General features: G+C 42.3%; 1 protein-coding gene and 2 pseudogenes across 1 annotated transcript; 2 read left to right on the top strand and 1 right to left on the bottom strand.

Moving 5' to 3' along the window:
• Window positions 1-28,238: 28,238 nt before the first annotated feature.
• On the bottom strand, window positions 28,239-32,140 carry LOC141515936 (ras-like protein 1). The gene is made up of 3 exons (XM_074227345.1): window positions 31,908-32,140; window positions 30,428-30,957; window positions 28,239-28,706 (listed from the first exon to the last, which is right to left on the bottom strand). Exons 2-3 carry the CDS (start codon window positions 30,940-30,942, stop codon window positions 28,580-28,582), a joined length of 642 nt encoding a protein of 213 aa, XP_074083446.1. The 5' UTR covers window positions 30,943-30,957; window positions 31,908-32,140; the 3' UTR covers window positions 28,239-28,579.
• A 16,898-nt stretch (window positions 32,141-49,038) lies between these two features.
• Window positions 49,039-50,392, top strand: LOC141515935 (GTPase NRas pseudogene; annotated as a pseudogene).
• A 3,277-nt stretch (window positions 50,393-53,669) lies between these two features.
• LOC141517202 (pyruvate dehydrogenase (acetyl-transferring) kinase isozyme 1, mitochondrial pseudogene) lies at window positions 53,670-54,403 on the top strand (annotated as a pseudogene).
• Window positions 54,404-72,089: the final 17,686 nt, after the last annotated feature.

Here is a 72,089-nt window from a genome sequence, read left to right as displayed (position 1 = left end):
AAATCAACTATATTTTACTTTCTACTTACAGGCAAAGATAGTTTTCAACATTCATCCTTTTATAAGCTTTTGAATTCCATATCTTTCTAACCACCTTCCTTTCCTTCATCCCTTCCCATGGTAGTGACCCATATGATATAGGCTGGACATGTACAATCTTGTTTAACATTTTAAAAAGACATTTTAAAAAGTAGACATGGCATGCTTCGTTCTGCATTCAGACTTCATTTTTTTTCTCTGCATTTAGAGGGCATTTTCCATAAAATGTCTCTCAGGATCACAAAAAAGGGTAAACAATCCACATGTACAAAAATATTCATAGCAGCTCTTTTTGTGGTGGCAAAGAATTGGAAATTGAGGGCATGGCTATCAAGTAGGGAATGACTAAACAAACAGTGATCTTTGAATGTGATTGAACTGTATAATTCTATAGGAAATCATGTGAGGAACAGCCCCAGGGTGCCTGAGAGTGGCAGCTCCCGGCAGCAGAAGCAGTTTCGTGACCTGCACTCCAGGGAGCATCAAACACAACTTGGAAGATCAGGACGGACACCTCTGCCAGAATGAGCCCGAAGCCCAGGTCCTCAGCCTGGTCACAGGACTCAGGTCCTTATGGGAGTTTCCCAATAATTCTCAAAAGCTCAGGAATCACCACAAAGCAGGCACAGACTGGGGAAATGAGTAAACAGAAAAAAGGAACCTTACCATGGACAATTATTTTGGTCCCATGAAGGACCAAAATATTCAATCTGAAAATGGTCCAAATATTCAATCTGAAAAAAGTCCAAGCTTCTGTATATAAAGACTCCAAGAAATATAGAAGTTGGGCTCAGGGTATGACAGAGCTCAAAAAATATTTTGAAAATCAAGTAAGGGGGAATAGAAGAAAAATTGGGAAAAGAATTGAGATAGATGTAGAAAATCATGAAAAGGAAGTCAGCAGCTTAGTCAAGGAGATCCAAAAAATGCTCAAGAAAATAACATGTTAAAAACCAGCAAAGGTCAAATGGATAAAACAGTTCAAAAAGTTCCTGAGGAGAAGAATGCTTTAAAAAGCAGAATTGACCAGATGGAAAAGGAGATAAGAAAGCTCTCTGAGGAAAACAAATGCTTTGGAAGTAGAATGGAGCTAAAGGAAGCTGATGACTGTGAAAAATCAAGACACAATAGTTCAACACCAAAAGAATGAAAAATTAGAAGACAATGTGAAATATCTCATTGAAAAACAACTGATCTGGAAAACAGATTCAGAAAAGATAATTTTAAAATTATTGGGATACCTGAAAGTCATGATCAGGAAAAGAGCCTTGACCTCATTTTTTTTTACGTTTTTTGCAAGGCAAATGGGGTTAAGTGTCTTACCCAAGGCCACACAGCTAGGTAATTATTAAGTGTCTGAGACTGGATTTGAACCCAGGTACTCCTGACTCCAGGGCTGGTGCTTTATCCACTGTGCCACCTAACCACCCCTTGACCTTATTTTTAAATAATTCCTAGGGGCGGCTGGGTGGATAGAGCAATGGCCCTGGAGTTAGGAGTACCTGAGTTCAAATATGACAGCAGACACTTAATAATTACCTAGCTACATGGTCTTGGACAAATCACTTAACCCCATTTGCCTTGCCAACAACCTAAAAAAAAAAGAATTACTACAGGAAAATTGCCCTGATATCCTAGAAGCAGAGGGTAAAATAGAATTTGAGAGAATCCGCCGATCTCCCCTGGAATGAGACCCCCCCAAAAAAAACAAACCCCCAGGAATATCATAGCCAAGTTCCAGACGTCCCAAGTCAAAGAGAAAAAATTACAAGCAGCAAGAAGGACACAATTCAGATATCGTGGAGCTGCAATCAGGATCACACAGAAGTTAGCAGCATCCACATTAAGAGCTCATAGGGCTTGGAATATAATATTCTGGAAAGCAAAAGAGCTTGGAATGGAATCAAGAATGAACTACTCAGCAAAAATGAATGTCCTCTTCCAGGGGAAAAGATGGACTTTCAATGAAACAGGGGAATTTCAGATGTTCCTGTTGAAATGACCAGAGCTGAACAGAAAATTTGTCCTTCAAGTACAGAACTCAGGAGAAGGGTAATTTATGAGGGACTTAATGATGATGAACTATGTGTATTCCTGCATGGAAAGATGATACTGATAATACTCATATGAACCTTCTCATTTAATAGAGTAGGTAGAAGTAGCTTTTATAGATGGAGCACAGGAAAGAGCTGAATTTGAAGATATAATATATTGTAAAAATGGAATCGATGGAAAATGTACTGGAAGTAAGAGAAAGGAGAGGTATAAAATAGGCTAAGATATTTCATATAAAAGATATTTCATGTAGCTTTTGCAATGGTATGGAAATGGAGAAGGCAAAGGGGAATGATGGAGCCTTCATTCTCATTGGAAATGGCTGAGAGAGGAACCAGCATACACACTCAATAGGATATAGACATCTAGAAGAAAAAAGGAGAGACAGGGGATGGGGGAAGGGGGGATGTGGGTGATGGAGGAGAGGGTAGATCACAGGAGAGGATAGTCAAATATAACAATTTTCTTTTTTACTTTTTGCAAGGTGGTGAGATTGTGTGACCTGTCTGGGCCACAGGGCTGGGTGGTTCCTGGGTCTTTGTGGTGGGATGTGGGCTTGGGGCCTCTTGGCCTCAGGGCCGGTGCTCTATCCACTATGCCACTTGGTTGCCCCACAGCATATTTTTGGTGAGTGACAGAGTGAAATAAGAGAGAAAATATAATATATGATAGTGAGGAGGAATGGATGGAGGGAATTACAATCAGCAATAGCAACTGTGGAAGAACATGGAAGTAACTTCTATGATGGACTTATGATAAAGAATGTGATCCACCCGAGACAGAGCAGATGTTATCAGAACACAGAATGAAAGACATTTTTTCTCTTACTTTTACTTTATTTCTCATGAGTTTTTTTTTTATTTTTGTGGGGGAGGGGGTATTATGTTTACTCTCTTAAACAAGAATATTTTAGTAATGTGTAAATAAAAAATAAATAAAATCTAAAAAAAAATCTTGAAGGATGGAATTTTAGAAAAGTCTATAAAGACTCCTATGAACTGATGTTGAGTGAGATGAACAGAACCAGAAGAATATTAGTTGGTTGGTTGTTTGTGTTTGTTTGGTTCTTGTCCTTCATTACTGAAGAAGACTAAAATGACATTACTATGTCTGAGACAGTTTACAGTGTGTCTGACTGACTAATCAGACCAACATAAGCTTGGAATGCTCTACCACAGTTTGGGCCAAAAAGTCCATGAGAACAACTGTGGTGCCCACTCCAACTTATGTATGTCCCGTTTCCTTTGAGTAACTTCAATTCTGCCTTCCTCATAGACAGTAGCACCCTCACTGATGAGGACATGCCATGTTGGGTGGTCCTGTGCCAGTGCCTCCCATGCTAGACAATCAATTCTAAAATTTTTAAGACAGGTGTCTTGCTATTGCTTCTTCTGACCTCCTGCTTGCCCTTTTTGGCAAGTGTACACCTGGCATTTAAACAACATGCCCAGTCCATCATGGTTGTGCTCACTACTGTAATGTTGGAAATCTAGGCAGTTTAGCTCGAAAAAGGACCTCAGAATCTAGTATCTTCCACTGCCAGGTGATCTTCAGAATCTTCCTAGGACAATTTAAATGAAAGTGATTCAGTTTCCTGGCATGGCACCTGTAGACTGTTCAGGTTTCAAAGACATACAACAATGAAATCAGCAGAACTATTCTGCTTCAATTTGATAGCTAGTCTAATCCCTTTTCTCTTCCACACTTTCTTTTCGAATCTCCCAAATACTGAGCTAGCTCTGACAATGTGTGTGTTAACCCCATTGTCAATGCGTGAATCCTTGGAAAGGACACTGCTAAGGTGAATGAAGTTGTCCAAAGCGCTCAAAGCTTCTCCATTTGCTGTCATCGATGGTTCCACATATGGAAGGTGTGGTGCTGGCTGATGGAGCATTTGTGTTTTTTGGGGGTTCATTGTTAAATCAAAATGAGCACAAGCAGCAGAGAATCGATCCAGTTCTTTGATTCATCTTAACTTCAGAGACTGCACTGAGTGTACAATCATCTGCAAAAGGAAGATCATGCACCAACACTCCCTTCACTTTTGTCTTGGCTTCTATTTGCTTGAATTTACCATCAGTGTGGAACCTGACCTTGAGGCCATATTCATCGTTAGTGTGGGCATTTGATAATATAGCTGAAAACATCATGCTAAAAAGTCTGGGAGCAAGGGCAAAGTCTTATTTCTCTCGATTGGTGACGGAAATCTCAAGAGCATCATCCACTCTCCAGAACCAGGGAATTCATGCCATCAATGAACTGAAGTATAATACTGATAAACCTCTCCAGGCATCCAACTTTTGACACAATTTTCCATAAACCCTCATGACTGATAGTATCAAAGGCTTCTGTCAGATCTACAAATGCTGTATTCAAAGATCTGTTCTGTTCCTGGCATTTGTCCAGAAGTTATCAAGCAGCAAACACCATATCTATTATTGCAACCTTTCTGAAGTCACAGTGGTTCTCAGGGAAGTGACCATCTTTGAGGTGAAGGATCAGTCTATTGAGAAGGATTCTGGCAAGAATCTGTCCAATAACAAGTAAAAGAGGAAACACTCCTGTGTTTATCACAGGACAATGTATTCTCTTTGCCTTTACAGAGACGGATGATGGGGGCATACTTGAATCTTGGGGGATAATTTCATGCCTGGAAAATTTCTGTCAGCTTTTGGATGAGCCATGGACACCCCACCTAGTATATCTCACCTGGAATAGAATCACTACCAGGTGCTTTGCTAGTTGAAAGGAGCCTAATGGCACTCAAAATCTCTTCTTCAGTGGGAAACTTCAGCCGGGGCAGATTGAGTTCAACTTGAGCTAAACAGGGCTTCTGCATTGCTTGATGATGTTCTGTGAAACCCACTATGGAAGTGTTCCATCCATCTCTCTAGCATCATGTCCCTACCATTGATCAATGTGGATCCATCAGCACTGAGCAGCTGAGATGCACCATGGGTTTTAGGCCATAAATAGCCTTCAGGGCATCATAAAATCACTTTGGTTTGTTACTGCTTGCATAAAACTGAATTTCGTCTGTCTGCTTACTGAACCAAGAGTCCTGCAGCTCTCTAAGCTTTGCTTGTACTTTACGTTTGATAGAATTAAATGCTATCCTGCTGATGAGCTATCCTGATGGAAAAACCGTGGAGTCCTTGTTTTTCATTTAAGAGCTTCCATATTTCCCTATCATTTTCTATTTTTATTTTTAATTTTTTGAAAAATTTTGTATATTTTGAGTTTTACAATTTTTCTTCCATTCTTACTTCCCTCTCCCCACCCCATGGAAGGCATTCTGTTAGTCTTCACGTTGTTTCCACAGTATACATTGATCTCAGTTGAATGTGATGAGAGAGAAATCATATTCCTTGTCCTGTCCTCCTGGCAGAGCCTCTGCTCTCTGCTCCTGGCTCACCCATGATCCCAGAAGACAAACCTTCAGGTAGATGTTCTTCTCCTAGCTTCTCTTTCTGGGATTTGTCAATCAGATTTCTGTTAAGAGGTTTGTTTCATGTTATATATGAGGGAAGATCAGGAATCCTTAGCACAGTGCGATTCTTCTCTCTGCCTTCTTGGCCAGTAGTAGTAAGATGTATTTTTAAACTGAAATGGGAAGCCCCATCATTTTCATCAAAGCAGTCTTGATGACTGAGTGTTCTGACCCAGATGAGCCAGGGCTCCACTCTTCCTAACTATGTGTTGACTCAGTTTCCCTCCAAATTAGCAACAAACTGCACCCTCTCAGAGAGACACTTTAATCTTCTCACATTAATTCTTCTAGTAATCATTGTGCCTCAGGGTTGCTGCTTTGGTTGAATGTGACTATTTTGCTTAGAGAGGATGAATCTGCAATCAGTCCAGCACTCAGTACTGTACTTTGTCACTCTCACATACTGTCTGTCTCTTCTCCTTACAGTCACATAGTCTATTAGATACCAATGTTTGTGAGGAGGGTGCATCCAGGAAGTTTTATTGCATTTAGGTAAATGGAAGATAATGTATGTGATAAGAAGGTCATGAGATGTGCAACTCTTCAGTAGCAGGTGATCATTGCTCTTGATGTTTCCAGCTCCATTTCTCCTAAGGACTCCCTGCCATGGCTGGAAATCTGAGCCTACTCTAACATGAAAGTCACCTAGAATTATAAGCTTAAACTCTATTTGTACATTGATGATAAAGAGTCTCTAGGTTTTAAAAAGTTTTTCTTTGACTTCATCAGAGTTCATCATGGTGGGAGCATAGGCACAGATGATGGTGGCCTGGCATTTTCCTGGAAGTGGCAACCTCATTGTCATGAGCCTGTCATTCACTCATTTTGATAGGCATTCAAGTATATTGACTCCATCAGTTTGTGTTGCAAAACTTATCCTAGCTTTGCTGCAGCCAATCTAGAAAAAATGTGTATCCAGATGTGATTTCAGTAGGTTGACTTTCATTTTCCAGCCTTGTTTCACTCAGGGCAACAATTGGGATGTGATACCTGCTGAGTTCTCTGGCAACAAGAGAGCTGTTCATTTTTCAGGTCTATTGGATCTGATGTGGATGAGTGTGTGCACATTTCATGCCCTGGTGGTAAATGAAATCTTTGTTGAAGTCTATGTAGTTTTTTGTGTATTGCCTGAACTATGAGATTCCCTCCTGACATGGTAATCCGTTCAGGGTTAGGGAAGCAGACAATTATTAGGGCACCTTTTCTTTCTTTTATTAAAATTAAGTAATTCACTTATTTTGAATTTACAATTTTTCCCCTAACCTCCATTCCCTACCCCCACTCACCCCGCCCCTCACAGAAGGCAGTCTGTTAGTCTTTAAACTCTTTCCATGGTATGCATTCATTTAAGTTGAATGTGATGAGAGAGAAATTATATCCTTAAGGAAGAAAAATAAATTATAAGAGATAGCAAAATTATATAATAAGATAAGGGGAATTTTTAAAAATTAAATGTAATTGTCTTTGGTCTTTGTTCAAACTCCATAATGCTTTCTATGGATACAGGTGGCATTCTCTAACACAGGTACCATAAAATTGTGTAGGGCACCTTTTCTAACCCCTTCCTCATATCATGAGGTGAATAGTGTGATCCTTTAAAGGGCTGCTCATTCATCCAGGGGGCTCCAGAATACCTACTAGGAAATGACCTTCTGGTCTAGACCAGCTATGTAACAGCTCTCACCATATCCACACTTGCTGTTTCATCACTTGCTTGTCCCTGCAGGTGTTGTGTCTTGCTTCACCTTGGGGCCCTTTCAGCAACAACCTCTAGCCCAGAGAGGAGCTGAGAATAAGGACTCAAGCCACACTGCCTTATGCCGCAAACTCAAATTTATTACTGCTTAGCTTCTAACATATATACTGTTAGGTCTTCTGGGGTAGAACAAAGAAAAATGAGGAAATGGGGGGATTTCCAAGCAGTCTATGAGCAGCACTTGTGTTACAGGATAAGGGGGGTATGTTGGGGGGAGGTGGTAAAACACAGCTGTCTCCTCTGCCCTTGGGATGTGGGGCAGAGAGAGCAGCTCCCAAGAACTCTGGCGTACCTTGACTCACAAGGTAGCATGCCAGCTCCTGAGATTGTGTCCAGATAGCGGTGCCATTAGAAAACCCTGTGTTCCCACACACAGTACTCTGAGGAAGGTAAAGTATAGGTGATGTCTTTTGATGTCTGGGTAAATTGAATTTAAATGAGGCAGAGTAAGATGAAGTAATTGGCCTCACTCTCTCTTCCAAAGTCATCATGATCCAGTGGCAAGACAGACAAGACAATTGGTGATGGCTCTAGATACAGCAGATGACACTGGCATCTTCCATGTCTCAACCAAGGTCTAAACGCTTCTCATCACGTGCTTCAGTTTCCTTCATGGGCATTGGAAAGAAGTGTTCTCATCTGCCCATTCCACCTTCACAAGCTTGGGGGAGACAACCCCATAACTCACCGATGAGTTTTGAGATACCTTTAACCTGCCAAAACATTGTCGTGGTGTGTGGCCACTGTACATGTTAGAGCTTCTTGGAGCCACAGGTGAGAGTTAGGTGGTTCAGGTGGATAATCAAAGGTGGAAAGCAGGAGCAGTTAGGTGGTACAGTGGATAGAGCACTTGTCTCAGAGTCAGGAGGACCTGTGTTCAAAACTGGCCTCAGAAACTTGTGCAGGTCACTTAACCCCATTGCCTTCGATGAATAAAACTGAAAAAAGAAGGTGGAAAGCAGCCATGAAATGGACTCAGCAGTCATCACGCTAAAGGTTACTTAGTCTTTCTTGAACACACTCAATACCCCAAGAAGAACATTATACACACGATCAACAACATGGGAGATGAACAACTCTGATATCCTTCTTCATTTCAGCAACACAATAATCGAAGACAATTCTAAAAGACATGATGGAAAATGTCATCTATATCCTTAGAGGGAATTGTAGAGTTTGAATGCAGGCCAAAGCTTAATATATTCAATTTTTAATAGTCATCTCATGTACAGCATTAATTGCTCTCTAAATGTTTTTTCTTCCTTATGGATTTGATGCTTCTTTCACAACTTGATTAATATGGATCTAGATTGAGCATAATTGCACATGTAGAACCTATATTTGATTGCTTTCTGCCTGGGGAGGGCAGAAGAAAGGGAGGGAGGGAAAAAATGTAGAACTCAAAACCTGTTTAAAAACAATTGTTGATAACTGCCATTGCATATGTTCAGAAAGACAAATGTAAAAAAAAATCTCTCAGAATTGTCCTTGATCAGTGTACTGAGAGGAGCTGAGTCCATCATAGTTGATCACCAATGTTGTTCTTAATATGTACAATGTTCTCCTGGTTCTGCTCACTTTACTCAGCATCAGTTCATGAAAGTCTTGCCAGACTTTTTAGAAATCCACCTGCTCATGATTTCTGACAGAACAATAGTCCTCCATCATATTCGTATCCCATAACTCCTTCATCCATTCCCCCAATTGATAGGCATCCCATGAATTTCCAATTCTTTGTCACCACAAAAAGAACTGCTATAAGTATTTTTGCTTTAAATAGTGGTATTGCTGGATCAGAGTATGCACAATTTTATTGCTTTTCAATTGCTCTTTGTTGACAACTCTACCAACAGTACATTATTGTGCCATTTGTACCCCATCCTCTCCATCACTGGTCATTTTCCTTATGAGTCATTTTAGCCAATCTGATAGATATGATGTGGTATCTCACATTTATTTTAATTTGCATTTCTCTAATCAATAGTGATTTGGAGCATTGTTTCATATAACTTTAGCTACATTGATTTCATCAGAAAATTGCCAGGTCATATCATTTGGCCATTTATCAATTAGATAATAACTGAAGTTGTTATAAATTTGACTCAGTTACCAGCCTTCATCTTGGTTACAGTGGTTTTATTTGTGAAATTTCTTTTTTTAATTTAATGTAACCAAAATTAGTCATTTTGCATTTAAAATGTTCTCCATCTCTTGCTTGATCCTAAACTCCTTGTTCCAGAGATTTGACAGATGGACTATTCCTTGTTCTCCTAACTCCTTGGTTTATGGCACAACCCTTCATGATCTAAATCCTATACCCATTTTGACCTTCTTTTGATATAGGGTGTGAGATGCTATCTATGCTTTGTTTCTGTGGAACTATTTTGCAGTTGTCCTGCATTTGTCATCAAATAGTGAGTTCTTATCCCAGAAATCTGAGTCTATGGGTTTTTTGTACCATTGATTACCACAGCCATTTACCACTGTTTCTTTCGCACCTAATCTCTCCCATTGATCTGCTTCTCTGTTTCTTAGCCAGTTCCAGACAGTTGTGGTGACTGATGTGTTATAATATCATTTTAGTTCTGGTGTAGCTAGGCTACCTTCCTTTGCATTTTTTCCCATTACTTCCCTGGACATTCTAGACCATTTTCTAATCCCAATCCTAACCATCGCAATTCTTGTCTCCTGACTCTAACCGTATATATTTGTCAACCCTATTCCTAATCTTAAATTCATTTCATTGGCCACCCTACCCCCAAATTCAGTTCTAGCTAGACCCCGGGTTTTAGTGTGGTTTATTTTCTTTTAAGGCTCTGATGATCTGAACAGTCTTACTGGTGATTGGAAAGACAAAGCTTCCAACACATCAGTCAAGAATTTATTTCTGCATTCACACTAAATTTGGTTCTAACTCTATTCCTAACCCAAACTCCAGTTTACCAGTGGGTAAATTTGGGCAGTTGATTCAGGATGCTGAAAATCCCCACTATGCTTTCATTGCAAAAGCGTGTTAGCCCCATGATCTTTAATAGACCTATAGACATTTGGTTTGAGTGTGTCTTTATTCTTGCAACATGCTTTGTAGTATATGCACAACAGTCTTCTCTCTGGACATTTAAATTACTTTCTTGGCTTGATACCCAGTTACGTTCTTGAATTCTTGAACCAGTTTACAGCTCCACCCATAATGTACTAGGGTGCCCATCCTCACTCAACTCTTCCAACTTTGACAATTGCACATTTTGTCATCTTTGCCAATTTGCTCATCATGAAGTAAAGCAACATGATTGCCTTTGTTTCCAGTTCTTACATATGAGCTACTTTTGGTTGTGGGAAATTTTATGAAATCAGCATTTTCTCCTCTATGTCTTATTAATAACTCTCACCTTTCTTTCTTTGCTTGTTCAGAATTTACCTCCTGTCCATTTCTATCATGTCTATCGTGGATCCATTTTGAGTTGGTTGTTGAAAAGGGTTTATGATGTTGGTCTAAAGCCTAGTTTCTATCTGACTACTTTCCAGTTTTCCCCCGATTTCTTCTCAAATAGGGAATTTTTTCCTAGAAAAAATGATGCTTAGTGTTTTCCTGAATTCTCAGTCAATAAATTAAAAACTGATCCTTTTAATCCAACATTCTGTGTTCTTCCCTAATAGTATGGCAGTTCAAGAGGTTTTTCTTTTTGTATTTTATTATTCCTAAGCTTACTCTATGGGATGGGCGAGGTGATATGCTGCCTCCCCAGAGCTCACAAATGGGAGCAGGAGGTGAGGACTCAGTGGGTCTCTGGGGACACTGGGAGGGGGCCCAGAACCCACTGCTCTGCTGAATGGCCAGAGGGTTACATTATCCTCTCTTCAGGGTATTGGTAAAGGGGCAGTCAATTATCAGTCCATGAAAGTGTCAGGGAAAATGTATCGCAAGAATTGGGGGGACATGGGATATGCGAGAAATTCTGAGATTACACCATCCAGAACAAGCTAAAAACATTCCTCATTCCCAGATTTCAGGGTCCACCTACCTGAAACAAATATCCTTCTGTTTCATCTTCTCCAGCCTCATTACATGCAAATGTATGACTACCCCTTGGGACCTGGTCAGACTCAGCATCTTTGCTTATAGTTCAGTTTTTTTCAGTCACATCTGAGACATAAATATATGTGTGTGTGTGTATGTGTGTGTGTGTGTGTGTGTGTGTGTGTGTGTACTACACATATAATCTGATTTATATGTACAAAATACAATACCTCTCCACACATGTGCCTTGACCATCCAGAGAACACCAAGTGTGGAGCCACATGATGGTGCTCCTGGAAGTAACAGGGAAGTTGGGAAAGCGGGCAGAGTTTTTGTAAGAAAGACCAAGTTTAGCTTTGGACTTGTTCCATTGAAGATATCTCCAGTGCATTCCCTTCCAAATGTGTAATAGACAATTGGAAATTAGAGCCATGACATCATCCAAAAGACTAGGACTAGAGAAGTTGATTTCAGACCTTTTAGCTTTAAACTCATTTGAGGTTTGTGATTTCACAAAGTGAAATGGGAGAATAGCTGTTGTGCCTTGATCTGCAGGCAGACTCTGTCTCTCTTTGAATGTGGATGGCATTTTTTAGGTTTTTGCAAAGCAAATGGGGTTAAGTGGCTTGCCTAAGGCCACATGGCTAGGTAATTATTAAGTGTCTGAGACTGGATTTGAACCCAAGGTACTCCTGACTCCAGGGCCGGTGCTTTATCCACTGCACCACCTAGCCGCCCCTGGATGGCATTTTCAATCACAAGTCTTTTCTTTTTTTTTTTTTTTCCTTGACTCATTTTTAAAATTTTCATCCATTTGTACACACATATTTCCAAGTTACAAAATTTCCCTCCACACTTCCTTCCCACCTCCACCATCCCCCTCACTAGGAAACAATCAGGTTAGCATTTTTACATACATAGTTAAATATATTTATGAATTAGTCATTTTGGGCATGCGAAATTAGGATTAAGGGAAAGAGATACAGAAGAGATCCTTTTTATAAAATGTTCATCAGATTCGGTGGGGGTGGCTTTTTTCCCTGTGTTTTGTTTTGTTTTGTTTTGTTTTGTTTTTCTTCCTCTGGTTAGGGATAATATAGACCATTACCAGTCTAATACAGTTGTCCTAGCTCTCTGGACTCTGGAGAGGAGTTGCTTCCATCTTTACTCAGCATCAGGTCCCCTAAGTCATTGCATGCTTCTCTAGAGTCTAACCATTTATTGTTGCTTATAGAACAATAATATGCCATTGTATTCATGTACCAAAACTTGTTTAGCCATTCCACAATCAATAGGAATCTCCTCAATTTCCAATTCTTTGCCACTACAAAAAGAGCTGCTATGGATGTTTTGGAACAGGTAGGACTTTTCCCATTTCTTACTATTCCTTCTGGATATAGTCCTAGAATTGGAATTGCTGGGTTAAAGGGTATGAACAGCTTTATTGCTCTTTGGGCATAGTTCCATATTGCTCTCCAGAAACATTGGATCCATTCACAAGACGCCCAGCAAGGTGTCAACATCCCAATCCTCCCACAAGGTGTGAGATGGTACCTAATTGCTGTCTTAATTTGCATTTCTATAATCAGTAGTGATTTGGAGCAGTATATATATATATATATATATATATATATATATATATAAGTATATATATATATATATATATATATACCTTTCACTTGAAAACTGTTCATATTGGGGATTGACTTGTAACCTTATAAATTTGATGCAGTTCTCTATATATATTTTAGAAATGAGACCTTTATCAGAACTCCTGGTTGTGAAGATTGTTTCCCAAATTTCTGCTTGTCTTCTAATTTTGGCAGCGTTAATTTTATTAATGTAAATAATTTTTAATTTAACAGTCAAAATCATTCATTTTGTAGTTTATAATGTGGTCTAATTCTTGTCTGGTCATAATTGATCATAGATCAGAAAGAGTATTTTTTGGCTATTAATTTATCTCTCAGATCTCTCTCTATATGTCCAAATCCTGTACCCATTTTGACACTATTTTGGTATAGATTGTGAGAATTGGATCTAAGGATAATTTTTGCCATACTATTTTCCAGTTTTCCCAATGATTTTTGTCCAATTGTGAATTCTTATCCCAGAGGCTGATGTCTTCAGGTTTGTCAAATAGTACATTACTGGAGTCATTTACTGCAGTTTCTTTTGAACCTATTCTAATCCACGGATCCATCCCTCTATTTCTTAACTAGTACCAGGTAGTTTTGATGCCTGCTGCTTTATAGTATAGTTTGAGATCTGGGAGAGCTAGACCACCTTCCTTTACATTTTTTTAATCAGTCCCCTTGCTATTCTTGTTCTTTTGGTGCGCCAGATGAATTTTGTGACTATTTTTTTAGCTCAGTAAAGTAGTTATTTGGAAGTGTGATTGGTATGACACTGAATAAGTAATTTAATTTGGGTAGAATTGTCATTTTTTTATGTTAACTCCACTGAACCATGAGCATTTGACATTAATCCAATTATTTAGATCTGACTTTATTTGGGTGAGGAGACCTTTATAATTGTATTCATATAGTTTCTGGGTTGGTCTTTATTTAATGTTGGAATTTAATTTAATTTAAAAGGAATGTCTCGTTGTATCTCTTGCTCTTGGGCTTTGTTGCTCATATATATATATACATATATATACATACATATATATATACATATATATATATTCATATGCTGATGATTTAAGTGGGTTTATTTTCTCTCCTTGCTACTTTACTGTATTTGTTCCTTGTGTCAAGGAATTTTTGAGATGATTTTCATCTTATCATCTGCAAAGAATGAGAGTTTTGCTTCTTCACTGTCAATTCTGATTCCTTCAATTTCGTTTTCTTCTCTTATTGCTACTGCTAGCCTTTCTAATACTAGGTTGAATAGTCACAGTGATCATGGGCATCCTTGTTTCACCCTTAATGTACTGGAAATGCTCTGAAGTTTATTCCTGTTAAATATAATATTTGTTGACTGTTTAAGATAGATACTATTTATTATTTTAAGAAAAATTCCATTCATCCCTAAACTTTCTAGTGCTTTAAATAGGAATGGATGTTGTATTTTATCAAAGGCTTTTCCAGCCTCTATTGAGATGATCATATGATTTCTGTTGGTTTTACTATTGCTATGTTTCATTATGTTGAATGTTTTCCTAATATTGAACCATCCCTGCCTGCCTGGTATGAATCCAGTCCGATCAGGGTATATTATCCTGGTATTAACTTATGGTAGTCTTATTGCTAAACTTTTGTGTAAGATTTTTGCATCAATATTCATTAGGGAGAGAGCTATGGTTCTCCTGGTCAGTCACCACCCCACCTCGCTGTCCCTGTGTCTAGTGTGGTCCTGCTGAGGCTCCCTTTCCCCAGCATCAATTCCACCTTAGGGTCCTTGGCTCTCAATCCTCCACCACTGGGATGTGCCAGCCTTTTCAGGTTCCAAGAGTCAGGGAGATGAAGAGCCAGCCTTTGCCTGAAGTTCCGAAGGTCAGAGTGGGACCAGGCCAGCAGATCTTTGACCCAGAAGTGGAGGAGGAAATTGGGTCAGAGATATCCTTGGGCTAAGAGGGGAACAAATTGGGAAATGCTAAGTGTGAGGGAGAGTCTGAGGGAACACTTGGAGCTGTTGTCTTTCCCTGGGACCAGAAAGAACCTGGCAGGAGCCAAGGGGCAGAGCAAAAGAGGGGTGAGATCATGCCAATAGACCTTCTAGAGCAAAGAATTGGGGCATTAGGTGGAGCAAGCTGCCCTGTGCAGCCTGGCTGGGGGGCTGGAGAATCTGTGGCAAAAGAAGTGCATTTGGCCTGAAAATCCTCCCTGACAGCAAGCACTGAGAAGTTGGATCCGTGCTAATGGGCACCCAACGGACAATTCTCCCAGCCAGGGGGCTGGTCATGGTGTGGGGCTACACTGGATACAATGTTGCAGCTCCAGGACACTTCCAGCCCTCCTGCAGGGGCCCCTCCTTTGGTCCATCTACCAGACAGGACTCCACATTGCCCCTGGGGGTCAGAGAGCAGGAGGGGGCGAACTCCCCTGAGGTCTGGGAGCATGGGCGCAGGGTTTCTGACCCAGAGAGTACTGGGGTGAAGGGGGGCTGCTGCCAGGCCCTGCTCCCCTTTGTTTCAGACTCCTTAACCCCACACCCCCCCACGATTCTGGGGTGCCTTCCCACTCATCTCCTTCTTCTCCAGGAAAGAGTAAGTAGAGGTAGGGGGACCTGAACAGATCTGGGGAGTTCTGGGGGCTGGGGACCAGGCCATACTAACTGGAGGTCCTTGTCCTGCAGCTGTGGGGGGGGTGAACCCCATTGCCCTCTTCCCTCCTCATGCTGCTTGTGGGGCAACCTGAGCATAGGAACGCCCTGGAACCCTGGTTCTCTGAGCACAGCTTGGGGAGGGGCAGGGTGCAGTGTTCAGTCCCGGGGGGAGGGGCACTGTCTTCCAGATGTGGAAGCCTAAGTAGAAAGAAAGAGAAATGGCCCAAAAGCCTTTGCCCCTCTGCCACATGTGCCAAAGGTGTAAAACCAATCCAGTATCCAGTCACCCACTTGGACCATCGAACTGGTCAACAGGACCTATAAATGACTCTAGGCCCTTGGGGGTGCAGAGAGTGTGAAGGCATGAGGGGCACTGTGATCTCCCCTAAGAAAGGAGGGCAGTGACCACAACCCTCTCTAGCGAAGGTGGGCAGTGCCTATTTACTGCCCCTGGAAGAACGAGGAGATGGCACATTCTTGGGTTCTTTGGGGGGGTGAGAGCACAGGAGATTGAGTGACCCTGAACCCCAGACTGGCTCTGAGCAGATAGCCCCCTTTTCCTTGGTTGGGATTCTTATGCAGAAGAGACCCAGAGCCATCAGAGAGCTGTACCCCAGGGCCTGACACCGTGCTCTCCCAGAACTCTTACATGATGTTGAATGAGTGAGAATTTTTTTCTGGGAACCTGTCCCTAATTTGAGACTGTGGGTACATCTGAAGGACCCCTGCTGGGGAAGGTTAACCTGTCCTGCTTGGCTAGGAGCAAAGAATGATGGGAAAGTAGGTGCCCCCAAGGCTGGGCTTTAGGGAAGAGATGAGGAGGGCTGTGGAGAGAAACTTTTCCAAAAGGAGAGACACAGACAATCCTGCTGAGTCTCTGCTCCTTCTCCCTCTCTCTCCCACTGCCTCCCAGAACTTTAGTGTTTCTGGGTTACAAAGTGCCTCCAAGGTCCCAAAGAGTGCTCAGCTGTTTGCCTGGGGGAGAGGCCACAGCCCCAGCCTGACCCCAAGTCAGAGCCAGATAGGGGAGATGGGTGGAAGGAATGGGGGAGGTGCTCAGGGCCCAGAACTTCAGGCAGAGAGGATGGGGGTATGGTGAGGGCAGGAGGAAATGTGAGGAAGAGGCCTCAGCTCCCATCCAAGGTGCAGCTAGGGGCTGGGAGCTGTAAGGTGCTAGTTCCCCAACTAGACTCACCACCTTTTGCAAGGCCCAGGCAAACTGTGCTGCTGCATTGGGTGTGGGCCAAGCTTATACCTACAAACTGAGTCAAACCTGGTGGTCAGTGCCGCTAAGTAGAGGGTGTAGTGTTTGAGGTCCAGTGGGGGTAAGGGGAGAAGAGAAGGGCATGGACTGTGATTTTAAGGGACCAGAGCAGGAAAACAAACACTTCAAGATAACTTGGATAGTCAAATAATCAATCACTGAAGAATGATTTCCTTGGGCTTGGAGTGAGGGTCTTGGGTGGCAACAGGCATTTCCCAAGGGAAACTCAGCCATCTGAGAGTAAGCTGACTGCTCCTGCCCCTGCCAAATCTTCCTGACCCCCTTTGGGGTTTTCTTGGCCAAGAGACTGGAGTGGTTTGCTCTTTCCTTCTCCACCTCATTTTGTAGATAAGGAAACTGGGTCCAACAGGGTTTTAAAACTTGCCATGGGTCACTGAGCTAGTAAGGGTCTGAGGTCAGATTAGAATTCAGCATGAGGAATCTGAGTTGTCTTGCATCCAGGTCCGTCTTTCTCTATCTACTGCCCCCACCTAAGAGCCCAGTCAGAGTATTACAGAGGGGAAACTTCTAGCTCTGACCCAGATCAAGGAATTGAGAAGTTCTAGAAATACAAAGCTCCTGGGGTGTAGAGGGCCAGCCGCTGGGAGAGATACTCACATATCCTTGGTGACTTTTTTCATCAAAGATATGCATGGATTATTGCTCATTGTATGGATCAATTGGCTCACCTGGGATAGTCTGTGGCTCTGGGGGTGGTTGTAAAAGGTTTTTCTGACAGAGAAGTATGCAGATTTCTAAGAACAAACATTGTAAATTTACCCAGAAAATTGTGAAACTGGGTCTCCTTTAACTGGTCATTCCTGAGATAAGTTTTTGCTATAAAAATCTGAGTTTCCAAAAATAATATTGGTAAATTTTCACTTCCCAACCTCGTATGTTTGAATGTGCTTTTCTACCCGAACTGACTCTTGTAAATTCATGTCTAGACTCACACCGGAGCTGTTGCAGGCGATACCTGGTGCCTGACCAGGGACTGACAGACAGACAGCCGGACCTGGAGGAGAAGCAATCTTGAAAGGAAAGGTAAAGTCTGGACACCTGTGGATCAAGAGAGCTCATAAAGGGGCAGCAGGCAATTACGGTAAATATTTTTTTTTATTTTTATTTTTTCATCAGGTCTAAAACAGAGAGCATTAACATGGGACAAGGATGCTCCAAAGATAGAGGACATTCTTTGAAAGGGCTAAAGCAGATAGTTAAAGAAAAAGGCTTGTTAATAACAACAAAACAAGTGGAAGGGTTTATTGAATGTGTACAAAAGTGTTGTCCTTGGTTTCCATCAGGAGTATTAATCATTGAAAAATGGAAAACTGTGGAGAAACAGATGAGTGAACATTTTAAACAGGAAGGTCAGGAGGCATTCCCTATAGGAGTCTTTTCTTTGGAGAATTGGCTCCCCCTGGAGATGTTCCTTTGGCTCAGAGGAGATTAAAAGTTGATGTAGATGTTCAAACCATTCAGCCGGAAGATAAGAGTAAAAAAGAGTGGTGACTTTTACCTCCAGCACCACCTCAGGACCGCCTGCCTGGGTGTGGAAGGAGGGGTGTGGGGGCCAAGGACAAGGGGCCTTACCTTCCCAGGAGAATCCTCCTCCTGGCTCCTGCTTTAGGCTCTGCTATGCTGGGCCCCAGCCTTCAGATTGCCCCACTGGCTGCTGGTAGTGGCAGCTCCCCAGCCGGCTTCACCTCCTCCTAACTCTAATAACCCACCTTCTGCTCCTTTTACGATCTAAAGAAGAAAATGCCACCAAAGATAAGGGGCAGATGAATATTGCTCAAACAGAAGCTCGAAAAGCAATCAATATGGGGTGGCTAGGTGGCGCAGTGGATAAAGCACCGACCCTGGAGTCAGGAGTACCTGGGTTCAAATTTGGTCTCAGACACTTAATAATTACCTAGTTGTGTGGCCTTGGGAAAGCCACTTAACCCCACTTGCCTTGCAAAAACCTAAAAAAAAGCAATAGATAAGGGAGAGAAGATTCCATGGGACATGAGTTGAATCATTGTTCTCTTTTCTCGAACTTGAGAGACCTGAGCCAAAGATCCCAGGGATTGTTTTGAGAGAATACTATAATTTAAATTTTGAAACACTTAAAGGATTAAAATCAGCAATAAGCAATAGCCCATATGTTTTAACTATGATAGAAATATTAGGTAGACAAACATTAATCCCAGAAGATTGGGCCAGGATAGCAAAAACTGCTCTTACACCAGGAGATGACTTAATATGGAAAACTAAATCTTTGGAGAATTGTACTCATCAAGCTAAAAGAAGTGAAGCAGCAGGGTTAAGAATAACATTTGAAATGGTCTCTAGCGCTGGTCCATGGGCAGGACTAGATAATCAAATTGGGGATAGTTTACAGGCACACGAGCAAGCGTGGCTAAAATTGCCTCCTTCTTAAAATCAAGAATTGTTAGATATCAAAACCTTTGAATGGAAAAGCATATTGTGAAAAATAGAAGGTTCTCTGCATTTTTCCTTTGGGTTCTTGGAAGATTTGTCACCTTTGGTGGTGTTATCCTGTTGTTTTTTGTCTTTGTGTAATGTTTAAAGGTACCCTCTAGTGTGAGAGCAGAGTGGGGTTTCCCAGGATTTGGGGGGCTCTCTGGTTCTAAATGCTTTGACTCCGTTTATGTGTCTATATGTGTTTGCTTTAAAATACAGGCAGAGAGAAGCTCTCAGTTGTCTCTCAGGCCTGGTGTTTTCTGCGTTCTGATTGGCCAATCTTCTTTCCATTCTCTCTTTTCAAAATTAGATTTTTTTCCCCAAAATTCATGATTGGTGCCAAAAAGGAGATTTTCATGAGAATGATGTTTTTTGGAGAAGAGGGTCTATTATTTTCTCTCATTTTTAATTGTCTCTTTTCTGAACTGATAGACTAATAGAATTTTACTTACTGATTTGGCAAATTATTTATAAGAGACCTAGGAGAAATTGAAATTGTCCCTAAAATTATTTGGAATGGTCTTAATTAGCATGATACATACATATACATATACATATACATATACATATACATATACATATACATATACATACATATACATATACATATACATATACATATACATATACATATACATATACATATACATATAATTATATATATATAAAATTTTAAAAAAATTTTGGATGAGCAAGGAATGATAAACAGGAAATGTAAATAATTAGTGCATACTATCTTGATATCTCAAAATATGAGGAATCTCCCTTTCCCAGAATATGATCTTGTCAGTGAGGATATTAAGCTTTTCTTTTAGGTTTTTTGCAAGGCAAATGGAGTTAAGTGGCTTGCCCAAAGCCACACTGCTAGGTAATTATTAAGTGTCTGAGACCTGATTTGAACCCAGGTACTCCTGACTCCAGGGCTGGTGCTTTATCCACTGCGCCACCTAGCTACCTAAAAGCTCTTTTAAGTTAGAGCACTGAGAAGTTAGAATAGCACTGATACAGACAAGAAGGATTTGCAAACTTTTATATTTTGAAAAGGAAAATAATTTAATTTTGAATATGAGTTTGGAATTTATAAGATTATTAAGAGAACTTTAAAGAAAATCTTGTAATCATAAAAGGGGATTTTAGAAACACCTGGTCTCAAGAAATTTTTATGTATTACAGAGTTTTACGGAGTAAAGGGAATATACATTCAATTGAAATGTGGTATGTATAATTAGTAAACTTTGTATAAGAACATATTCAGACAATTTTTTGAAATTTTAATAGTGTTATAGTAACAACCAATGGATAAATTGAAGTATCATCCATCACCTTTCTAAACATTTGTTATAAGAAAACTGGAGAATACCTTACCAACAAGATTATATCTCTCAAGGTCTTTTGGCTCAGAGATTGTGAAAAGCTGTGCTTTTCCACTTAGTGTTTCTATTTTTTTTTATTTTTCAAGGCAATGGGGTTAAGTGGCTTGCCCAAGGCCACACAGCTACGTAATTATTAAGTGTCTGAGGCAGAATTTGAGCCCAGATACTCCTGACTCCAGGGCCGGTGCTCTATTCACTGCGCCACTTAGCGACCCCCCCCACTTAGTGTTTCTTAAAGGGAATATTTATATGTAAGATCAATGTAATTTATTTAATACCTGTTATTTAAGAAGAAATTATATATGCATCCTGTAACCCTAGCATTGGTAGAAGTTTAAATTGAATTTTTTAAAAAATATATTATATATATATATATATATATATATATATATGACTACATTGGATTTTTTGAAATTATTATGTATATATATATAAAACTAAATTTATAGAATTTTATTTTCTTTTTGAAAATAGGAGTGTATTTGAACAAGAGGAAAATAAGCTTATAAAACAGATGTTAAAGAAATGTATGTGTAATAGATATTTATATAAGGTTAATTTTAAGAGAATGAGATATCAGCATGGAAATATATTTCATGTAGGTTAAGAATTTAATGTTTAATTTTAAAGAAGCAAAAATTGTAAACTTAGAAGAAGGTTGTATAAGAAATTGGGAAGTTATAGCTTAACTGCAATTATTCCAATAATACTGAATAAATGTGAGAGGCTTTGCAAAAAGATTGGGAGATTGAAAATTATGTAATCCATCGTTAGGCAATTTACTTATGAGCAAGATGTTAAAAAATTATGTGATCTATTTTTATCAATATAAGCTATTTTACTGTAATGATGTCAAAGCCTGGAGTTAATGATTGATTGTTCTGTAGAGGTAATGAGGGAAAATATCTGAAGTTATGACACTCTACGTTTCCTGAAATTTTTAAAAAATGTGATGGACCTTATTCTAAATGTATAAGTCCAAGCATAAATACAATAATAATAACAAAAATTTACAAACTCCTTTTTTAATCAAAACAAAAGAATGAATTGTATGCCCAGTTAATGGTATTAATAGAACAGCCACAAACCCTTAAAATTTTTACAGAGAGTAAGTATAGTTATCATGTGGTCAGATACATAAAAACAGCTTTTATTAAACATAGCACTGATAAAGAATTATATCAACTCTTTAAAGATTTTACAGGAAGTTATAAGAGATAGATAAAATCCTTTTTTTTTCATTGAATACATATATTCCCACACTGGATTGCCTGAGCCTATATATGAAGGCAGTCATAGGGCTGATCAATTAATCCTTCCACTTCTTATAAGTTTAGTAGAAGACCAAGCAGCTAGGCAGTGTCACAAAAAATTTCACCAGAATGCTTCTTTATTAAGGAAAGAATTAAAAAACACACCAGAGAGAAAGCAAGGAATATAGTAATATCTTGTCAACTATGCATTCCATATTTACCTAGCCCTCCAAATTATTCTAAGAATCCTAGAAGCCAGGTTCCTAATGAATTGTGGCAGATGGATGTGACTCATACATCTTTTGGAAAAATGAAATTCATTCATGTTACTATAGATATATTTGGTTCATGTGCAATGGAAACAGCACAAAGTTCAAAGGCCACACAAAGTATGATTCATCATTTATTCCATTGTTTTGCTATTACAGGAATACCAAAATCCACAAAAACAGATAACTGAGGCAGGGCAGCTAGGTGGCATAATGGATAAAGCACCGGCCCTGGAGTCAGGAGTACCTGGGTTCAAATCCGGTCTCAGACACTTAATAATTACCTAGCCGTGTGGCCTTGGGCAAGACACTTAACCCTTTTTGCCTTGCAAAAACCTAAAAAAAAATAACGGCCCTGGATATACTTCTATGGCATTTAAACAATTCTGCCTATATTACAAATACAAAACATATTACAGGTATTCTCTAAGCTTTAGTAGAAAGAAAACATAAATACCTTAAGGGATTGTTGGAAGTGCAAAAGAAGGGGGAATATATAGAGACAAAGGGGAAACAAGGAAGGAGGGTAAATCTTGCCTTATATACCATGAATTTCTTAACATTGAATGATAAAAAATTAACACCTGAAGAAAGATTTTTTTAAGGATATTCAACATGAAGAGAAAAGCATGGTCACATGGAAGGATCCGAATGCATCAACAATGAAAATGGCTGGATCCATTATTAACCTGGGGTCGAGGGTATGCTTTTGTTTTGTCCACAGATGGAGAAACTGTCTGGGTACTAGAAAGAAACATCAGACAATGCAGACCAGATGAATCAAGTAATAAAGGAAATGAATAACTTAAACTTAAGAAATAGGAAAGGAAAAAATGAGAGAATACATCATGGACTTATGGGACAATTTATGATGCTTACATTACTCATGAACAATGTGGGAACTGTAGAAGGTATTGAGTATTGGACTTATGTTCAAACCCCTCCATGGGTCACGACTCTACAATGGGGAGAAAGTATGGCTGAAATTGTGTTAACTGGGGAAACTGCAGATTATTCAGGATATAACAAAGTTCCTACTGGATATATCAAAGAAGATATGCTGAGAAAAAAAGTGAGGAATAATTTTTCTGGTTTAAATACTGTGACACCTATGTTTTGTAAAACATATACTATTGAACCATGTGTTAAATTAAGTAAAACCAAACATTCAACTCATCCAAATATTTATAACATGGGAACATTTAGGACCTTAGAAATATCAGGAGTTCCATTGTATAAAGTATTGAGGGAAGAGGGATATTTCCTACAGAATTTCCTTGTTTAAATTTACATGCTTAGGGGAGGCTAGGTGGCGTATTGGATAAAGCACCGGCCTTGGAGTCAGGAGTACCTGGGTTCAAATCCGGTCTCAGACACTTAAAATTACCTAGCTGTGTGGCCTTGGGCAAGCCACTTAACCCCATTTGCCTTGCAAAAACCTAAAAAAAAATTTACATGCTTGGGATTTCAAAAATGAGCATTTTTCACCCTTGGTTGCCTATCATACCCCACATAGAAGAATTTATGATCATTCTGTTTTGCTACAAGTGTGGAATTCTCCTGATAGAGTTGTTCCATGGGGTATTCCAGGCTATATTAAACCAATGATATACCCAGAAATAGGGTTAGCTAATTCAGAGATATGGAAGGCTATGACAGCTATAGATGAGATAAGGTATTAACAATGGAATAAGATGTTGGACAAAATATCTTATGCAGAAAAGAAATTGTCTGTGACTGCATGCACAGGAACAGATATTGCCTTCATGATAGGATCTTTCAAAGATGTCAATATTATCAGAGAAAAGGTGGGATATACTGTTAACTGTTACAATTGCACTATCTCAGCATGTATAAATAAGGAAGTGGTAGATGATGATGTTGTTTTCATGATAAGACAACCAAAATTTGCTATAATACCCACCAAGGTAGAAGGCTGGTATATGTCTCCTGCTGATGAGTTCTAAGAAAAGACATTAACGAGAATTAGGCAGAAGAGATGTGTTAGTTGCATTGTATTTGGAATATTAAGTATTATAGCTTCTACTTTGGTGACTATTTTTGTACGAGTAGGGAATAAAGAAAAAATGGAAGCTAAATATATTCAAGAATTATCAGAAAATGCTCAGGAGAGAATTGATGACTATCTTTATCATTTGATTAATGCATTGCAAACCTCTGTAATGAACAATTGCAATGTGGTTATAGATTCCCTGCTATTTGTGTTACTCCTTTAAAATATAACACTTCACTTATTCTATGGGATAATATGTTTATTTAAATGGAATATGGTATAATGATTCTATAACTATGGATATGAATCAATTGCATAAAATGGTTAATGATATTACATTGGCACCTAGAATGGAAATAGACTCAGGTATGGATAATTTGTTTAACTTTGTTAATAGGTTTCATCCTTTTCATTTTATGAATTTATTAGTGAGCATGCTTCCTGGTATTTTTGCATTATTATTGATATTGTGTATTATGTCCATTTGTCTTAAACGTCTGGGACAAAACATAGATGTCCTAACACACCACCTAAAGCTTCAGCATGCCTAAGAAGGGAGAATCTGTAGCGAGTCAGCCCCTGGGAGTGATATACACATATCCTTGGTGACTTTTTCCATCAGGGACATGTATGGATTATTGTTCATTGTATGGATCTGTTGGCTCACCAGTGTACTCTGACCTGGGATAATCTGTGGCTCCCGAGGTGGTTGTAAAAGGTTTTTCTGATAGAGAAGTATGCAGATTTCTAAGAACAAATATTGTAAATTTATCCAGGAAATTGTGAAACTGGGTCTCCTTTAACTGGTCATTAGTGAAATAAGTTTTAGCTATAAAAAGTCTGAGTTTCCAAAAATAAAGTTGGTAAATTTTCACTTCCCAACCTCATATGTTTGGATGTATTTTTCTACCTGACATGACTCTTGTAAATTCATGTCCAGACCCACACTAGAGCTATTGTGGGCAATTATGGGGGGGGGGGGACAAGTGAAAAATCCTCAGTCGAACACCAAAATAGAAATCCTAACCGATTTCCTCAATGAATCCTTAAAGGAAAAAAAATGATATTAAACAGTGAGGAAATGCTAACAAGCTTAAAAAGGAAAAAAATTGCTTCCTATGTGTGACCCACCTGGTTGTATAGCTGAAAATCAGGCAGGGCTAATTCAATACTAGGAAAAAATAGCAGCACAATTAACCCTAACCCCCCTACTCCCCTCATACACACATACCGACACTCAATGACTTTATATTTAAAATTAAAAATTTATTTATATGTTTAGTAGTTTACTCTTCCCCTTCCCTAACAGATAAAATCCATTTTTAACCTTCTTCTGAAGTTCTGAGTTCCTATTTCTCTGCCTTTCTCTAGCCCAGCTCCCTGGCAAGAAATTGGGTTCTAAATCCTAAATGACCCATTGTCATGCAAAACATGTGAAAGAAAACATAGACTCACACTTCCACACCAAAGGAAACCTCAGGAAAAAAATAAAGTCAGGACAGTGGACTTTTATCTGAATTGAAGAGGGATCTATAGATAAGGGGTGTAGCTCAAGGAGCAAAGAAGGGGTAACTAAGGATATGTAGATTGGGGCAGTGGGTCAAAATCTTGATCTTCTCAGGCTAGGGATAGGATTCATTCTTTTGATGAGTAGGGCTCCCCTCTAAATTCAGAATACCCTCAGCTCTTTCTCTGGGCATGGATTAGAGCCTCTGTCTTAAGATCTTTAGAGTTGACTTGGGCCACTGGATGGCTAAGAAAGGCTAAGTCCGTCCCAGATGATCGCCTAATATCACCTTTGTAGCAACTCATGTAAATCTTTCCAGGTTTTTAGAATGGAATTGCTTGTTTTCTTTCCAGGGCTTTAAAAGTTAATTCTATGGAAGATTTAAGGAAGTTTCTACTCTCATATCCTTAATAGTTTATTAATATTTCTTGTTCTCTATAGTTCTGATTAAAAATAAAATAATTCTGTTAGCTTTAACTTAGGAAAGTAGGTTCAGAAATGCTTATCTATGTCTCCCCACAGGGACTGTCCTTTTTCAATAGATCAAAGACAAAAGGTCTTGTCTGTAAGATCTCTTCAAATGAGCATCTCAAAGGCTGACTTTCAAGTCATGTATTAGATAGAAACATTCTTAAAAGACAGGTAAACTGCTCTGGTTGAATCAATGACAAACAAATGTATAATCTGATATTCTTTAGGATGAAATTTATATTTCTTTTTTTTCTTTAATCTTTATTCTCATTTTGTACAAATGTTTTAATACATTAATAAAATATTCTTGTTTAAGAGTAAATGAAATACCCACTCCCCATATAGACTCGCTTGAGTGATAAAGGGGGAGAGAAAAAATTAATATTTAAAAAAATAATATTAGTAATTGTAGGTATGGCCAGGTGGCACAATGGATGGAGCACCAGCCCTGGAGCCATGAGCACCTGAGCCCACATCCGGCCCTGTACACCAACAATCACCTAGCCATGTGACATGCAAGCCACCCGAACCCCACTGCCCTGCAAAAACCAAAATAAGAAAAAAGACACAAAATAAAATAAAATAGTAATAATAGTAGGGGTGGCTGGGTGGCGGACAGAGCATTGGCCCTTAAGCCAGGAGCATCCAGGTCCAAATCCAGCCTCAAACACCCAACGATCACCCTGCTATGCAGCCCCAGGCAGGCCACCCAGCCCCATTTACTCTGTACCACATAATAATAATAATAATAATAATAATAATAATAATAATAATGATGATGATGATGATGATGATGATGTGCTTGTGTCTTTGTTCCAACACCAACAACTCTGTCAACTCTGTCATGGGTGAATCATATTCTTTATGATAAGTCCATCACAAAAGTTACTTCCATATTTTTCCACCATTGCCATTGCTGAACGCAACTCCCTCCTTTCATATTTCTCCACCGCCATGTACTATATTTTCTCTCTCCTTTCACTCTGACTCTGTTGTAGGGTCACTGAATAACGCAGCAAACAGATCCCTGGTCCTGGGACCAAGAGGCCCCTAGCCCCGCCTACCACCCCTTAGGCCCAGCATCCACCTGGCCCTATGGTCCCAGCCAGGCCTTCCAATCCCAGACACTTGGAAGAAGTAAAAAAGAAAATGTGTTATCTGACCACTCTCCCCCCATGGTCCATCCTCTGCTCCATTACTCACATCCCCCCATCCCCCCCTCTCCTTCTTACTCCAGATGTCTATACCCCACTGAGTATATATGCTGTTTCCTCTCCTAGCCACCTCTGATGAGAGCGAAGATTCCCTCATTCCCCCTTGCCTTCCCCCCTTCCATATCATTGCAATAGCTCATTGTAATGAAGAAAAATCTTTTCTTGCAAATGGCCATTTCAGCACTTTGCTTGCAGGTCCACACTAACTCATAATCACAGTTTCCCTTAACAAGTCCCCCAGTTTGTACATCTTTACAGGGGATCCAGGTCCCATCATTACATCGCACATGAGTCTTGGTCCATCTATCCCTGTAAATTGTACAATCCAGAGTATAGGTAACTTGCTTCTGGATATAAGTCCAGACATTTGATGCTCCCCAAGAAATTGCCCTGTCCAGGCTGGTGTAAACAATAGTCACCCTGAACTGACTGTCAAAGGCCACTGATTCTTCTCTTCTCTGGACCAAAATCCTGTTCCACGATGAACCTCTGACCGGGAACTGAGAATCCAGGCTGGACTCAGGGGGACTGGCACCCAAGGCCAGTTCCCAAGCTGCTGTGGACCACCACAAATCCAACAGTCAGTCACACTGAAGGTCTGGGCAATGACTTCCATCAGCTGGATGTATTTATTTTCTTATCCCCAGGGGGCAGGAGCTGGGGCTGTATATACAGCCCTCACCAAACCAACGAGGACTAGAAAAACAGGGGCCAACATAGTGGTGTCCTTCAGCAAGAACCTCCCACCACTTCTAGTACCCCCTTTGCTTTTCTCCCTAGATAGGACTCACAGACTCAGGTGTGATATAGCTCTGTCCCATGAAAACCCAATCTCAATTTGTTCTCAAAGCCATGTGTCTCCTTTTCCATCTCCCCCTTCCCCTCTCTAGTGGTACAATATGGATACAGAAAACCGTCCCCCAGACACTACCCAGCAATGAGTCAGTCCACTTTTGCCAGTCGTTAGTGCCTTTCCACAAAGAACATCAATGAAGAATAATCTTTAGGGGTCTGGATTTCCATGAACCTTCCAGTCTTGGGTTTGCTCACTGGTCCTTCTATTTTAGTATAATGAGTCCAACCCCACTTGGCCATCCACAGAGCAGTCTCTGTAGTTAACAGGATCGATGAAGTTTCAGCTCTCTCCATGTCTTTATGAGCACCCAATTACCAGGCTTGATAGGATATACTGGAAACTCTAATGATGGAGTCTGAGGCAAAACACACATATATGCCAAAGATCTGTTAGGGAAGACAAAACCACCAAAATGTAATTTCTGAAAAATTTGTCTTTGTTTTCCAGAGTGAAGAGTTCAGTTCCCCTTCCCATATAAGGTAACCCAAACAACATTTCATATGGGGAGAATCCAATGGTCTTTCTGGGGGCTGTTCTCACCCTCAACAGAGCAATTGAGAGACACTGGGTCCACAGTAACTGTGTCTCAAGCCCCAACTTCAATAATTGATTTTTTTAATGTTTGGTTCATCCTTTCTACCTTGCTGGAAGAAGGATGCCATGGGACATGAAATTCCCTATGCATGCCCATGCAACTCATAATATTCTCTAATACCTTTGATGTAAAGTGTGTCCCATTATCAGAGTCAATCCTTTTCACCAGCCCCAATTGAAGAATGATTTGGCTCTAAGATGGCCTTACTGACCCCCAGAGGCAGTGGTTGTGCTTGAGGGGTAAGCTTCCACCAGCCAGTAAGGTGATGCATTATGACCAATAAATACTTTAACTTTCCCATGGGTGGCATCTCAGTATAATCCACCTGGATGCTCTGGAAGGGCTTCAGACTGATCTGCCTCCCACTGGGCACTGCTTTCCTCATCACTCTCTCGTTATCTCTTTGACATATAAGCCACCTTCCAGCAATTTGTTTAGCTAATGTGTATATTCCTATACACCCATAGAGAATAGTCAAATTTTTAAGAATATGAGTCATTCCCAATTGATGCAACAGTGATTCTAAGATGAAGGTATCAAAGCTATCTTTAATTAGTATTTCATAAAATGTTCCAAATCGCTATTGATTAGAGAAAGGCAAAATTAAAACAACTGTAGAGAACCATCGCACACCACACCTATCAGACTGATCAATATGACTAGAATGGAAAATAATCACCCTACAGCCTATATTAGATTGCTTTGTATTAGGTCAGGGGGAGGAGGAACAGAAGACAGGAGGGAGGCAGAAAAATATCAGTTTCAAAACCTTGCAAAAAATGATAGTTGAAATCTATATTTGCATATAGTGGCAAAAATAAATCAATAAAATAATTTTGAAATACTCAGAAATGTCATCAGGGAAGAAAAAGACAACATTCTAAAACAAAAATAGTTTTTCAAAGTCACACATTCTTAGCCAGTTTTTAGAAATGACCTAAGATCACCAAGCAAACAACACTGAGTGGGGGGGAACATGTTTTGCCCTTGTGTGAGGAAAGAGGGGCCCAGATCCTGGGGGGACCTGCCTCAGACCCAGCAGGTAGGGTCAAGGAATTGTTCTGAGGCTTTCTCCTGTATTTATTCCCTCCCAGTTAAAATCCCCATGCCATCCTGACTCCCAAACCCGAATCTCTCCCTGGGCCATACTGCCCTCCTGTTCTTCCTGCCCTAAGCACACAGATTCCTGAGAAAACCATCAGCAACACACTTAGAAACAAACCAAATGTCTTTATTCATCATAAATCTTAGAACAAGAAAAGGCACTTTTGGAGTTAAAGACCAATGCCCCTCTCCCCAAAGGGGTCAGCTTCAGAATCCCTAGCACCCTCACCTACACAGTGAACTAGTCCAAGGCCCTTTTGACCTGCAATCTCTGGGGTTCAACAGGAGGGGGTGCCCCTGAGGAGTCTGGAAAAAAACAAACAGAAGAAGGAGGAAGAGGACAGGGGTTGAGATACACCCAGGGGAGTGGTGGCAGGACCAGCTCACATGATTCTGCAAGGCACGAACCTGCGGCCCTGGTCCTGGGACAGCCGGATCTCCCGAACCAGCTCCTCAAAGGCCTGCTCCACGCCCTGCCCAGTCTTGGCCGAGGTCTCCACGTAGGGTACCCCAAAGTTCTTAGCTGCATCTTGACCCAACTCTGAGTCCACCATCCAGTAGGCCTCATCCACCTTGTTGGCCACCAACACCATGGGCACCCGACTGGTGCCCTTGACCTTCCGAAGCTGGTCCTGGAAGAGGGTCATATCCATAAAGGTTATGAAGGAGTCCACAGAGTAGACAAAGAGGAAGCCCTGGCCCCAGCGGATGCAGTCCTCGCGCAGGTCCCAGTAAAGCTCCCTTCCGGAGGTATCCATGATGGCTAACTCACAGGGCTCCCCATCCACCACTAGCTGCCCTTCATACAAGTGGTTGACAGTGGGCTCACACTGCTCCACGAAGCGGTTCTGGAGGAAGCGGATGATCAGGGCGCTCTTGGCTGTACCAGAGCTGCCCAGCACCACCAGCTTGTATGGTGTCATGGCCTGGATGGTCACCTGAGAAGGCAAGTACAAAAGAGGGAGCCTGTGAGAGCTGGGGGACCCTAGGCCACCACTGTACCTCTCCAGATCCCTCCTCATCACTTCCCTAAAGCCCAGCCTCAGGGCCCCTCCTTTCCTGTCATCCTTTACTCCAAGCCAAGCAAGGCAGGCTAACCTTCCCTAGCAGGGGTCCTTGGGAAGCACCCACAGTCTCAAATTAGGGCCAGGTCCCCAGAAACAATGCTCACTCTCATTCAACCTCATTGTGAGGAGTTCCCGAAGACCACAGTGCCGGGCCCTGGGGTACCACTCTCTGATGCCCCTGGGCTGCTCCTGCATCAGAATCCCCACCAAGGAACGGGAGCTATCTTCTCAAAGTCAGTCTGGGGTTCAGGGTCACTCAGTCTCCTGTACTCTCACCAAGGACCCAAGAATGTACCATCTCCTCGTCCTTCCAGGGAGGACTAAATAGGCACTGCCCACCACCCCTAAAGAGGGTCGTGGTCACCGCCCACCTTACTTAAGCGGCATTCACAGTGCCCCCCATCTCTTCAGACTCTCTGGACCCCCAAGGGCCTAGAATTATTCAAAGGCCTGGTTCGCTGTTTCTAGGGGCCGAGTTTGTGACCGGATCCTGGCTTGGTTCTACACCTTTGGCACATGTGGCAGAGGGGACCAAAGCCTTTGGGTCATTTCTCCTTTCTGGTTGAGCTTCCACCTCTGGAAGCCGTGCCCCTCCCCCTGCGGACTCGCGGCAAGCCCCCCTGCTGTGCTCAGAGAATAGGGGCTCCCGGGGCCTCCCCGTGTTCTTTCCCTCTGCTCAGGGGTCCCCACAAGCAGCCCGAGGGCGGCGGAGGGCAATGGGGCTCACCCCTCCCCAGCTACCCGGCCCCCAATCCCGGGAACTCATCTAAGGCGGCCAGCCTCACGCCCCAGGACTGTTCAGGCCCCGGTCCTCTGCTTACCCTTTCCTGGAGGAGCTGAAGCCGAGCAGGAAGGTGCCCCAGGATCGTGAGGGACGAGGGGGTCAAGGCGTCCGCTGCAAAGAGGAGCCGGGTCTGGCGAGGGGACTCCGTGGCAGCCCCTCTTTCGCCGCTTAAGGTTCTGGCCCAGAAGCTCCGTCCGGGTGATCTCCGTGGAGCCAGCCCCCCACTGCTCCGCGAAGCCCCGCCCCGAGCCTCCCCGCCTGGCCCGGCTACCCCCGGGGGCCGCGTGGAGTCCCGGCCTGGGAGGGTCCGACCAATGGACGGGCCAAGGGAGGGGTCCCTGCCGGCTGGAAGGATGCTGGAGCTGCAACAAAGTATCCAGTAGGCCCGGAGCCAGAAGGCTGCAGAGCTTCAGGCCGGGTCGCACCTGGCCCCCCAGGCAGGCAAGCGTGGTGCTTGGATGCCCGTTGGCACAGATCCAGCTGTTCACTGTGATGCGAGCGGATTTTCAGTCCAATGTTCTCTTCTCACAGATCCCCCCCAGCCAGGTAACCCAGCCCCCCCCCCCCCCCCCCAGGTCCCCCAGCCAGGTCCCCCCCCCCCCCCGCCCCAGCCCAGCTCTCCTCAGGCTGCACAGGGCAGCTTGCTCCACCTAATGCCCCAGTTCTTTGCTCCATAACGTCTACTGGCATGATCTCTCCCCTCTTTAGCTCCCGCCTTGGCTCCTGATCTGGTCCCAGGGAAAGACAGCAGCTCCCAGTTTTCCCTCAGACTCTCCCTCACCATTTCCCAATTTGTTCCCCTCTTAGCCCAAGGATGTCTCCTCCACTTCTGGGTCAAAGATCTGCTGGCCTGGTCCCTCTCTGACCTCCAGGTCTTCCTCTCCCTGACTCTTGGAACCTGAAAAGGCTGGAACATCCCAGTGGTGGAGGATTGAGAGCCAAGGACCCTGAGGTGGAACCGATGCTGGGGAAAGGGAGTCTCAGCAGGACCACACTGGACACAGGGAGAGCGAGGTGGGGTGGTGACCGACCAGGAGAACCATAGCTGTCTCCCTAATAAATATTGGTGGGAAACTCTTACACAAAATTTTAGCAAAGAGACTACCATAAGTTATTACCAGGATAATACACCCTAATCGGGGTGGATTAATACCAGGCAGGCAGGGATGGTTCAACATTAGGAAAAAACTCAACATAATGAAACATATCAGTAGTAAAACCAACAAAAATCATATGATCATTTCAAGAGAGAGTGAAAAAGTCTTTGATAAAAATGCAACATTCATTCCTATTAAAGACACTAGTTTAGGGATAAATGGAGTTTTCCTTAAATAATGAATAGTATCTATCTAAAACCATCAACAAATATTATGTTTGATGGGAATGAACTCAGAGCATTTCCAATACATTCTGGGGTGAAACAAGGATGCCAATGATTACTGTGACTATTCAGTCTAGTATTAGAAAAGGCTAGCAGTAGCAATAAGGGAAGAAAAAGAAATTGAAGGAATCAGAAGTAGCAGTAAGGAAGGAAAACTTTCATTTTTTGCAGATGAGAAGAGGGTATGCCTAGAAAAACCTGAGAAAATCATCTTAAAACTGTGAAACAATTCACAATTTCAGCAAAGTAGCAGGAGAGAAAATAAACCCACACAAATCATCAGCATTTCTATATATGAACAACAAAGCCCAAGAGTGAGAGATAGAAGGAGAAATTCCATTTAAAGTAACTAGACAACATTAAGTTCTCTGAAACTTAATGAACATAATTATAAAGGTCTCATCCAAATAGAGTCAGATCTAAATAATTGGGGAAAATGTTAGATGCCCACAGTGCAGTTGAACTAACATAATAAAAATGACAATTCTATCCAAATAACATTACTTATTCAGTGCCATACCAATCACACTTCCAAATAATTCCTTTACCGAGCTAGAAAAAAATAGTCCCAAAATTCATCTGAAGCACCAAAAGAGCAAGAATAGCAAGGGGACTGATGAAATAACATATAAAGGAAGGTGACCTAGCTCTCCCAGATTTCAAACTATACTATAAAGCAGCAGGCATCAAAACTGCCTGGTACTAGTTAAGAAATAGAGGGATGGATCAGTGCATTAGGATAGGTTCAAAAGAAACTGCAGTAAATGACTACAACAATCTACTATTTGACAAACTCAGTACTGGACAAAAATTGTTGTGAAAAACTGGAAATAGTATGACAAAACCGAGGTATAGATCCACATCTCACAGTAAAGCTGGAGAAGATATGTGTAAACTGGTCCAAGGATTCAAGGAACTAACTGGGTATCATGCCAAGAAAGTGATTTAAATGTCCAGAGAGAAGACTGTTGTGCATATACAACAAAGTATGTTGCAAGAAGAAAGACACACTCAGGGGTTTCAGGCAAATGTACCCTGGGGATGAGGAATCTGTGAGGGAAGAGTCATTGACTATCTTAAGCTTGTCCTGGAAGGTAGAATCTCAATTTCTCCCACGTCCCATGTCCCCCAACTCTTGGGATACATTTTCCCTGACACTTTCATGGACTGATAATTGACTTCTCCTTTACCAATACCCTGAAGAGAGGATAATGTAACCCTCTGGCTACATAGCAGAGCAGTGGGTTCTGGGCCCCCTCCCAGTGTTCCCAGAGACCCACTGGGTCTTCACCTTCTGCTCCCATTTGTGAGCTCTGGGGAGGCATCATATCCCCTTATTCATCCCACAGATTCAGCATAGGAATAATAAAATACCAAAAGAAAAACCCCTTGAACTGCCATACTATTAGGGAAGAATGTTGGATTAAAAGGATCAGTTTTTTAACTTATTGACTCGGAATTCAGGAAAACCCTAAGCATCATTTTTCTAGGAAAAAAATTCCCTATTTGAGAAGAAATCGGGGGAAAAATGGAAAGTAGTCAGACAGAAACTAGGCTTTAGATCAACATCATAAACCCTTTTCAACAACCAACTCAAAATGGATCCATGATAGACATGATAGAAATGGGCAGGAAGTAAATTCTGAACAAGCAAAGAAAGCTGAGAGTTAATAATAAAACATAGAGTAGAAAATGTTGATTTCATAAAATTTCCCACAACCAAAAGTAGCTCATATGCAAGAACTGGAAATAAAGGCAATCATGTTGCTTTACTTCATGTCCAGCAAAATGGGAAAGATGACAAAATGTGCAAATGTCAAAGTTGGAAGAGTTGAGTGAAGATGGGCAGCCTAGTACATTATGGGTGGAGCTGTAAACTAGTCCAAGGATTCAAGAAAGTAACTGGGTATCATGCCAAGAAACTGATTTAAATTACACCCCCCTCCCCTTTTTTGACATACCACCCTTCCTCCCCCAAAGAAAAGATTAGTTTTGTTGGAGTGTTTAAGTTGCAATTATTTCATGGTTATTGCATGAAGTATGTTGGGTAAGACCTGAGTCAGCAGCTCTTTTTTTAAAGGGATCAATAAGTACCAAAGGTAGTAAAACTAGTTGAGAGTAATCATATGTTAATATACAGTGTTGGCTTTTCTAATTTGTACTGTAATATCCTTACTTTCTATTTTAAGTCAATCTTTTTCTTAACTTAGATATTTTTCACACTTTTCTTTCTGATGCAGAGTTCAGGTTAACATTTTCCTGCATCTGGTATGTATGATGTTTGGATCCTTGTGACTTTTCCTTTGTACATTCATATGCTTTCATATGCTGTATTCTTCAAGCAATAAAATTCTGATGTGTTTTATAAAAAAATGATTTAAATGTCCAGAAAGAAGACTGTTGTGCATATACTAGAAAGTATGTTGCAAGAAGAAAGACACACTCAAACTAAATGTCTATAGGTCTATTAAAGGTCATGGGGCTAACACGCTTTTGCAATGGAAGCATAGTGGGGATTTTCAGCATCCTGAAAAAACTGCCCAAATTTACCCACTGGTAAACTGGAGTTTGGGTTAGGAATAGAGTTAGAACCAAATTTAGTGTGAATGCAGAAATAAATTCTTGACGGATGTGTTGGAAGCCTTGTCTTTCCAATCACCAGTACCTAAGTAAGACTGTTCAGACCATCAGAGCCTTAAAAGAAAATAAACCACACTAAAAGCCGGGGTCGAGGTAGAACTGAATTTGGGGGTAGGGTGGCCAATGAAATGAATTTAAGATTAGGAATAAGGTTGACACATATATACGGTTAGAGTCAGGAGACAAGAATTGCGATGGTTAGGATTAGGATTAGAAAACGGTCTAGAATGTCCAGGGAAGTAATGGGAAAAATGCAAAGGAAAGTAGCCTAGCTACACCAGAACTAAAATGATATTATAACACATCAGTCACCACAACTGTCTGGAACTGGCTAAGAAACAGAGAAGCAGATCAATGGGAGAGATTAGGTGCAAAAGAAACAGTGGTAAATGGCTGTGGTGATCAATGGTACAAAAACCCCATAGACTCAGATTTCTGGGATAAGAACTCACTATTTGATGATAAATGCAGGACAACTGCAAAATAGTCCCACAGAAACAAAGCATAGATAGCATCTCACACCCTATATCAAAAGAAGGTCAAAATGGGTATAGGATTTAGATCATGAAGGGTTGTGCCATAAACCAAGGAGTTAGGAGAACAAGGAATAGTCCATCTGTCAAATCTCTGGAACAGGGAGGAGTTTAGGACCAAGCAAGAGATGCAGAACATTATGAAATGAAAAATAACTAATTTTGATTACATTAAATTAAAAAAGAAATTCCACAAATAAAACCACTGTAACCAAGATGAAGGCTGGTAACTGAGTCAAATTTATAACAACTTCAGTTATTATCTATTTGATAAATGGCCAAATGATATGAACCGGCAATTTTCTGATGAAATCAATGTAGCTAAAGTTATATGAAACAATGCTCCAAATCACTATTGATTAGAGAAATGCAAATTAAAACAAATGTGAGATACCACATCATATCTATCAGATTGGCTAAAATGACTCATAAGGAAAATGACCAGTGATGGAGAGGATGGGGTACAAATGGTACAATAATGTACTGTTGGTAGAGTTGTCAACAAAGAGCAATTGAAAAGCAATAAAATTGTGCATACTCTGATCCAGCAATACCACTATTTAAAGCAAAAATATTTATAGCAGTTCTTTTTGTGGTGACAAAGAATTGGAAATTCATGGGATGCCTATCAATAGGGGAATGGATGAAGAAGTTATGGGATACGAATATGATGGAGGACTATTGTTCTATCAGAAATCATGAGCAGGTGGATTTCTAAAACGTCTGGCAAGACTTTCATGAACTGATGCTGAGTGAAATGAGCAGAACCAGGAGAACATTGTACATATTAAGAACAACATTGGTGATCAACTATGATGGACTCAGCTCCTCTCAGTACACTGATCAAGGACAATACTGAGAGATCTTTTTTTTAAATTTGTCTTTCTGACCATATGCAGTGGTAGTCATCACTCATTTTTAACCAGGTTTTGAGTTCTACATTTTTTCCCTCCCTCCCTTTCTTCTGCCCTCCCCAGGCAGAAAACAATCAAATATAGGTTCTACATGTGCAATTATGCTCAATCTAGATCCATATTAATCAAGTTGTGAAAGAAGCATCAAATCCATAAGGAAGAAAAAACATTTAGAGAGCAATTAATACTATAATACATGAGATGACTATTGAAAATTGAATATATTAAGCTTTGGCCTGCATTCATACTCTACAATTCCCTCTAGGGATATAGATGACATTTTCCATCATGTCTTTTAGAATTGTCTTTGATTATTGTGTTGCTGAAATGAACAAGGATATCAGAGTTGATCATCTCCCATGTTGTTGATTGTGTGTATAATGTTCTTCTTGGGGTATTGAGTGATGTTCAAGAAAGACTAAGTAACCTTTAGCGTGATGACTGCTGAGTCCATTTCATGGCTGCTTTCCACCTTCTTTTTTTCAGTTTTATTTATTGAAGGCAATGGGGTTAAGTGACCTCCCCATGTTTCTGAGGCCAGATTTGAACACAGGTCCTCCTGACTCTGAAACCAGTGCTCTATCCACTGCACCACCTAACTGCTCCTGCTTTCCACCTTTGATGTCCACCTGAACCACCTGACTCTCACCTGTGGCTCCAAGAAGCTCTAACATGTACAGTGGCCACACACCACAAAAATGTTTTGGCAGGTTAAAGGTATCTCAAAACTCTTCGGTGAGTTATGGGGTTGTCTCCCCCAAGCGTGTGAAGTCTTCCACTAGTGGAATGGGCATATGAAAACACTTCTTTCCAGTGGCCATGAAGGAAACTGAAGCAGGTGCTGGGGAGCATTTAGACCTTGGTGAGACATGGAAGATGCCAGTGTCATCCACTGCATCTAGAGCCATCATCAATTGTCTTGTCTGTCTTGCCACTGGATCATGATGACTTTGGAAGAGAGAGTGAGGCCGATGACTTCATCTTACTCTCCCTCATTTAAATTCAATTTACCCAGACATCAAAAGACATCACCTATACTTTACCTTCCTCAGAGTCCTGCAGGGACAGACAAGTGATGAAGCACCAAGTGTGGATATGGTGAGAGCTGTTACACAGGTGGTCTAGACCAGAAGGTCATTTCCCCATACTCAGAGTAGGAGAGGTATTCTGGAGCCCCCTGGATGAATGAGCAGCCCTTTAAAGGATCAAACTATTCACCTAATGATATGAAGACGGGGTGAGAAAAGGTGCCCTACACAATTTTGGGGTATCTGAGATGGAGAATACCATCTGTATACATAGAAAGCATTGTGGAGTTTGAACAAAGACCAAAGACAATTACCTTTAATTTTAAAGAAAACATTATCTTATTATGTAATTTTGCGATCTCTTATAATTTATTTTTCTTCCTTAAGGATATAATTTCTCTCTCATCACATTCAACTTAAATGAATGTATACCATGGAAACAGTGTAAAGACTAACAGACTGCCCTCTGTGAGGGGTGGGGTGATTGGGGGGAGGGAAAGGAGGTTAGGGGAAAAACTGTAAATTCAAAATAAGTCAATTATTTAATTTAAAAAAAAAAGAAACAAAAGGTGCCCTAAGAATTGTCTGCTTACCAAACCCTGGACTGATTACCATATCAGGAGGGAATCCCATAGTTCAGGCAATATACAAAAAAACTATATAGACTTCAACAAAGATTCCATTCACCACCAGGGCATGAAATGTGCACACGAACAGCTCTCTTGTTTCCAGAGATCTCAGCAGGTATCACATCCAAATAGCTGCCCTGAGTGAAAAAAGGCTGGCAAATGAAGGTCAAAATACTGAAGTCAGATTTAGATACACATTTTTCTGGATTGGCTGCAGCAAAGCTAGGATAAGTTTTGCAACACAAACTGATGGAATCAACATACTTGAATGCCTATCAAAATGAGTGAATGACAGGCTCATGACAATGAGATTGCCACTTCCAGGAAAATGCCAGGCCACCATCATCAGTGTCTATTCTCCCACCATGATGAACTCTGATGAAGTCAAAGAAAATTTTTTTAAAACCCAGAGACTCTTATCATCAATGTACAAACAGAGTTTAAAGCTTATAATTCTAGGTGACTTTCATGTTAGAGTAGGCTCAGACTTCCAGCCATGGCAGGGAGTCCTTAGGAGAAATGGAGCTGGAAACATCAAGAGCAATGATCACCTGCTACTGAAGAGTTGCACATCTCATGACCTTCTCATCACATACATTATCTTCCATTTACCTAAATGCAATAAAACTTCCTGGATGCACCCTCCTCACAAACATTGGTATCTAATAGACTATGTGACTGTAAGGAGAAGAGACAGACAGTATGTGAGAGTGACAAAGTACAGTACTGAGTGCTGGACTGATTGCAGATTCATCCTCTCTAAGCAAAATAGTCACATTCAACCAAAGCAGCAACCCTGAGGCACAATGATTACTAGAATTAATGCCAGGAGATTAAAGTGTCTCTCTGAGAGGGTAGAGTTTGTTGCTAACTTGGAGGGGAAACTGAGTCAACACATAGTTGGCAAGAATGGAACAGAAAAAGAGTGGGCAGCTTCCAGAGATTTGGTGTACAGCACTGCCCTGGCTCATCTGGGTCAGAACACTCAAGACCGGTTTGATGAAAATGATGCGGAAATACAGAAGCTCTTTTTTTTTTAGATTTTTTTGCAAGGCAATAGGGTTAACTGGCTTGGCCAAGGCCACACAACTAGGTAATTATTAAATGTCTGAGGCCGGACTTGAACTCAGGTACTCCTGACTCCAAAGCCAGTGCTCTATCCACTGTGCCATCTAGCCACCCCCAATACAGAAGCTCTTAAATGAAAAACAGCTCCACAGGTTTTCCATCAGGATAGCTCATCAGCAGGATAGCACTTAATTCCATCAAAAGTAAAGTATAAGCAAAGCTTAGAGAGCAGCAAGACTCTTGGCTCAGTAAGAAGGCAGATGAAATTCAGTTTTATGCAGACAGTAATAAACCAAAGTGATTTTATGATGCCCTGAATGTTATTGATAGCCAAAAACCCACAGTGCATCTCAGCTGCTCAGTGCTGATGGACCCACATTGATCAATGGTAGGGACGTGATCCTAGACAGATGGGTGGAACACTTACATAGTGGGTTTCACAGAACATCATCAAGCAATGCAGAAGCCCTGTTTACCTCAAGTTGCACTCCATCTGCCCCAGCTGAAGTTTTCACTGAAGAAGAGATTTTGAATGCCATTAGGCTCCTTTCAACTGGAAAAGAACCTGGTGCCGATTCTATTCCAGGTGAGATCTACTAGGTGGGGTGTCCATTGCTCATCCAAAAGCTGACTGAAATTTTCCAGGCATGAAGTTATCCCCCAAGATTCAAGTATGCCCCCATCATCCGTCTCTGTAAAGGCAAAGAGAATAGATTGCCCTATGATAAACACAGGAGAGTATCTATTTTACTTGTTATTGGACAGACTCTTGCCAGAATCCTTCTCAATAGACTGATCCTTCCCCTGGAAGATGGCAACCTCCCTGAAAGTCAATGCCGCTTCAGAAAGGTTTGAATAATAGATATGGTGATTGCTGCTTGACAACTTCTGGACAAATGCCAAGAACAGAGCAGATCTGTAAATACAGCATTTATAGATCTGCCCGAAGCCTTTAATACTGTCAGTCATGAGGGTTTATGGAAAATTATGTCAAAATTTGGGTACCTGGAGAAGTTTATCAGTATTGTCCTTCAGTTCCATGATGGCATGAATGCCCTGGTTCTGGAGAGTGGACAATGCTCTTGAGATTTCCCAGTCACTAAAGGAGAGAAATAAGGCTGTGCCCTTGCTCCCATACCTTTTAGCATGATGTTTTCAGCTATATTATCAAATGCCTTCACTAAGGATGAACATGGCCTCAAGGTCAGGTTCCACACTGATGATAAATTCAAGCAAATAGAAGCCAAGACAAAAGTGAATGGAGTGTTGGTGCACGATCTTCCTTTTGCAGATGAGTGTACGCTCAGTGTAGTCTCTGAAGTTAAGATGAAACAAAGAATTGGATCGATTCTCTGCTGCTTGTACTAATTTTAACAATGAACCCCCAGCCAGCACCACACCTTCCATATGTGGAACCATCGATGACAGCAAATAGAGAAGTTCTGAGCACTGTGGACAAGTTCACTCACCTTGGCAGTGTCCTTTCCAGGGATTTACACATTGACAATGAGGTACACAGAACACAGAATGCCCAGGCTGGTGTTATTGGACTCTGTCACAGATTTGACAGGCTTGAAGAAAATGAGAGGAGACACAGCAGTTGAGAAAAGAGTAAGTTTCAAGCCCTTGGAGGCTGAAGAACCCATGAGCTGCCACTCTTGGCTGAGCACCTGGGATCCTCAAACTGCAGGCCTGGTGTTATTTTCTATCACCTAGTCATAAAAGACTTCCACCTTCACCCATAAATCCAGGAATCCAGGGGCCCAGGAATTCAGGATCCTTTCTCCCCATGCCCCTGGGTCAGTGGGAATCCCCACCCTTTTCTCCTCTTGGAGAGACAAAACCAATTCCAAACAAGGCAAACCTCCAAATGGCAGAAAGTCATGGGGATCCCTTTTTTCCTAGGCCATTTATCTTCTAAAAGCCCCACTACTTCATGTCCAGGGGACCTGTGCTTGGTGGTCCCATGGGAAAAGTGGAGGGAATTTGGGCAATGGGCATTCTAGGGCAGTGGGGGGGCAATGCCTAGTAGGCATGACAGCTAGGTTCATGTGCCTGGTGGTTACCAGGCACCACTTGCCCCAATTTCAACCTGGCAGCACCAAACACTGGCAGGGACCAGTGGGGAGCAAGCCTGGGAAGCATGGCATGATGACATCCCCAGAATACAGGGGGCAACCCTGGAACCTAAGAGGGCTGTTATCCCTCCAGGTGTGATTAACCACACCTGTTTCTTACCTGTCCACCCCTTCACGGGTGTTGTTCCCTCTGCATTTACCTCTCCACACATGAGCCTTGGACTAGAGAAGTTGATTTCAGACCTTTTAGCTTTAAACCCACTTGAGGTTGGTGAGATCACTAAGTGAAATAGTAGAATAGATAGTGTGCCTTGATCTGCAGGCAGCCTCTGTCTCTCTTTGGATGTGGATGGCATTTTACATCACAAGTCTTTTTTTTTTTTGAAGGTTAATTATTTGTGGCAATGTGACTTGCCCGAGGTCACAAAACTAGGCAATTATTAATTGTCTGAGGCTGGGTTTGAACTCAGATCTTCCTGACTCCAGGCCTGCTGCTCTATCCACTGCACAAGTCTTTTCGAAGTGACTTGGATCATTGTATTCCTGAGAAGTGTTAAAAAGATGATCGTCTTATAGAGTCCTTTGCTCTCAGTCATTCAGACTTTGTATTTCCAATTTTTTTTTTGCTTCAAGGATTCACTGAGATGAAGAGTTATGAAAGGATATGAATAAAAAAATACTCAAAAATTATTTCTTTCTTTTATGAGTTTAGACTCCCTGGGGAGCTACATTTCATTCCTCCTCCTTAGAAAACTTTAAGCCAATGTGAGATAACCACTTCGTTTGAATTGTCAGATTGCATTTCCTGTTATTGGTTGGGCTAAAGGAACACTGAGGTCTCTTTGAATTGTCCCATGAACCGGAGACTCGCTCTAAACTATCAGAGACTTTTGAGCCTTCTGAGTCTTAACTCTTCCAATGGCTTGTCCTTAGTCTCTGCTACTCTTCTTTCTTTTAAAGGGACATACAAGGAAAGATGGAATCAGAGCTTTTCCCCTTCACTAGACTGGGATGCCCACCAGTCCACTCTTATGGGTCATGAGTATTGGTATGGGAGCTTTGCTGAGACCTAAAAGTCAGTTTTGCAAAAGCAGAAATGGGGAGATGATTACTTTCTCTGGGAGAAAAAAATGGAGATGGGTCAGCATTAGAAAAGAGGCAAAAAGGGTGGCTAGGTGGTGCAGTAAATAGAGCACCGGCCCTGGAGTCAGGAGTACCTGAGTTCAAATCTAACCCCAGACACTTAATAATTACCTAGCTATGTGGCCTTGAGCAAGCCACTTAACCCCATTTCCTTGAAAAAAAAACCCTAAAAAAGAGGCAAAAGGTTATATTTTATCAGTCTTTTCCCACATGTATTGAAATAATCATGTGGTTTCTGTTGGGTTTGTTATATATCTGTTCAATTGTGTTGACTGTTTTCATTATATAAAATCATTCCTGCCTGATAGTTATGTATTATCCTAATAATAACAACCTGTAATCTCTTTGCTCAAATTTTATTTAATATTTTTGCATCACTGTTCCTTAGGGAGATTGGTCTACAATTTGTTTTGGTTCTTCCTGTTTTAGGCATCATCTCTATACTCCTGTCATCAAAAGAATTTAGCAGAACTCCTTCTCATATTTGTTTTTTAAATAGTTGGAATTGAAATGAATTGTTCCTTAACTTTTTGGGAGAATTCACTTATAAAGCCACCTGAACCTAGAGCCTTTTCCTTAGGGAGTTTAATGATTTCTTTATTTGCTTTTTTTTGAAAGGGGGTTATTGAAGTATATTATTTCCTTTTCTGTTAATTTAGACCATTTATATTTTTGCAAATATTCAACCATTTCACTCAGGTTATCAAATTTATTGATATGCAGTTGGGCAAAATGGCTTCAAATTATTTTTTTATTTCCTCCTCAATGGTAGTTTCTTCATCCTTTTCATTTTTTAATATTGGTAACTTTTTTCATCACATTAACCAAAGGTTTATTGATTTGACTGACTTTTCATAAAACCAATTCTTTGTTTGATTTATTAGGTCAATGAATTTCTTGCATTTAATTTCTGAGTTTCTCCCTTGAATTTCAGAATTTCTCATTTGGTATTTAATTGGGGATCTGTAATTTATTCCTTTTCCAGCCTTTTTGGTTGCATGCCCAATCCATTTATCTCCTTCACTATTTTATTCAAGTAAGCATTTAGAAATTGAAAGTTTTTCTAAAGGCTGTTTTGGCTGCATCCCTTAAATTTTGGTCTGATATCCCATTGTTCTCATTTTCTTGCATGAATAGATTATTTCTTTTAAAAAAAAATTATTTATTTGAGGCAATAGGTTCCTTTTCAACTACTTGTTGGGTTAGAGGACAACTGAGGACTCTTTGACTTATCCCATTCTAAAATATCTTGGTATCCTAGATAATGAAGAGCCAGCCTTTGCCTGAAGACCTGGAAGTCACAGTGGGACCAGGTCAGCAGATCTTTGACCCAGAAGTGGAGGAGGAAATTGGGCCAGAGACAGCCTTGAGCTAAGAGGGGAACAAATTGGAAAATGCTAAGTGTGAGGGAGAATCTGAGGGAAAACTTGGAACTGTTGTCTTTCCCTGGGACCAGACTGAAGCTGCTAGGAGCCAAGATCATGCCAACAGACCTTCTGGAGTAGAGAACTGGGCCATTAGGTGGAGCAAGTTGCCCTGTGCAGCCTGGGAGGAGATTCTGGCTGGAGGTGGGGAACCTGGCTGGGGGTGGGGATTCTGTGGGAAAAGAAGAGCATTGGACCTGAAAATCCTCCCTGACAACAAGCACTGAGAAGTTGGATGTGTGCCAATGGGCATCCAGGGGCCACATCTGCCTGCAAGGTGGCAGCCTGGCCCTGGCATGGGGCTCTGTGGCCTCTGGGGCCCCAGTGGATACAATGTTGCAGCCCCTCCCTCAGCCCATTCACCTGGCTGCCCCCTCCCAGGGCAGGACTCCACGTGGCCCAGGGGGACAGGTGAGGCTAGCCTGGGGGCTCGGGGCAGGGCTTCATGGAGCAGGAGGGGGCAGGTGGTGATGGACAGCTTTCAGGTGGGCAAAAGTGCCTGGACCCTCCATCTAGTCAAGAACTGCCTTGTGTCAAACCATAACCCCACCCTGGGAAACACCACACCTACATGATGGTGGAGCCTGGGGCAGTGAGGATTGCCCCAGTCAGTGGCCAGACTTCATGTGCTTGGGGGAGGGTTTCCTCTGCATCTACGCTGTGGAATGACATCAAGTGGTTCGTGGACAAGAACATCTTCCAGGAGGAGCTGTGGAGGGTAAATGGCAGTGACAGCATTCCGTTAGTCCTGGTGGCCAAGAAGACTGACATGACCAAATGCTCAGTGACATGGAGCCTGGGCAAAAGAGCGGGCAAGTTCTTGAGAGTGCCCTTCGTGGAGACCTGCCCACAACTGTGAAACAGGCCTCCCAGGAGCTGGTTTGGGAGATCTGGAGGGTGTCACAGATGACTGGGGGACACGTCTGGGCAGGGCTCCTCAACAACACCCCAGACAAGACCTTCTGGGCCTCCCCAGGGCCTCCCCTGAGCTAGGCACAACTAGGGCTGCGGGTCCAAGCTCTGCACGATCATGTGAGCCTATGCCTTGCTCCCCTGGTCCTGCCCCCATCCTCCAGCCCACTCCTCTGGATCTAGGCACTGTTGGGCTTCACCAGGATGTCTCTAGGAACCTCATGGGAACTAGTCATCATTTCTCCCTCTAGCGCTTGGAATTTTTGATTTTTTTTTCCTTGGAGAAGAGATGTTTACCTCACTGCCTTGGCATCCCCACCAGGCCAAAGACTCCATCCTCCTGCTCCTGTCTAAGGCCTCCCTTGACTGCTCAGGCCCCAGAGGCAGTGGACCTCTGGCCACTTTTGCTCTCATCTGGCTCTGTGGCCTTCCCACCTGAGGGGGCTGGGGCTTGGGGGGGCTTTTCTTTTTGTACTTTCCCTACTATACAAAATCATGGTCCCCCAATAGAGACCCTGACTCTGGAGAACAGTGCCATCATGAATGATTCTCCCTCCTGCCCCTGGGCTTGGGGTATTTGTTGTCTCAGGCCAGTCAAAAGCCCTAGGGTAGACAAGAAGCCCTTGTCTGGGGTATTGGTGAGGAGCCCTGTCCAGTCCTGGCCCCGAGTCAGCGTCCCCAGTATCAAACCAAGGGTGTGTGTGTGTGTGTGTGTGTGTGTGTGTGTGTGTGTGTGTGTGTGTGTGTCCACCCTTGCCTAGAGTAGCATTTCAACCCTGGGGGGGATGGAGGGGGTAGGGGTTAGAAGGGCCCTGTTTCCTGTAGGTGGGAGACATGGGAAATAAGTGACTTGCCCAAGGCCACAAGGCTAGTCAGATGGGTACTGGGATCTCCTCACCCCAGGTGAGCTCTCTATCCCCATCAGCCCCAGTTGCCCCTGATTGTTCTGTCTTGCTGTATCTGCTTCACAGTCGGTTACATTTCTCATTCTGGCCTTTTTCAGGAATAAAGGCTGTTGGGTCATTTCTGTATTGGTGTTTCTCAGGGGGCACAGTGCTTGGGCAGGAGTAACATGAGGGCAGTATAGACTGAGGGAGAGAATTGACTCCAGGGGGGCTGGCTATGAATGTCCTTGGCAGAGACTGGCACAGCTGCAAGTCAGGTGGGGTCTGGCTACACAGGAGCCTTTTCACCTGGGCATGCCTGAGCCTCCCTGGGAACCCTGGTGAAGAGGGCAGGTGGGGCATACTCCTGATTCAGCTGAAGATTGGGGGTGGGGGAGACAGAATGAATGCAGCCTACAGGAACTTCCACGACTCTGCTTAGCAGTCGGTTACATTTCTCATTCTGGGCTTTATCAGAAATAAAAGCTGTTAGGTTGTTTCTATGTTGGTTTTTCACTGGGCAGAGTGCTTGGGCCGGAGTAATATGAGGGCAGTCTGGCCTGGGGGAGAGACTGGGGCTTGGAAGTTAGGAAATGGGGATTTTAGGTGTGGGACTCCAGGTCTCAATTTCCTCATCAGAGAGATGTTGGGGGGCGGGGCTTGGTCTGCATGGGCCCCCAGGTCCCTCCAAGCCCCAAGTTTGGAGGAGGGCACTGATCCCCATTCATCCATCTCTGACTCATTTGCCTGCCCCCCAACCCCCAATCCAGTGATTGTTGAAGGGCCAATCTTTGGGAATGGCTTCAGGATCCCCTGAATCCCTTGCAGCCCAGATGGCACAGCTGCAGGTCTTGGAGGGGGGATGTGTTCTCTGCCCTGTCCATGGACCAATGGGTCCTCCCTGTGTCCAGAGGCAGAGGGGTGTCAGCCCCCCCCACTGGGCCATTTCCAATCTGGACTTCTGTCCTTTCCAGGCAGTCTGGGAGCCAAACTTACCAAGGTCTGGCCAGACTTGGTTGGTTGTTTTTTTTAAAACAGCAGCCCAGGGGAGGGAGGGGTTTCCACTGTGTGACTAGGGCCTGTCCCTGGTGCTTGGGGACACCTTGAGAGGCTCCTGACTGCTCCAACTCCTCTAGCATTTCCCTCCCATTCTGAGGTCTGGCTCTTAATCATGAAAGCCTTGGACACGGAGTCTCAGGGTGGGGGAAGTCAATGTCTCCTTTGGGGTCTAGGGGCTGGGGGTTTCTGCAGGAGTCCAGTAAGAAGGATCACTCATGCTGCCCCATTGGGCTTCCTTCATGTAAAGCTTGGACTTTTCCTTTGCCTTCCCCCAATAACTGGAAAAAAATCAATCTTTTTTTAACAGCATTTTGTTCTTCTCCCAGAACTGTCCCTAGGGATTCACCTCCAAAGCCCTAGCACATGGGCAGCCTCAGCCTCCACTTCCAGGCTTCATACCTCTGGTTGCCATGTCCAGAGTTGAGGCTCCCAGGGAAAGGAGATGGCACCTGGACTGTGCTGTGACCCCATGTGGGTAGCCCCAGGTCAGCCGCAGGGCCAGGGGAGAGGGGCTGGGGGGTTCAACCCCAGCAAAATCCAGGGTTCAGGGACCTCAAGTTCTTGACAAGAGAATGGGCAGGGAAGACACCCAGGGTGTCTGGAGGGGAGGGACAAGAGGAGGAGGGAAGGGAGTTGGGGAGGAAGCAGCTCAGGAAGCAGGTCAGGGGTAAGGGGGAGGAATGAGATAAGATCAGAGGCTAAGGTAAGGCCAGAGAAGGGAACCAAGCTGTTCCTGCTACACAGCTGGTTAGTGGCTGTGGTAGGATTTGAACTCGGCTCTCTGAACAACACTCGCAAGAAGAAAAAGACTCCAGTCTAAAGGGGATTGGGACAGAAGGAGGGTGCTGCCGATGGCAAGAGTGGGAAGGGGCAGACGGTTTTAGGATTAAAGATGCGGGGAGGGGGGTGTCAGAAAAGCCAGAATGGCAGAGAGGGGCTGACCTGGTTAATGAACGGGAGACCCTCTGCATTCCAAGATGGACGCCAGGATGAGTTGGGGGCCTGGGGTCCAGAGGGGAGGAGATGAGGAGGAAGATAGAAGGTCCCAAAGAATAGGGCTGAGACTCACTGCTGGGTTTAGTGAGTCTTGGGGAGAGAAGGGCAAGCACCCCCCCATCAGAAGTAGGGTTTGGATGGCCCCAGCCATCCAGCGCCTCCTGGCTGGGAAAGGGGATCCCTCTGCTTCCTCCTCTGGACATCGAAGTGGGGGCTCTGGGGGCGTAGAAAGGTGCTTGCTCAGGCCACTTAGGGGACGGGGCTCCAAGAATGCCTGAACTTTTAGGGGAGACACTCCCTATAGACATCGTCGGAGTACGATGGTCCTCGAAAAGTCCTAGTGATGGGGGTGGGTTTCCCAAATGCCGTGGTGGCTGGGGATCTGGGATGGCAAGAGATGGGGGTGGGGAGGGGGCGGGCTTCCCAGGAGGCCTCGTGGTGTGGGGCGGGTCTTCCCCCACTATATGATTCCAGTGGGGGTGGAAAGTCTTCCAGTCTCTGCTTCTGAGTTCTTCATTCTGTGCCTCCGCCAGGCTTCTTCACCGAAAATTCCGAAAGGGTAAGTAGAGTTGAGTGGAGCAGGGTGGGTGAACCAAACGTGGGGAAGCAGTTAGTGGGTTAACCCCCCACCCATGTGTCAGAATTTGCATTAATGCCTGGAACGCGCAGGCATAGGGAGCTCGTCGGAAATCTTGGGGTCAGTCCTGAGTCCCAGGTTTGGGAAGGTCCCGGGGAAATATTCTCAGCCCCCTCAAAATCCGGGGTCGCTGAAGCAGGTGGGGAGCCAGGTGGGGACTGTCTTGGGGTCCGCGTGGGTAGGACATGGGGTCCGCATAACCCGAATTCAATCCTAGCTACTAATTAGACGGGCGAACCGAGGAGAACAACATCAGTGGGAGTGGCCGGGGTGATGTCAAAACCCGTGCACAGCAGCCCCGCACCCATGTGGGTTTACCTTTCCCTTTCTCCAGGACCCCTCAGGTGGGCAGCCGAGGTAGAGCCGAGATGCCCTACAAGCTTGTGATGCTGGGCAGCTCTGGTGCGGGCAAGAGCGCGCTGACCCTACGCCTGTTCCAGAACAGCTTCGTGGAGGAGTACAAGCCCACCGAGCCCGACATAGCTGGGGGGCTGCGAGGCAACTTGTCGCGCGGGAAGCTGTCGGTGGACCAAAGGCGCCGCTCGCTGATTGTGCTGGACACCTCGGGCAGCGAGGTGTACCGCCGCCTGCGTGAGGACTGCCTGCGCTGGGGCCATGGCTTCCTCCTTGTCTACGCTACCGACTGCATCAGGACTTTCGTGGATGTGAGCATCTTCTGGGACCAGCTGCAGAGGGTCAGGGGCACCAGCGGGGTGCCCGTGGTGCTGGTGGCCAACAAGGTGGACCAGCCCGGCAGGCTGGTGGGCTCAAACCCCGGCGAGGAGCTGGCCAGGAGCTTCGGGGTGCCTTACATGGAGACCTCGGCCAAGACCGGGCAGGGTGTGGAGCAGGCCTTCTCGGAGCTGGTCCAGGAGATCCGGAAGGGCCAGGTGAGCCAGGAGCGGATCTGCGGCTTGGGTCCTTGCACCATTCAATGAGCCTGCGCCAGCACCCAAGCCCAGCCCCTGCCTCCTTCTGTCTGTTCTTCTCTGGACTCCTGGGAAGGGGAGATTGTTGGTGGGACTCAACAGCGTCCAGCTAGGGGCCCGGGCATCCCTGTGCCAGCTTGGGAGCAGGTCCAAAGGGCCTTGTGCCAGTGTGAGCCATGGTGCAGGGATTGTGGGGCCTTGGACTTTGTCACAAAGTTACTTTTCTCGTTCTCAGGTTGATTACAAATAAAGATGTTATTGTGTTTCCAGGTGTGTCCCTCCTTGTTTGTCTGGAGCTGGTGTGCTGGGAGCAGGAAGAGCAGGGGGGCAGTGGGAGGGCCCCTGGGAGACAACCAGGCTGGGGAGGCAGGAAGGCAGGGGACTTTGTAACAGGGAGACCCTGGGCCTCAGTATCCTCAGCAGGGAGATGGGGAGTTGGTTTGAATGACCCCTGGAGTCCTACCCAACTAGGTCTAATTCAGAGACTAGGCTGAAAAACGTATGAACTCCTTGGTTCTCAGAATCTCAGTTTCCTGATTTGTAAAATGGGGGTGGTGGTACTTGACCTAGCCAGAGGTGAGGGCATGTCAGAAGAAAAACATACAGGCGAACACTGGGCATTTCTGCATAACCTGCCTGGCTTCCCCTTCACACTGGGCTGGCTTGGCTGCTTCAGTCCTCTGATCAGAGCCCTCCTCATCCTCATTGGCAGATCTCCTCCATCACTTCTAGTTGGGCCCTTGCTTAGCCTGGCACTCATTCTTTGCTGTGGACAGTAGCTGAACTGGTCTCTAAGAAAAGCCAACTCTGCAACCCCTCCCCTGACTCTGGGTCTCCTTCCCCTTTTCCTAGATGCCATGCCTCTACTCCTCGGTGGATCTCTGGTTCACTATTCACCTGCTGACTAAATTGTTAACTTTGTTATTTTTATTTATTGTGAGATGATCACAACACTCACTGGCATTTCTGTCTCCCAAATAGGCCCAAGCCTTTCCAGTTTCCAGATCTTTGATCTCGTCACCCTGGGAGGGGAATTCTATTCTCACTGCCACTTTACAGAGGAGGAAATGGAAGCTCCTAGGGACTTGCTAGAGTCACACTTCTTCCTTGGCAGCAGAAGCAGGCATGGTCCCCAGTTCTGTGGACCCCTACTCAGCAGACCCACACTTTGGCTTCTCCAGGGTCTCAGCATCAGAGCATTCTCTGGTCACTTCCAGCAGCTGAAGATAACCAGCTGAGTTGTCCCAGCCATTGGGACAGTAGCTATTTCGGAGAAGAGAGAAGCTGGAACCCTGGCCTCTCGGGCTTGGGGGCTCCCAGGGTGGGGTGGCAAGACAGGTCAGCACTCTGCTGTTCCAACAAGGCCTCAAGGGGCTGGGCCAGTCTGGGGCTAACCAGGCTCTGGAATTCCTGTCCATAGGTCCCTACTGGACTGGAGGTTCACTCCTTTGCAGCAAGTTTCTCTGATCCAGTTCCTGTAGCCAGGATACAGGGAACAACAGGTTCTTGTTTTCAGGGTCAAGAATCCTTGGCTGGGAGCTGCCCTGGGGCAGGAATAGAAGCCTTCGTGGAAAATGTCCTCCTCTCTCTAACCCCCCCCATTCTTCACTCTTGTTCCCTGGTCCTCAGAAGAGCCTCAGCCTTTCTCTGGTTTCTGAGCTGAGATGGGGGTCCAAGATGTGTAGGGGAGCCACCCTTCTACTGCATGCTAGGCTGGGTGCTTTGAAAGGGTCTCCCCCTTAAAAACTTGGGGCTGAGGATTGAGGGATACTCTCCAAAAGGAAGGGAATGCAGGCGGTGGGGAGGAACCTGAGAATAGGCCTGCTCCCCAACTGCCCCAGCCAGGGTACTCAAGTCTGTGCTCCCTAGCTCTACCCCACCTTTAAGAACCTACGGAGAAGTCTGATACATGCTTCTCCCCAGTTTCCTCTACAATATGCTGTTTACACCCTGTGGAGAGACCAGACCCCAAGGTTCCCAGGCTTGGCTGGGCCAGCCCAGGGAGGAGTCGAATCTGTATTCCTAAAGGCCAGGATGGAGTCTCCTCTGTAAGTCAGCTCATTGGGGCCTCAGGAGGCAGGTGTTAGAATCCCCATTATCCAGAGAAGGCAGGGCAGAGAGGGGGAAGGAGGGGTAAAAGGACTTGCCCAGGATCATACAGCTAGTGATGGACTAAGTCAGGATTAGAACTCAGGTCTTCCTTACTCAAAGCCCAGTGTGCTCTTTATAGAGAACCTCTCCCTCTTTCTTCCTTTGATCCCTGTCAGAGACAGGTCTAGTAGAGGTCCCACTGGGTGAAAAGGGAAGTTAAAAGGAATGCTCACAGGATGACTTTCTGAGCCAGCCCCCCACTCCTGTCCACCCTGCCCCCTTCACCTCCTTGGGGCCTCCCCCCTAAGTTGGGTAGAGCCCTCCCTTTGTATCTTGGGAGACTTTGGCATCTCTGCCTCCATTCTTCAGGATGTCTTCCAGGATCTTGCCCCTCCCAAGAACACATCCCCCAGAGAAAGCTTTCAAGTGGGTAAAGCGTTTAGAAGCAGGACAACCAAGTAAGTCAAGTCAGTTAGGAGGGACCTCAGAACACAGGATGGCAGAGCTGGGGGGGGTGAGGTCTCCTTGTCCAGGCCCTCCTTGAGTCTTCAGCAGTCAGCTCACCAGACTCCCCCACTCTGGTCCTGCCTGCCCACTCGCTTCTGCCAGACATGAACATCCTTTATTCTGGGACCCAGAATAAGCTTCTAGCCACCTCCCATAAGTGAAGCTCCCCCCAGCCCTACCACCATGGCCTGCACTGGGAAGGGATCTGTCCCCAACCAGGGGTGGCTGCTGATAAGTCACCAGGGCAGCTTGTTGATAAGTGTCTTTTTTTGTCTCATGCAGCCTCCCATTTGGAGGATGAATTCTGGGGAGGGGAGGGAGAGGCAGTCCTTGTAAGCCTAGTGCTCAGCTTGGCCCTCAACCAAGCTTCCCCTCCAGAGCAGAGAGGTGCTGAGTGAACCCCAATTTTTTATTGTCTACAGTTATTTTATTTTATTTTTAACTGTTTTTTGAATTTTACAATTTTTTCTCCACAATCTCACTTCCCTCACCCCATCCCCTGCAGAAGGCCATCTGTTAGTTTTTCCCTTGTTTCCATGGTATACATCCATCTCAGTTGAATGTCATGAGAGAGAAATCATATCCTTAAGGGAAAAAAAGTATAAGAGATAGCAAAATAACATAATAAGATAACTTTTTTAAAAAAAATTAAATGTAATAGTCTTTGCTTTAAACTTCACATGTCTTTCTCTGGATACAGATGGTATTCTCCATTGCAGATACCCCAAAATTGCCCCTGATTGTTGCACTGATGGAATGAGCAAGGCCATTAAGATTGATCAAGGAGGCGTGTGAGGCATGGCGCCTCCCGGTTTCGGATTTAGTGTTCCTTCTCACCTGGAACGCATTTCACTCTGAGGTTAATGAAGTCTCTGTGATGGGCAGCTATGGGCGGCCCGTGTCCATGCCCAGGGTCCCAGTGCCCGCCCGAGTGCAGCGTCCGGGCCCAGTGGATTTTTCCTTGCATTTTTCCTCATCCCTGCTCTCCATGAAGCAGTTTCTGGACTATAGGTTGTGAATGCATGTGAAAAGGCCTCATTTATGTTCTTGCTGCAGGAGTTGCCAGTGAGATTGGCAAATATAATGAAAGAACGAACACTGTCTTCTTCCAGACCATCTTCTAAGAACACCTTCAGTCCAATTGGTCCCGAGATGGTACATTCAGAGTCGACAGGAGCTCCGGTATCTGAAGGATAAAAGTGCTGAAGATGGTAAAGCTGTTTACAGACATTGTAATAAGAATCTGGAATCGACATAATGACGTCATTCCTACCATGGCTCAGGGTGTGACTGAATACAAGGAAAGCTTTGGTGTCAATCCAGTGACCAACCGGAGTGGACAATATTTTTTTGGATCATTTTTACATGAGTCGCCTTTCAATTAGAATGCTACTCAATCAGCACTCCTTACTGTTTGGTGGAAAAGGAAAAAGAAGTTCCAACTCACTGAAAACACATTGGAAGCATTAATCCAAATTGTAATGTGGAAGTTAGTAAAGATGGTTATGAAAATGCAAGGGTCTTCATGATTTCTATTATATTAATTCTCTAGAACTCGAACTTGAAGAATTACATGCAAAATCGCCAGGAAAACCCATGCCCCTGGTTCATGTATCATCACATCTCTATCACAAAGTGTTTGAACATGTCTGGTTCTCTGTGTTCATCAAGATCCTGTGAAATTTACACTGAATCTTCTGGAGGAAAATTTTTATTACTAAATGACTAGCAACCCTTAAACTATCCTCTAAAGTTTTTAGGAGATAGATTTTTACTCTGTAGTTATAATTTGTGTAGTGATCCTAATTATGGATTAAGAAGCAGTGTGACATAAGCATAGAAGGCCAGAATCAGAAAGACCTAGATTCATGGCTTGCCTTGACCCATACTAACAGTGTTTACCAAAGGTCAGTCACTTAACTTCTCCTTGCCTTAATTCTCTAAGATTGTAAGTTGATTTGTGTTTGTAGAGAGAATTTTCATAATAAAGAAATCATCAATTTAGCTTTTTCCCCAACAAGGGATCCTCCTAATAATGGTAGAATTATCTATATAGATCATGTGGGCATAATGATAGATGTAGCTTAGGTTTCCACAGACATCTAAAAAAGCATAATAAAACTTCTCTCAATTCAGTCTCCCAAGCCTCCTCAACTACTGGGAATCTGACTGTATTGGGGGGGGGCACTTATATAACTAATTGCATATAAGAACACAGCAAAATAGAAAGAATGAGAATTGAATGAATAACAATTGCTAGCAGAGATTAGACTTGAGGACAAAAAATTATGTATTTTGGTAAACCCAGTAGTATCATTCTGTCAGTACAAGTAGTAACTGATTTTTGTAATAAATTACAAAAAAAGGTCAATTCTCCTAAAATATTAGAGATGTGACTATAAAGTAATGACTATTTTGTGACCCTATATCATTTTGATTAAGCCACTGTGGAGAGTGTCTTATGATTTTTTTAAAATGCTTTTTATTGGAAAATGTTAAAATAGTTTCATTTACAAAGAATATTGTGTTTTCCAATCATTCAGGTTAAATGAGGTATTACTACTGTCCATACCATAACTGCAGTGTGACATAATTTTGTAAGAATGATCAACCAATTAAAAAAACCTAATGCAGTTATAAGGTTATCACATATTCTTAGATGAAGGGTAAATCATTCTGATTCATGACTATTGGTATTTGTAACTGTCTTCAAGCTTTTAAAACCCTTCAAATCAGAACATGCTTTGGATAAATTATAAAATGATCATTGTCTTTCTTAAAATGAAAGTTTTTACAATTGAGGCATTTAAGATTGAAATTTCTATCCTATCATAAAAAGTTCCTTTTCCTTCAGACAGTTTAACTTAGACATATTCATGCTTTTAGATAGGATGATTGATGTGGACTTATTTCTGATAGTTGTGATCATCCACAGATACCTACAAATAATTTTTTTGTTTCCTCCTGGGTCCATTTAAAAAAAATTGATCATCAATCCCCTTCTTACTGTAGGGTGTACAATGCTCTTCTGTTCTGTTCATCTCACTCAGCATCATTTCATGCAAATCCTTCCAGGCTTCTCTGAATTCCTAGACCTCCTAGTTTCTAATAGAATAATAGAGTAATTCCATAACATACATATAACACAATTTGTTCAGTCATTCTCCAATTGTTGAACATTCACGCATTTTCCAAATCTTTGCCACCATAAATAGAGCTGCTCTGAATATTTTTGTAGAAGTGATGTTTGCACCCTTTTTCATAATCTCTTCAGGGGATAGACCCAGTAGTGGTATTGCTAGATCAAAGGGTATGCACATTTTATTGTCCTTTAGGCATAATTCCAAATTGCTTTCCAGAAAGGTTGGATGAATTCACAGCTCCACCCACAATGCATCAGAGTCCCAGATTTCCCACTTCCCTTCCAACATGGCTCATTGTCTTTTCTGGTCAAATTGGCCAGTCTGAGAGGTGTCAGGTGGTTCCTCAGAAATGCTTTAATTTGCATTTCTCTAATCCATAATCATTTAGAGTAAATTTTCATATGGCTATGGATTGCTTTGATCTCCTCATCTGTAAATTGCCTCTGCATATCCTTTGACCATTTCTCAATTGGGGAATGGCTTTTGGAAAAATAGATTTGACTCAGTTCTCTATTGTAGAAATGAGCCCTTTGTCAGAAATACTAGTTCTAAATGCTGTTTCCCAATTTACTGCATTTCTTTTGATCTTGGTTATAGTAGTTATGTGCAGAAGGTTTGTGGAAAACCTTTGTAATGCAATGTGATCCCAATCATCCAGTTGGTTTTTATGATGTTCTCCAAATCTTCTTCGGTCAGAAACTGCTTCTCTTTCATTGAATCTTTCAGGTGCACTAGTCCTGGATCTCCTAGGTTGCTCTTAATATTGTCTTTTCTGTCTAAATCCTGTACACATTTTGAACTTATTTTGGTAAATGACACCTCCATCCTTTGATTGCCTCTACCACCTTTTGAATGCTCCCACCCCCTTTCCAATGACCCCCCACCTTTCAAATGAAAGTACCCCCTTTGGAACACCCCCACTATCTTTGGATTGCCCCCACCCCCTTTCCAATGCCCCACCCCCTTTTCAATACCTCCACTACCTTTGCCAGGTCCCTCAACTTTGCAATGCCCCCACTACCTTTCAAACCCCCTCACCACCTTTGCAATGGCCCACCATCTTTCCCAGGCCTCCCTCACCTTATGAGTACATATACCATTTTTGGACACCCCCAGCACCTTTCGAATGCCCATACAACCACCTTTCAAATACCCCCACCACCATTTGAATGCCTCCACCAGCTTTCAAAGGACACCACCACTTTTCTTTTTAAAAAAAATCGATATTTTCTTATTGCTTTTTGAATTTTATAATTTTCCCCAATCTCGCTTCCCTCCCCTTACTCCCCACAGAAGACCGTTTGATAGTCTTTACATTACTTCCATGCTATATATTGATAAAAATTGAAAGTATTGAGGGAGAAATCATATCCTAAAGGAAAAAATAAAATATAAGAGAAAGCAAAATTACATAATAAGATACCTTTTCTAAAATTTAAAGGTAATAAATAAAAAATATCTTACAGAAATGAATATTAAAATTTTTCTTTGCATGTAATTTGAAAGAAGTCATTAAATAATAAATGTTGAAAATTATCTTTACATATACCTGGAAAAACAAAGGAACAAACATACAAAGTCTCTGAGAGAAATGCAAAATGGGCTCAGGCTATGGATGACCTCAAAAAACACTTTGAAGAGCAATTAAGGGAGATTAAGGAAAAATTAGGGGGAGAAATGAGAGTGATGCAGAAAAAAATTATGAAAACCAAATCAACAGCTTGGTGAAAGACATAAAAAAATACTGAAAAAAAATGTTAAAAATCAGTTTAGGCCTAATGGAAAAAAAGGAAAAGAAAAGACAAATGAGGAGAAGAATGCCTTAAAAAGCAGAATTGGCCAGCTGGAAAAGGAGATAAAAAAGCTCTCTGAAGAGAATAACTCCTTCAAATGCAGAATGGAACTAAAGGAAGCTGATGCCTTTGCAATAAATCAGGAAGAAATAAAACTTCCAAAAACAGCCAAAAATTAGAAGAAAATGTGAAATAACTCATTGGCATAAAACAATTGACCTAGAAAACAGATGCAGGAGAAATAAATTTAAAATTTTGGGGTTACCTGAATGTCATGACCAGGAAAAGAGCCTAGACTTCATTTTTCAAGAAAATAATACATTAAAATTGAGCTGAGATCCTAGAAGCAGAGGGTAAAATAGAAATTGAGGGAATTCACCTGTCATCTCCTGAAAGAGATCGCAATAGAAAAACCTCCAGGAATATTAGAGCCAAATTCCAAAATTCCCAGGTCAAAGAGAAAATATCAAAAGCTGCCAGGAACAACCAATTCAACTACTGAGGTTTCATGGTCAGGATTACACAGTATCTGGAAGCATCTACATTAAGGTCTCATAGGGATTAGAATATGATATTACAGAAGGCAAAAGATCTTGGTTTACAACAGAGAATCAATCATCCAGCAAAAGTGAACATCCTTTTTCAGGGGGAAAAGATGGACTTTCAGTGAATCAGGGGACTTTCAGAGTTTTCTATTAAAACAACCAGAGCTGAACAGAAAGTTTGATTTCCAAGTCCAGGACTCTGGTGAACCATAGAGGAATTGGAAAAGAAGGACTAACTATGAGGAACTTAATGTTGTTGAACTGTTTTTACTCCTGAATGGGAAGAAGATACTGATAACTCATATGAACTTTCTCATTTATAAGAGCTGTCAGAAGGAGCATATATAGACAGGGCACAGGAAAGAGTGGAATATAATGGTATAATATAATAAAAAATCGAGTCAGTGGGTGATAAAGGGAAGTACTGGGATGCCAAGAGGAAGGAGAGGAAGAAGGGGATAAGATATTTTACATGGGTCAAGAGAAAGCTTTTTGCAATGGAGTGGACTGGGGGAAGGCAATGGGGAATGAAAAAGCCTTCATTCTCATCAGAAATGGCTCAGAGAGAGGAAATAACATACACACTTAATAAGGTATAGAAATCTCTCTTACAGGGGCGGAGCCAAGATTGCAGCCTGCAGGCAACCTTTCCCATGAAATCCTATCCCCCAAACTCCAAAAAAAAAAAAAAAAACAAATGATGACTCGTCAAAATTTAGAGGGGCAGAACCCACAGAAAGATTGAGTGATACATTTTCCCAGTCCAAGATAAGTTAGAAGTTCCATGGGAAAGGTGTGTTTCACCAGGACCGGGGTTTGAAAGAAAGCTGCGAGCCAAGCCCCACCATCACCATCAACAGCTTGAAAGGGTGGTGAGAGAACTCTGCTCCACCAGAATGAGTGTGAGAATTGGGAGAAAGCAACGTGCACCCCCAGAGAAGGAAAGGGAAGTCTGCAGAGATTTCTCTGCTCTCCCTGGGGTAGGACTCTGCTGTTTGCCTGCACTCACATATTGCAGTTTTGGCTTCCATACTAAATTGCCAAGCTGGATCCCTCCTTATAGCCCCAGGGCAGAGGGAAGTACAAGGACCATCTATCTATCAAAGCACAGACTAGAGATCATAAGACCTTGGAGGAATAAAGGTACCAATGAGTAAGGGGTGTCCCACACAAATGGGGTGTCCCCCCCAAAACAATGCCAAAGTCTTGGAAGTGCTGTAAATTAGTCTTGGGCAGAGAAAATGAGTAAACAACAGAAAAAGAAGAATCTGACCATAGAGAATTACTTCAGTGCCATGGAAGATCAAAACACATACTGAGATGACAACAAAATCGAAACTTCCATACCCAAAACCTCCAAGAGAAAGAGATAATGGGCTTAGATTATGAATGAGCCCAAAAAGCGACTTTGAAGAGCAATTATAGGAGATGAAGGAAAAATTAGGAGGAGAAATGAGAGTGATGCAGAACAATCAGGAAAACCAAATCAACAGTTTGGTGAAAGATATTAAAAACAACAATGAAGAAAACAATGTTAAAAAACCAGTTTAGGCCTAATGGAAAAAGCAAAACAAAAGGCAAATGAGGAGAGGACTGTCTTAAAAAGCAGGATTGGCCAGTTGGAAAAGAAGATAAAAAAGCTCTCTGAAGAACATAACTCCTTCAGATGGAACTAAAGGAAGCTGATGAGTTTGCAAGAAATCAGGAAGAAAGAAAACTCGTCCAAAAAAGCCAAAAATTAGAAGAATATGTGAAATATCTCATGGGAAAAACAACAGACCTCGAAAATAGTTCCAGAAGAGATAATATAAAAATTATTGGGCTATCTGAAAGCCATGACCAGGAGAAGAGCCTAGACTTCATTTTACAAGAAACAATACAGCAAAATTGCCCTGAGATCCGAGAAGCTGAGGGTAAAACAGAAATCGAGAGAATTCACTGGTCACTCCCTGAAAGAAATCCCAAAAGAAAAACCTCCAGCAATATTACAGCCAAATTCCCAAACTCCCAAATCAAAGAGAAAATTCTAAAAGCTGCCCAAAACAAACAATTCAACTACTGAAGTTTCATAGTCAGGATTACACAGGGTCTGGCAGCATCTACTTTAAGGGCTCATAGGGATTGGAGTAGGATATTCCAGAAGGCAAAAGATCTTGGTTTACAAGTGAGAATCAACTACCCAGCAAAACTGAAAATTCTCTTTCAGGGGAAAAGATGGACTTTCAATGAATTAGGGGACTTTCAATCTTTCCTATTGAAACAACCAGAGCTGAACAGAAAGTTTGATCTCCAAGTACAGGACTCTGGTGAACCATAGAGGGAGTGGAAGAGAGGGACTAACTATGAGGAACTTAATAATACTAAGCTGTTTGTATTCCTGCATGGGAAGAAGATATTGATAACTTATATGAACTTTCTCATTTATAAGAGTTGTTAGAAGGAGCATATAGAGACAGGGCACAGGAAGGAGCAGAATATAAAGGTATAATATAGTAAAAAAAAGATGGAGTCAATGGGAGATGGGGGAAAGTACTGGGAGGAAGGAAAAGGAGGTGAAGAAGAAGCTGAGAGATTTCACATAAGAGTCAAGAAAAGGCTTTTTCAATGGAATGAAGGGGCGAGGAAAGGGGGAATGAGTGAGCCTTCATTCTCATTGGAAATGTCTCAGGGAAGAAATATACACTTAATGGGGTGAGGAAATCTATCTTGCCCGGGAGAAGGATGGGATGAAAGGCGGGAAATAGGTCATAGTAGAGAGGGAAAATTGAGGGAGAGGATACTCAGATTCAACACATTTTTGGACAGGATCAGGATGAAAGGAGAGAAAGAATAGAATAAATGAGAGTGGGGAAGAATAGAGTTGAGGGAAATACAACTAGTAATACGAACTATGGGGAAAATATTGAAGCACCTTCTCTGGTGGATGTATGATAAAGAAGGCAGCTCATCCCAGGGACGGAGCCATTGGAATCTGAACACAGACTGAAGTACAGTTTTTTTCTCTTTCACTATTCTTGAGGTTTCTCATCTTCTTGGGTTGGCGGGGTTCATGTTTACTCCTATAACAAGATTATTTTAATAATATAAAATAAATAAACCAGAAAAGAGTCATTTCTCAATTGATCAAGAGATATGAACTATTTTCAGATAAGATTATCAACACATTTTTAAAAATTTAAATAGACTGTATAATCTCACCACTGATGGGAGAAAAGCAGGTTGGAACTATTTTACCTATTGGATTGGTTACTAATATTAAAGGAGAAAACAACAAATCTTGGAAGAGATGAATGGAAATTGAGACATTGATGAATTGCTGGAGGAAATGTGAAATAATTTAACAATTCTGTTGAAAAATTTGGAACTATGACCAAAGGGCTATAAAAACATGCCTACCCTTCAGCCTAGCAGTTTCCCCTGGAGGGCTGTTTTCCAGAAGAGATGAAATAAGGGAAGAAAAGGATATGTATAGGGATATAGCAGCCCTCTTCAGGTGGTGTGGAGCTAGAGATTGAGGGTTGGGGAACTGGGGAGAGCTGGGTGTCCCTGAGCTTGGGGAATGGATGAACAAATTATGGTATGGGATTGAGATGAAATGCTGTTCTGTTATGGGAAATGATCAGCAGGATGCTCTCAGTAATAAACTACATGAGCAGATGCAAAGGGAAATGTGTTTTATACAAAGTAACAGCAGTATTGCAAGATGATCAGCTAGGAAGAACCTACCTTTGCTCAACATGCTGTGATCCAAGAGAACTCTGAAGGACTTGTGATAAAGAATGCTACCCATCCCAAAGTCAGAGCTGATGGTGTCTGAATACAGACTGGAGTATCTTTTTTTTCTTCTTTATTTTTCTTGAGGTTTCTCAAATTAGACAAAGGAAGCTTGTGCCTTTGAATGTCCCAATCATGAAGATATCATCATTTCTCCTTGTCAAGATTAGCGCATTTACACATGTCCTTGATCACAGATCATCCAGTTTTTATCTGATTTCATCATTTGAATAAAATTACTCTTTCCAAAGTGATGGAGAATTATGGTCAAATCTAAAGGTCTTTTCTCACTCCTCACCCTTATGGACCTCTCACTGTAGCCTTTGGGCATTATCTTCTCCTGCATACTCTATCCTCTCCAGGTTCTCCTGAAACTGCTCTCCTTTGGTTCTCTATTCTTTCCTTTCTAACCATTCTTTCTCCATCTCTTTCACTGGTTCTTCATCCAGGCTGCATATACTAACCATGAATATCCCCCAAATTTCTGTTCTGTGACTTCTTCTCTTCTGTATTATCTCACTGAGAGATTCCAGTGGGGTGCAGATGCAAAGTCATCTCTTTGGATGATTCCCAGATATATCTCTCCAGTCCTCCTCCTCATCTCTGCCTACTGTCTTCTCTGACATCCTTCAAGTTTCACCTCAGATCCTACCATCTGTAAAAAGTGTTTCCTGCCACTGCTCTCCTCCTCCCTTTATGGCCTTCTTTGTTCCTCTAAGATTCTCCACTTCTCATCTATGTATCACTATTTTGAATATTCACTTCTCCCTCCCCATGAGAATTAGATGACTGTCCTTAAGAGCAGGAATCACGACTTAGGCATTTCGTGATATTCCTAACAATTACACAATGCTTAGTGCATAGCAGGAATTTAGTAAAAGTTTATTGACTCCATGAGAGAATGCTAAACTCAAGGTTATTCTACAGTCACTTTTCCTGTTTCTATCCTCATTTTCTTACCTTTATCATTTACTCTATCCACACTGATTTCCTGGGGTGAAGGGGCCTGATCTAAGTAGCTTGAGACATTGCCTTAAGAAACTTTGGGGGGGGGATAATTTATCAACTGTTCATTAATATTTTGGGCACCCTATACCAGTGTCACATCTAAAAATCATATGATGGTTTTAATAAATCATGTTAAACTTCTATTAAAAGGTGAAATTCAAATGTTTATTTTTCTACCAAATCAAAAGTCATCTATTAAGCACTTATTATCTACAAGGCACTGTGCTAAGTGCTGGATTTTGCAAAGAATAGTGAATATATTAAAATATTTTAAAATCCACAGGACCTTGAAAGATGATTCAGATTGCTGTCATTCTAATCACTGACTATATCGTCATTTGTGAAGAATGATACTCGTTTATTGAAAAGTAAGCAGCCTAAATTTTTTTTTTAAAACTACTGTTTTTAGGGTGGCTAGGTGGCATAGTGGATAAAGCACCGGCTTTGGAGTCAGGGGTTCCTGGGTTCAAATCCAGTCTCAGACACTTAATAATTACCTAGCTGTGTGGCCTTGGGCAAGCCACTTAACCCCATATGCCTTGCAAAAACCTAAAAAAAACAAAAACTACTGTATTTAAATATTAAAAAAACACTGTATGATCTTTTGCACAATTTCTTCTTATTATAGAATTCAATAAGAATTTTTCTAACCAAAAACCATCTACAAAAAATAACCTTCTGAAGAAATGCTAAAAGTACTCAATTTCTTTTCTCTCTGACTCCAAAGCCTATTTTATGTCAATAATGATATGCGAATTGGTTGCTAATCCAAGTGCTTCGGTTTTAAATGATCTGCTCTTCACTTTTTCCTTCAAACACTATTGTGGGATAGATGATATACTCCAGAAGGTTTTGACTGAAGTCTAGTCCTGAAGGAACCAAGTTCATTCAATTCGCCTAGAAATAGTCTCTGAACTTTGAATCTTCACTGCTCACACCAAGTTCTAACACTGCTTGACAAGACTTCATCTTGGCTTGATTAGACTGAGCCATCTGAAGATTAAGCTGCCATTCAATTGTCTCAAGCTATAATAGACAAAAATCATATGGGACAGAAGCAAGAAAACAACAACAACCCACTCAAAGCAAGACTCCCACCGTAGGAACCAACTGGGCTCCTCTTATAGAAGTCTGGAGTTTCCTTCAATATCCACACCCTTCGATCCTCACCTTACTGACAAATTGACTTCTTGCCATGCTTCTCAGAGTCTGCAAAACTCACCAATTTATTCTAAAGAATCATGGTTCTTTACAGTGGACCAAATAACTCCAGAAGACTTAAAAGGAAAACTACCTTTCTCCTCCCAGTAGAGTAACAGGCTGTAGTAGAGAATGGTGCATCAGTGGTCAGACAAGGTCATTGATGCAACTGCTTTGTTAAGCTGTCCTTGGTCATACATGAAGCATTTGTAGGAAGCTTTTAGAGGGAAGTTGCAGGAATGTGAAAGTATATCAATATCAATCAAATATTTTTAAAAGAATAGTTCAGATACTGAAGGAAAGCATGCAAGAAAGTCAATGACTTGGTGGCACAGTTAATGCCTTTCTCTGATAAGCTCAAAGTATATTAAAGCTACTTCCTTCAGTAAGCAATGAACAGTTGTGAGCACTATGCTGTGCTTAGTTGAGTTAACAAATAGCTTTGAATGAAGCCAAGAAATAGAACAATCTATGGTGCTGCTCCAGAACGCTGCTATTGATAAGCCATAAACTTATGGTTTTCCATGAATGCAAAGAAACAATTTCTGAAAAACTAGGGTTATTCGATTTTTCCTCTTATGAAATAAAAAAGAATGAGTGTGCTTTGACTAAACTTACAAATGCCTGCAATGACAAAACCAACTGAAAGTCTTGCATTCTTTTTAAAATTTCAAGTACCAAAAGTCATTAAGAACGTTTTACAAGGCGACTGGGGGCACGGTGGATAGAGCACTTGCCCTAGAGTCAGGAGCACCTGAGTTCAAACCTCAGACACTTAGTAATTACCTACCTACCTAGCCTTGGGCCAGCCATGTAACTCCATTGCCTTGCAAAAAGAAAAAAAAGAAAGTTATACAAAATCCAGTTTGCCATTTTGAAAATATGAATGAGTAACAAAAATGATACAATTATAACAATTTCAGATCAGTCCTAATAGCACTCACATACAATTTCCTTAACTTACAAAAAATTGCCAAACAATTGAAAATCACAACAGTAACTCACAGTCAAAAAATGGAAAAAGAAAATGCAAAATGTTCATTTTTGAGAGGAGATAATCCAATGAGAAACAAAAGCTACAGCCCTGACTCTAGCACAGTACCTTCCAGAACCTGGGAGGGAAAGGAGGGAGATGTAGTTTAGACATAACCAAACACCACAGGCTAAAAAGCAATTGAACTGAGTATTTTATTTTATTTTCAGGTTTTTTGCAAGGCAAATGGGGTTAAGCGGCTTGCCCAAGGCCACACAGCTAGGTAATTATTAAGTGTCTGAGACTGGATTTGAACTCAGGTGCTCCTGACTCCAGGGCCAGTGCTTTATCCACTGCACCACCTAGCTGTCCCCTAAACTGAGCATTTTAAATAAGGGCTCCTGTTGTACTGATCTTTGTCAATTGCCCAAGACCCCAACCCACAGCTGTTTCTGAGTTACCATATACCAGATATACTTTCAAGAATTAGGATGGATTCATGCTAGCATATTTTTGCTGCCTGAGAAAATTCCTGATGCCATATGTCTTTGTCATCATCAAAAGGCATTTATTCAACACTCAGGTGCATTTTACAAAACTGCTCTGATGGCTACTATGCTTAGGAACATCAAAGAAAAACAAAAGAGAACATAAGTGTCCTCAAGTCCAACTCCATCATTTTGCATATGAAAATAATGGGGTCTGAGTTCACATGTTCTGCCCATTGTCGTATACATAGTGATTATCAGAGATGTGATTTGAATCCAGATCTTCAGATTTTCTATTGTACTATAGTATCTCCTTGAAATAAAGACAAGATATGCTATACCTGAGAGAATATGCAGGCCGTGTGTTCTAACCTACCTATTTGACTGAAGAAGAAATGTGTGCTCAGAAAGGCTATAAGACTTATCCAAGGATATAAATCATTTCCATTCAGTCTTCTCATGTCCACCTCCCCAATGTCTCATCAGGCAGCCAATATCCAATTTCTGGCCTTTGTTATTTCTTGCCTGGACTACTGCAGCAGTCCTCTCATTTATCGCCCCACTCCAATCCACCCCCCCTTATAGTTATCAAAGGTGATTTCATAAAAGTGATGACCCCCATAGCATTCCACTATGCAATAACCTCCAAGGATATCCCTTTCTTTGGTATTTAAGGCTCTTTGTAGCCAGGTTTCCACTTACTTTTCCAGCTTTACCTCACAAGTACATTTTAGGTATTCTCCATTCAAGTACAATTGCCGTTCCAAATGTTCCTCTCATAATATTTCATGTCCTTGCCTTTGCATAGGTTGTACTCAAAGAACAGACCATGCCTCTCCACCTCCATCTCTTATAATCTTTCCTTCAAATATTAGTTCAAGAATGAACTTCTATAAGAGGTCTTTTCTATTCTTCCCAGCTATTAGTGGGTTCCCCCCCCCCAAAAAAAATTAGCCTGTATGCATTTGGATCTCAGTGGTCATTCAATTTAACCACCAACTGAGCAGAAATTCCTTCTTACTCCTACAAAAGGTTATATAGCCAACCTTAGATCCTGTGTTGATATATGCCTTACTTCCCAAGGTAATCCCTCCCACTTCTGGAAGGCTTGAAATGTTATGAAATTTTAGCTATTTGGCTCCCTCTCTTACTCTCATTAGTTCTAGTTCTACCATCTTGAGCCATGCTAAATAAATCCTCCCAGTCACATGCCATTTCTTTGAATGACTGCCTTCTTCACAAAGAAATCAAAGGTCCCCACACAAAAAGTCCAGCTACCATGTATGTTATATTGTCATATCTTACTGATGAGGCAGACCACTAAACTGCCCCCAATCCTGTGGCTCTTTTTCACAACTGCCTAATTATGTCTCTCTCAATTCTCAATGTTTTTAATCCAAATGTAAAGCTTTAACTTTGTCTTTTTTAAAGTGGATCAAAGGAAGGCACTGATAATGAAATCAAGTAGAATAGAGTCAAGGAAAGATCCCTAGGGCATTATACTGAAAATCTCTATTGGTCACAGATCTTCAGGCTTATCTATAGTATTCAATTCAACTTAATCATTCTCAAATCTGTCAACCTGTCCTATTAGTTAGCCTACATTTCTTCATCTTATCCCCTAGGATATTATGAGTGGAGAGATGGGGCACTTTAGAAAGAACAGCCCCAAGGTCATTGTCCCTCCATCCAGAAGCAAGTAGAGGGGAAAGTAAAGTATAAGAAGAATGGAAAGGTTGGGAGCAGCCAGGTTGTAAGGAGCTTTAAAGACCAAACAGAATTTTATCGTGGGTCCTGGAGGTGACAGGGAGACCCCGGAGTTTGCTGGAGGTGGTGCTGGATATGAAAGGGTCTGACCTTTCTAGTGGGAAGGTTCCTTTGGAAGCTGAGTGGAGACTGGAGTGCAGTGAGGAAAGGCTGGAGGTGACACCTGGGTGAGTAGAGAGGAGGGACCTTGGAGCAGAACTGTTGTGAAGGTAAAAATGACCAACTTTGGGCATCTCCTTCCATGAAATACCTCCTCCTTCTTCCCCACCCAACTTCTCAGGCATTCAAATTTGATCTCAGACATTAGACACTTACCTAGCTGTGTGACTCTGAGCAAGTCAAACACTTAGCCTCAATTGCTACCCCCCCCAAAATAAAAGCTAAAATAAACAGTTCACAAGTCTGCACTGTTTCTGGGGATTGCGTCCTCCCAATTTTTTCCACTGAATTATTCCCAGAAGAGTAAAAACTGAAGAGCTGCCACCAGGTAGCATTTGGTCCACAAATCCAGAGGGGTGGGTGGAATGCTCACTGGGGCCCAATAGTGAGGCTAAAGGTTAGAGGTGTCCTTCCAGTCAAGGGCGCCATCATTCTTGTCTTAATGGTTTGATTTCTTGGCTCCTGTAATTACTAAGATATCGAGTACTTCTCTCTCAGGATGGAGAAGGTACTCAGTATTCTTGAAATCTATGGATCTTTTTCTTAGAAAGCTCTATCCGGGGGGCAGAACAGAGATGGTGGCATGAAGGTAGCATGTCCTGGGAAATACTTCCCCCCAAAACTCCAAAAGCCAACAAATCATGACTCTAGCAAAAATTTAGAAGGGCAGAACCCACAGAAAGTCTTAGTGAAACATTTTCCCAGTCCAAAATATCTTAGAAGTTCTGCGGGAAAGGTGTGTTTCACCAGGACGCGGAGTTGGAGAAAGCCCTGGTCACAGCACAGCCCTGGAAAAGCTGGAAGAGACAGAATTCTGCTACACCAAGGCCAGTGAGCTTAAATGACTGGTCCAAGGTCACACAGGATCTAGGTTTCAAGTGTCTGAAATCATATTTGAACTCAGGTCCTCCTGACTCCAGGGTCAATGCTCTATCCACTGAACCACCTAGCAATAGATCTCTTGTGAATACCCATTTAAGGCTGTGCTTTGAGAATCTCAGCATGATTAAGCTGCATAGGTTATATGCATTATTAAACTTCATTTCCTATCATTGACTTTTCAGATTAAAGTATTAAATATCACATCTAAAACTAATAGTTGAACATCACTTGGGTGCATATTACTTAAGGAATGGGGTCTAATATCAGTTGGACACATGGCTCCCGGAAAAGGAAAATCACTATGGACAACTGTACCCCCCTAAAAAGTAAATGGGGAAAAGGTGTGTCTATGATGTTCACACCACTTCACCAAAGTAAAGATCCATTTCAAAAAGGATCCATAAAAGGGGCGGCTAGGTGGTGCAGTGGATAGAGCACCAGCCCTGGAGTCAGGAGTACCTGAGTTCAAATCTGACCTCAGACGCTTAATAATTACCTAGCTGTGTGGCCTTGGGCAAGCCACTTAACCCCATTGCCTTGCAAAAACCTAAAAATGGATCCATAAGTTCTACTTTTAATTAAATCACAGAATTGGAGCACTGGAAGAAACCTCAGAAAGTATTTTTCCTAACACATACATAACAGGAATCCCAGCTTACAATAGCAGACTACAGCCCTTTTTTGCCCTTTGTGTTGAACTTCATACACTTGACTACCTTTTACTTTAGAATTCTCTCAAATGAGACAGATGCTAGGACTTTGATTATTTATTAAAAAGAAAAGAATATTTGATTATGAATGTAGGCCTAGGTTAATCATTAGAGATTATTGAATTAAAACTACCTCCTTCATTTTGAAGAAGTTAAAATGGGAGACATAGGTAAAGTGCATTGACCAAGATCACACATCTTATAAGTAGCAGACTTGCCATTCAAAGCAAGAATTTTTTAGCTCAAATACAAGACTTTCTAACTTACAAGACTGCCTCAATGGAATTCATAATTTTGCCAACATACATCTACTCAAACATTGTAATGAATTTGACTTACTCTTTTACTAAAATAAAAACAAAGGGGATACTCACCTCAGATATCTAATTTGGGTGTTGTTGGGTTTTTGTTCTTTTTCCAACATTTTTTTCTCTTAACAGAATTATCTACATGGAGGGGAGACTTCTCTGAGGGTTCTACCCAACTACCACCAGCATCTGTGGGTGTTGGCAGCTTTAGATCCTCAATGGCAGACACAGGAAATTATGCCTAGGTGTTCTGTTCCAATCAAAATCAAGAACCACAGAGGCAGCTAGGTGTGGCACAGTGGATAGAATACCAGTACCAGAATCAGGAGGACCTGAGTTCAAATTTGACCTCAGACAATAATTCCCTAGCTGTGTGACCTTGGGCAAGGCACTTAACTGCATTGCCTTAAATAAATAAAAAATCAAGAATCAGAAGAAGTGGGAAAAAGCATACTCAAGCCACACTGCTGAGCATTCCAACACTGCTGCAGTGAGGGCAATGCCAATGGACTGGCCATGTTGTTAGAAGGCCAGAAACACACTTGCCACAAAGATTATTTTATAAAGAATTCACACAGGGCTAGCATTCACAAGGAGGTAAGAAGAGGCAATGCCTGGAAACCCTGAAGGACTCTCTCAAGAACATGAGAACAGAGTGTACAACATAGAAGACACTGGCCCAGGACTGCACAGTATGGCCTGCTCTCTGCAGAGAAAGGGCCAGGTCCTATGAAGAGGGCAGAATGGCAGCAGCTCAAAGGAGACATGACAAATACAGGTTTAGAGGGAACACCCTGGGTCGTCACATGAACAATTTGTACCCAAATTTTGGTTGACCATTCTGAGCTCATATTGGTCTGACAGCTTTGTCTCAAGTTTAATAACATCATTTTGGTAGTCTTCAAAAGAGGACAAGAACCAATCATCCATTCACAACCAACTTGCAGTTCTCTGCTCTTCTGCCCCTTCAACTGCCCTCTGTAGTTCTCTATGGTCCTCGGATTCCCTCTTCAGTTATCTCCTGCCCTCGTGCTGCCCTCTGCTCTTCTCTGATGTCTTCTTCTAATCTGTTTTCCTCAAAAAAGACTAGTGCCTTAGTGTGAGGGCTGCTGAGCCCTTTTCAAGGCTGCTTTCCACCTTTGATGTCTACCTGAGCCACCTAACTCTCACCTGTGTCCCCAAGAAGTCAGAGTAGGCACAGGGGCCACTCTGGCAAACAGTTTCAGCACTTAGGTTAAACCATGTTTAGGGTAACCGAGGGAATCTCAAACTATTTGGGGAGTTGGGGGGGTGGCATCTCCTCCAAGCTTATGAAGTATTCCACTGGTGGAATGGGTAGATAAGGATACTTTTCCCACCAACTATGAAGCCAGCTGAAGCAGATACTGGGGAGCATTTACAGCTTGGTCAGATATCAAAGATGCCATGGTCAACCACTGCATCTAGAGCCATCTCTAAGTGTCTTAACTCTGTCTTGCCACACGGGATCATGATAACTTTGGAAGAGAAAATGAAGCTGATAATTTCATGTAACTCTACCAGCCAGCACTATACCATTCATGTGTGGAACCATTGATTACAGTAAATTGAGAAAGATACCTTACCTTAGCAGTGTCCTTTCTAGGGAGGTCCATATCGACAAGAAGGTTGACATTCACATTGTCAGAGCTAGCCCAGGATTTGGGAGGTTCTGAAAGAAAGCGTGGGAGAGAAGTGTGAGACTGACTACCAGACTGGAGGTCTACAGAGTTGTTGTGCTGAGCTCCTTACTGTATGCCCATGAAATTTGGACAGCCTACCAAGGCTATGTCAGGTAACAGAACCACTTCCATTTAGAATGTCTTAGAAAGAGTCTGAAGATCGATCACCTCTTGGGAGGAGATATCACACACTGAGGTCCTTTCTCAGCTAAACTGCCGAAGATTCAAATATTGCTATGGGGAGAGTGCAGCTATGATGGACTGGGCATGATTCTAGAATGCCGGAAATATGCTTGCTGAAAAGACTCTTTTATAGAGAACTCACACAAGACAAGGACTGACAAGGGGGTCAGAAGCAGCAAGAGTTGAATACTCTGAAGGTCTCTTTTTGTGTGATTAGAACGTAGTGCCTGCTATTTTATAAGATCTGTGACCTTTAACAACTTCTAGGCCTCGATTTCCCAATATGTAAAAATACAGTGTTGGCCTATGTGATCTCAAGAGCTTTCTTCTCAATATATAAAACCTATAATCAAACCATAGGCTGGTCATTTGCACACATATCTAGCAAAAAAAAATACATTTAGGTATTTTTTAATCCACAATCAACAGGGAATTATTTCAACCACTTCAAGTCAGTAACTAGGTCCAAGAGAAATGAGTTCTTATTTTTTACAGTGATCTCTTTGCTGCTTTTTTAAAAAATGATTTATTTATTTTCACATTACTACAATAATCTAGATGGGACAGCTAACATAAACCCCCCTCCCCCAAAAGATAGAGAAGATAAAGAAACTTTAAGAAAAATGAAATGAGAGGAAAAAAGCATACTTGAGTCTGTGTTCAGTTCCTATCAGCTCTGCCTGTGGGATGGGTGGGCATTCTTTCTAAATCCATCTGAGAAGTGGCTTCAACA

The sequence above is a fragment of the Macrotis lagotis genome, chromosome 3 (assembly GCF_037893015.1).
Source record: "Macrotis lagotis isolate mMagLag1 chromosome 3, bilby.v1.9.chrom.fasta, whole genome shotgun sequence".
NCBI lineage: Eukaryota > Metazoa > Chordata > Mammalia > Peramelemorphia > Peramelidae > Macrotis > Macrotis lagotis.
Note: the sequence above shows the minus strand (reverse complement) of the source record. Positions and strands in the feature narration are given on the sequence as shown.

What these genes read in the sequence shown, in the direction of transcription:
- LOC141515936 (XM_074227345.1), bottom strand. Translation starts at nt 30,942, where the DNA reads ATGACACCATACAAGCTGGTGGTGCTGGGCAGCTCTGGTACAGCCAAG. An exon ending in TCCCAGGACCAGGGCCGCAG is followed by an intron (nt 28,707 to 30,427) that starts GTTCGTGCCTTG and finishes CTTCCCTAACAG; the next exon opens with ATCTTTGGCATATATGTGTG.